Below are 72,089 nucleotides of genomic sequence, written 5' to 3'. Positions count from 1 at the left end.
AAAACCAAAATAAAACCGGCTATTCTAATAAGTTTGAGTTCGGTTAACCAATTACTAACGTTATCTTAAAGATTTAAGCATTTTCAAATGGTTAAATTTGCAAGTTACCTTACGACATTAGAATGTATTGTGTATGCATTGTAAACGTTACTCATTATACTAACCAATTCAACTGAGTACGTTATATCCATCCAATAAATTTACAAGGCATAAAACCCCATTTATAACAAAATCCTCAAGTCACCATAGCTACATTTCCTCGTATTCTATGATCTTCATTTTATGGATTGATCAAGGTATTTTTTATTAACTATAATAATCAACAGCTATTATACTTCATCTTAGGTTAAATTAACATAACCATACCCAACCTTACCCATTTAACATGATTAGACACTAGTTTACTCCATGTCTGATGGTTCTAATTTGGTTACACTATGTTATGTGTTATATCTTGAAGTTAACATCATATTCCATGCTGTAATCATATTCCTCAACAACTCGTATCTACTGAACACTTATCGAACACTTAACGTATAGTCCTTTTTTGCTTGATGATGCTATTTTGGTCTTAATTTAATATTCTCCCTCAATCTTGAATGAAATCAGCCCCAAAGCCAATATACACATCTTATAGTTCCTTTCTTTGACTACGCTTATAAACTTTTGTTAAAATATTCAAATAAACCCCTAAACTTTTAAATATATTGTTCCCGCCATAAATTGAGTTCCTTAGTTCACGTTTAACCTTGAGGTTAGGCAATTATTCATTTTGAGGTCAATTCCCAATCAATATATATTCATAGTACTAAAGGCAAGAAACGGTTCGTCAACCCAAAGTTCATGAAAATACCCACTGTTATAAATAACATACAAATATGATAACCTCGATAAAATTGGGATGTTACAATATCGGTCTCTATACGTTTGATAGATTGTTCGTCCGTGATGCTTCTGTTCTATACTCTTTGATTAACATTTTTGGGGGCCTTTTGCATGTAACGTCATGAATTAAATGTAAACATTTGGTCATTTGTGATAATATTTATCTCTTGAACTTAAAATGGCTTAAAACCCAAACTAAATCAAAAGAATTTAACAAAAATGAACTTTTATTTAATTTGAAATAAATGAAAATAGTAAATATTATATTTAATTATTTATGCATAAATTGTGTTTTGAAAGTTGATGCTATCATCTAAATTAGAATCGTTCTCTCTTTGAATTCGAATCCTAATATGAGAGTAGATTATTTGTTGAAAAGTTAAAGTAGCTTATAAGTATGAATATGACTAGATGGTTATGAGTAGCGGTTCAACAAAAAAAAAAAACTCTTTGAACTCGAAACCAGGCACAAAATTATTCATAGCTAGCAAAGCCGCAAAGGTATATGTACAGTATTATTCTATTTTCCAAATAAAGTGATTATACAAAATTTATTATTTATCTTGTTACTGTTTCAACTTATTAAAATTAATAAATTCTATCAAAACAAAAGAGATTATCAAATTAGATAAAAGTACAATAATTATCTAATGCAATTGCATTTCTATTTCATAACATTTAATTTCTATTATATATAACGTACTTAGTATAGAGAAAAAGTTTTTTTCTTTTTCTTTTTAATTTTATTTAATTTTATTTTTATTATTTTCTAAAAGAAAGTTTGGAACTACCACCAGTATCCAAGTGAGTCTTTTTTCCTGAGACGAGATGTTAATCATCAATACTGATTTTGACGTTTCATTCCTAACTCACATAGGAACACCATTAAGGAGGAAACCCATCATTATAGGAAAAACCCCATTAAGTCAGGTTTGAACCCGAGCCTTAAAATATTACTGATTAAAAGATAATCGTTGGAATAAAGCCAATAGATAACTTGCAAAAATGTTTATATTAATCATTTTTAGTATTGTTAGTTGTTAAAAAATAAATTTACAAAAAGTAATTTTATGTTTTCTCAGCCTTTCCAAAATTAATACGATCGATATATTTTGTACCAAGTTTTCAGTCATACTTTTTATGTCTTTATCGGATGCATTTTAAATTTTCTTTTCAGTCAAGTCAATATATATCAAAAGGTAATTTTTTTTAATTAAAATACTCATATATGGAATAGGTATAATATCTGACAACTATAAATTAAAAAGTTTGTATAAGATTACACACAAAAAGTATTTTCTAATTAATGCTTATTAAATAAAAAGCTTAAATCAATTAAGGTTGAATATGCGTTAGAAAAAGGTCAAATACATGGGTGCGTAATTTCCATTTTTTTTATTTTCTTTTAAATAAACAATAAAATAGGTAGTGTGGCATTTCAAAAACTTTATATCACTAAAATACCTTATTTTTTATACGTTCAAAATAAATCTGAGAGTGATTACTATAATATATGGTAAAAGTGATTATTTTAATATATAGTAAGTTTTAAAAAGTGTATTATATGGTAACTTTTTTATTGTCGTTAAATGAAATTGGTTAATTCTTTCCAATCAATCGAATCGATGATGGTTCAAATCTAATTACGGGTATTTAGGTGGATCTTAGAGGGTATAGAATTAAGGCTATCTGTTATGGTAAAGATGATGCTATCCCCGCCACTTTAGCAAGGATGGTGCGAAACTCCACAGCGGGAGTGACAATAAGAAACAAAATTGGTGATTTATGCGTGAGATCGAGCTCTATTTGGTTTTTTTATAATTAATATATAAACTAACTTTTGCTTCATCTCATCGTTTTTTTATTACTCGCCCTCTACATTTCACATCCCATGATACAATACACTTAGATGAAAGGTGAAATCCTTGTACAAGTGACGCTTATAAGACATCACTTTTTTTTTTCACATTTCATTCCCATCACAACATATAGCCTAAGGAATGTTTGTGGTCTTTCTATTAAAAAAACACTAAATGCAAAATAAATCTAAGAAAATGATTAACTTTTTATTTTTATTTTTATTTTATGTGTTTTGTTTTAATTTATAACTGTACTTAATGCCTAATGGTTATAATTATTTTAGTTATTAATTTTAAGTTTTACACAAGGACTATTTATGTTATATATAAGTAACAAACACAAAAAAAACACACACACATATCAAACAAATTCTCTCTAGCATTCTCAATTTCTCTCTCTAAGATTTTCGAGTATGGAACAACCGGTGGAGATTTCTCAGAACGAATACGGAGAACCACAATCGCCTAGCGATGTGAGCCAACCTACTGAGAAAGATATGGAATCCTCGAAGAAAAGGTATGGATGTGTATGGATTCTAATTATAGTGTGATTCTATACAATTTTAGATTTATTTTTGAAGTTCATAGTGATATTGGAAGCACTCAAATCTTGAAAAAGTATTTTTTTGAATAATAATTTAACATATAGTTTACATTTTCTCTAATAATGTGTGAATAAGTGATATCTGATAGGATGTTTTTTTTATTCTTTTTACAATTCCTTTTATTTTATCTAGCATATAGTTTGAAGTTTCTGTATTTTCAGTATCTAATACCTAAAGAAACTAAAACACAAATTTGTCTATTGTTTTTCATTTTTAGATGTAAATTTTATTATAAACCGAGGTGCGGTTTTAATAAAATATTTACGAGTTTACATGATTCAAAATACTTTACTAAAAACTTGGTTTTTATTAAAATTTATTTCAAAAATAACCACATAAAATAAAATAAAATAGGTATTTAATTTTTTTTCTTTCAAAATGTTAGGCATCACACATATTATTATTATTATTATTATTATTATTATTATTAACTAAGTAAAATGCTAAATACAAATTATAAAATTTAAATAAAAACAAGCCATCTAATATTCTAATGTAAACCTTTTCACATTCAATGCAGCAACATACTCTATTCACTATGAAATTAATACACTTTATTAAAACAATCATTTTTAATTAATAGAAATTAGGGCTTTCTTTTCTTGTAATTTTTCATTCTGATTTCATACTTTCATTCTTGACAGTGATGAATCTGAAGGTGAAGTAGTTGCTAGCAGTGATGAAGCCAAACCAGAAGATGGTGCTTCCATTGAAACATCAGATGAAGGTGAAGTAGTTGCTAGCAGTGATGAAGCCAAACCAAAAGATGGTGTTTCCAATGAAACATCTGATGAAGGTGAAGTAGTTGCTAGCAATGTTGACCAAATTCCGGTAGATGATGTGTCTGATGATGGGAGTAAGGTGGTAGCTGCAGACAAAGATGAAGGTGATGAAGTTAAACAAGCGGAAAAAAGAGCAAAATGCATCGAAGATGGCGGTGTTATTGATAGCGAACCACCTGTGAAGACAGTGCCAAAACCTAATTTCAAGTTTAAGTTGCTCGGTATCGAGATACATTGCTACAAGGAAGAAGACCCACAGGGTCCAAAAGATGGTTCCGATGGGGCAGGAGGTAGCGGTGGTGCGGCTGGTGGTGAACCATAGTTTCTTGATTCCAATTGTTTGGATTTATTATTTGGGGTTATAAACTTTTTCAACTTTTGGATGTTGCATTAATACATGTTTTGTTATGACATGATCATATAATAAGTGTTGTTGCTTCAATAATAAATAAACTTAGCGTTTTGAAGTTTTTATTTATTTATTTTGTGTAAATGTTTATAAATGGGAGTGTGGGTGATATTGTATCATTTATGATGCATTATGATGTTCATGTCTGGTGTATTAATTAGTTGTTCATGCTATCATCTACACATGGTGAACTACATGAAGGATAAGTTTCAATTAACTAGTAATTGTATAGTGGAAGAATATTTGTTTCGGTACATCTATGATTATTTTCGATATCTATATGATTAATTTCGGGATGCGTGGGATAAGTTTAGCAGATGAATTCGTATGTATAGCTTTGTAACAATAGATGGTGTAAGATATGCATAGGATAAGTTACAAATAGTGAGAAGAAAACAAGTATTTATATCTTGATATTTGTATAATAAGGTGTGTTTCAACTAATTAATTGGATATATAGAAAATTTAACGGCTTATAACATTGTACCCTTGTGATTTAGTTCTTATTTCTTAAGATTGACAGAAAGACGAATGTTATGCATATAATTCTACCCATTGAATCATAATGAAACACAACAAAATATGTAGTTTTTTTTTTATTTTACATTTGTGAGATAAGTTACTTCAAAAAGTCTTAAATATATCAATTAGTAGAACCGATAAAGAAAAAACATGTTGTGTATGAATCACCCGCATATCCATATGCATCAACAAGACACATTTGGAAAAACGATAGGCGTAAGTATATCCAAAAACAAATAGTTTTAATAGGAAAGATCCCTCTAATGACTTCTCGGGGAGCTTTCATAGTAAATGGAATCTAATTGTGATCAATTAAATATTGCAATGTCTTGATATTTATTACTAGTCAGAATTAAACGATAATTGAATTTCGATGTAACCAACTCCATAATATCGGATTAGGGAGGAAAATTAAAATTAGAAATTAATAGAAAAGTAGAGAATCCAACATCAAAGTAATCAACACACCACATCCAACTACTTTTAGAATGTTAAAACAAATAAATACCTTTTTAACTAATTAATACTATTCACATTAAAATTTACGACACTTGAAAGACCATATACGAAGCCTATAAACCACAATAGAATTTGAAACCATTGATCTAATCTTGATAGAAAATTGATCTTCCACTTGGTAGAGCATCGTTAATCAGATTATAAGATCAAAATTCAAGGGTTAAAGCTTGTCCGAAAGATGAAATGTTAAGCAATATATCGAAAATTTAATGTGCGGTAACATAAATTATAGAGGATGAGTACTATAAGCCGAGATTTAATTAGACAAACTGAAACCCTAAAGAAATTAGGTCAAGAAAAAGATGCAAAATGCCATAAATCTTTAAGAAAGTCAATCTAATGCGAAGATTGGAAAGACGAGATCCCTACAAGGGTAGAGTCATGTGTGAATCTTCAGTATTACCACTTACGGAAAGCTTAGACTTAAATTGTTGCAATAGGACAATTGCAACACGGTTTAAACATGTACAAATTAATCCTAAAGCTAAATCTACCTAAGATCTTGAAACTATAAACTATGCAAACGATAATTACAATCAAACAACATTACAAGAGATGAACAGAAATTAAAGACAAACTTTTCGAATCTTTTATCGTAGTATTGCTTTGATTTTACGTGGTTTTCTTAACAAGATAAAAATTCTCATCCACAAAAGGTGCTTAATCAGTAGTATAAACATAATCCGTATTAACAACTTTATCAACATTAAGGCATTCCTACATTAGTAGTAACTTCCATCGGTAGGAAATTCTTCACTTCAACAATTAGTTCCCATTAGGAGGAACTCTCTCTTTTAATAATAATAATAATAATAATAATAATAATAATAATAATAATAATAATAATAATAATAATAATAGTAAGGCTTTACGGTCTTTAATTCATCACTATAGTATTATGTGTTCTAACTCTTTAGATCGCATCCAACACTTATCAGATCAACATCCAACATTTTATATGAAATGTTCCAAATTTTGAATTTATAATTTATTATTTATCAAGGAAGATTTATATCTTTGTTTAAATCAACTTAATGTTGGAGTATCATATTGTCATATTTGCATGGCTTGTTGATATAACTTACTAAATTTTGGGTGATGCTAGAGACTTTAAAAATTTAAGGATGCTAAATTAGCAAAAGTTTAAAAGATAAAGCATTCGTAGGGGAGCTCTGAAGAAAAAGATACGCATCTTCATCGAACAAGCTTGTGTGTAGATGTGGTGAGGGAGATCGACAAGATTAGACGGAAACAAAGAGGTCTGGAAATCGGGAAAATTTAAGTTGGCAATAAAAGGTTTAGGGTTTGTAGTTACCCCTAAGCAACATGCATGGTAAGCATTTCTTTTCTATGCTAGAACCCTATAAATCTTTTGAGCAGAAACAAGAAATGGGTGAAATGGTGATATCATCTAGAAATTCTTGTTGAAATAAATTAGCAATGCTTTTATCTTACCTGGATTCTATTAAGAATACAAAAGCCTTCATTTTTTATGAATGTTTATGTTGGAGTTTCTTATTTTTATAAACAATGTATAATTATAAACTTGTATTCCATAAGGTTTGTATATGGGTAAACTTAATCTTCTTCATGGTTGTTCACGATCAATGATTGATTAGGTCAAAAGGGTGAAAGAAACCAACTGGGGGAACTTGATAAAATAAGGACTAGAAATTGGGTATGTGTTTAAAACATGATAAAACCTGCTACAATCTTTTATTATTTTGCATATAACATAATTATTCATTTTAATGATTTAAAAGTTTAGAAGTTATATACTACATATTTTGTTGTTTATTAAGAAGAAAATTAAAACGTTGAAATAGAAACATAATTATTCATATTGAAATTTACACATGTGTAAATTTATGACTTTTTTCCACGGGTATATCCAAGTTATGCTTGTAATAGAAACTATGGGAATAAAATTCTATTTTCAAACAATTTTTCACATTGATAAAAATAAGTATCTCGCAAAGTTATATTCGTATTTTTATAAAGCATTACATTTATATTATTATTATACGCAGATAAGAAAAATCTCATCACAATGAAATGTTTAGAATTTTATAAAACATTACACTTATATAATATAATAAAAAAACAATAAGTGGCTTCCGCTTGTAAAAAAAAAGTAAATGTGAGGTAGTTTTGATAACATATACATTTGTATTTCGGTTACTTGTACCTCATTACTCATGACGCGTTTTGAAAACAGTTATATCAAGGCGCAGATAAAAGCAAGTACATTGGAGCAATATGCTCGGAATTTTATAAAACATCAAATTTTATAAAAATGATGAGAAAAAATTAAATATGTTGAATTCTAGCTATATGATAAAATAATAAAAGCTTGAAATTAAACATAAATACATATATAGTTATTACTTTCAATGCTCATCTTTTTATTTAATGAACATTAATTAAAAAAATGCATTCAATAAGAATATGAAAGTGTAACAATTGGAGTACAGAATACATACAAAATTTAAAATGCATTAAATAATTAAAGTATAACAAATATCAGAATACACACACAAATAATAGTAGTTATTTGTGGGTTCCACCGGAAAACTTTGTGTTGTATGAAGACCAACCAAGGAGTGTATATACCTCCTGTAAGATAGTAACCTAATTCATAATAGTGCTCGTTCACATTAAACAGACACTTCGGTGCCGCCATGCATCTGCTCGCTGAATAACAGCCGATATATAACGTTAAGTTGTTGTTCGACTCGGCAACACCAAATAATGCATGTCATGTCCATAAATCTTGTTTGGCAATCGCGTCGAGTGATATCATTGTGTACCTTTTATCTTCTCGCATGATTTAGCTTTGCCACTGTGTCAGATAATTCCTCCAATCCCAATATGTACAATCAATGCTTCTTATCATCCCCGTAAATCCATGGAGTCTATCATGAGCATCAAATAGAACTTACATGTCGTGACTGGTGGGTCTATGCAAATATTCTTTTCAGTATAATTGAATAATGTCACCACAAAAGTTTTGTAAACTGTCACGTGACGTTCTTTCAGGCATAGCTAGTATCTCATCATAAGCGTTGACAACAACCCCGTATGCTTGTTGCACTTTTGAATTGTTGAGAACCCCTTTCCGGATCTAGCATCATAATGTTGTTAAAAATACTCAAAGTTTGCTTCTAAATTGGCAAAAATTCTTAAAATAGCCTCAGGACATCCAAAATCTACGCATGAATATTTCTTCGTTGAAATTGGGAACTTCAACGAAATAATCTCTCTTTAGCCGTTCTTCATGTGCTGCTTCGCAATCCCTCTTCATCGAAACTCATCTTTCTATTTGAGGATGACTTGCCTCTTGTGCTACTAGACCAAGGAATGTCATGGTGTCTTGATCATCATCACTTTTAAATCGGAGCCAGATGGTGGAATTTTAATAGTTTCATTTTTTTAAATGGATAGATTTGTGGTGGAATTTTAATAGTTTCATTTTTTTAAAATGAATAGATTTGTGGGTTGAGAAGATAGAAATTTTTTAAGAAGAATTTTGGGTTGGTTTGAAAACTGTTTAAACGACTGGATACATATAGGTCTAAATCATTATTATTAATTTGTTTTTTAAATATGACTGTTGAACGGTCATATGAGCGTCAGATTCCATCGAGACGAGCGCAGGTATGATTTTTTCAATACCAAGGGGAGAGGGCGGTGTTCCCATCAAGGCCAGGCGGTGCCAATCCCCTTCTGGCACCCACTCCGTGTAGCCTAAAAGATTATAAAATGCACACACTTAAAAGTCATAGTGAATAGTGGCATCCAAGTAGAAATATTAAGTGATGAAAACAAAACTATTGATTTTTTCATGGTACTTGATTTTCATCATATTATTCTTTTCTTGTAAACACACATAGTACATACAATTGTACAAGAGTGCGTACGGTTCGTTTGTTGAAATTAGTGTATTATGGAACGCTCTCGTACATTTCTCTACACTAGGCGGGTGCCCGCGCGATACAGCGGGTGTTCGAACGCAAACCCTGCGAATCACATAACAATTAAGATTGTTCATGGTTCGGTTTAAAGCCTTTAAACCTTTTAAACCAGTCATCAGTTTGGTTTCACGGTCGGTTTTTTTTTTTTTTTTACTTTCACTCGGTAGGTTGGTTTCAAAATTTTAAAACCGTAGGTAAAGGTTTGGTTCACGGGTTATGCTGAAAACCGACCATATGAAATCAGACCAAACTTAAATGTTGTATGCATTTTAATCTCATTTATTATTTAGTATTTGACAAGTTTTGTTATATTATATATATTAGATATAGTTAAGATATAAATAAATAAAGTCTTTTTTAATACAAGTAAACATGACTATTGCAACTTTAAATTTACCTAATTCCAGTATGATTTTTTATAATCTTCGTTCTTGTTATAATTTCGCATCCTAGGTGTTTCATTAATCTTTACCATTTATGTAATTAAAATTATCATTTTTCCTATTTTGTTATATATAACAGAGTTGGTAACGATTCGGTTTCAATTTTCAATGATTCAATTTTGGTTTAGAGAAAGAAAAATCGATACTAATGGTTGGGCTCACAAGTTTAACTTAAAAACTATAAAAAAACCAACATCGAGCACCCCCTACATAACTTATTAATTTTTTTAAAATTGAAAGAATTATAACAATATCATACTCAAATTAAAAATAATAAAATGCTCAATTTTATGGTGCACTTTTTTTACAAAAATATTAGCGTAAGAAAAAATTATGGTAATTTAAAAATCGTGGTGGGAAGTTAGTTTAAAATTAAAATTAAAAACATAATATGGTTAAAGATGAGGGGGCAAACTTGTAAGTGAGGTGAATTATGTTTAAAAGACAAGTTTACCCCTTCTTACACATATACTTTATGCATTAGGATTTGTAAAACTCTTAAAATCAAGTGTCTTAATTTACCCTTATCTCATGTATTATATATAGTATAGATATAGATAGTTATAATATAATTGAACAAAGTCTTTTTTAATACAAGTAAACATGACTATTGCAACTTTAAATTAACCTAATTCCAGTATGATTTTTTATAATATTTGTTCTTGTTATAATTTTGCATCCTAGGTATTCCATTAATCTTTACCAATTATGTAGCTAAAATTATCATTTTTCATATTTTGTTATATATAGGAGAGTTGGTAACGTTCGGTTTCAATTTTCAAAGATTCAACTATGGTTTGGAGGAAGAAAAATCGATACTAATGGTTGGGCTCCCAAGTTTAACTTACAAACCATAAAAAACCGACATCGAGCACCCCTACGTAACTTATTAATTTTTTAAAATTGAAAGAATTATAACAATATCATACTCAAATTAAAAAGAATAAAATGCTCGATTTTATGGTGCACTTTTTTTACAAAAATATTAGCGTACGAAAAAATTATGGTAGTTTAAAAATCGTGATGGGAAGTTAGTTTAAGATTAAAATTAAAAACATAATATGGTTAAAGATGAGGGGGCAAACTTGTAAGTTTGGTGAATTGTGTTTAAAAGATAAGTTTACCCCTTTTTACACATATATTTTATGCATTAGGATTTGTAAAACTTTTAAAATCAAGTGTCTTAATTTACCTTTATCTCATGTATTATATATAGTATAGATACAGTAGAGCGTTTCCATGAAATTTCTTCACGGTTTTTATTTGAAGAACATGATGCTTTGTCATTTCTCTTCAATATATAAAAACTACAATACGAATGAAATCAACTTCCAATTTCTCTAAATTACTACGAAATTCATGAAACGAACGTGCCTTAAGTTCATGCTTTTAGCAAAGGTTCCACAAGCCCAACACTAAAAAAAATAAAAGGCCGAAATCAGCAGTGGTAAGAAAGAGAGACAACAAATGAATCTATACGTTCAAAGAAAATGTAAATAATATTATTACACATAGCTATGATTTTATATCAAATACAATCTTACCTTCATAATAAACAGGTCTAGAAAGTGGTTAAATCTATTCGATGTAAATTTTGGGCTCGCTAATCACGTGGGCCTATCCTTTTGTTGAAAACTAAAATCCATATTTGGGGTAAATTCGTAAGTGTGTCGCTTGGGCTTAACAATAACGTGGGCTTATCCACAATGCCCACACTCTGGGTGTTCTACATCCATATATAATAATAATAATAATAATAATAACCTACATAAAAAGTTTGATATATGAAATTGACATATATTTTTTTTTATATAAAAGCAATTTACCTAGCCTTATTTTCAAATTTTCCGAATGAATTCACTATCATATCTGCGGGGTTCATAACAAGAAACGAAAGCCAATTCAAGCGGTGATATTCATTTATTTTATTGTTGGTGCATATGAGATATAAGAAACGAGGCCATTCTTAACAATAAAAGAGTCTTAATTAATAGATGCAAGAGGACATAAAGCAACTTAGCTTTCATTGGTTAAAGCCATTTTTACTTTGATAGGGTGGTAAGGATGCATAATAGAAGTTAAGAGTTAAATTTATGTAAGGTGTAAAATTTAGTTGTTCAAAAAAAAAAGCTTTCATTGGGTAAAACATAGTCTGGAGGGGTTGGATCGGGAAACATACTATTCGTTTTTCCTTTGGTGTGTTGTTTGGCCTTCTAACATCTTGCTAGTCGATTGTTTTTGGTTGGGTTATAATAAATTTGGCCGTCCAGAAAAAAATACAGAAAAACCACTTAACAGTTTTATACTAAAGAAATCCGTAATATCATCACTCAGATTAATAACATTTATCCCCCACTTGCGGCCTAGTGGTAGAAGGCTTGGGTTCTCTCATGGAGACTCAAGTTCAAATCCCACTTGTGTCATTTTTGAGTAGATATTGGCAATGAAGATTTGAGCTAGGCCTTGTGCAAAGGTTGTGAGTTCGAAACCTGAGCCCACCCGGGTTTTCGTCCCACCGTGTGTTAGCCAGCGAAATCTGCTCTTGTGGTGCCACATCGATTGTCAAGTGGCAGTCGACAGTATGGTTTCCTAGGGGAAAGCCCAAGCCAAACTCTGAAGCCCGCGTGAACCCGGTTAAGACAACATAGTTTGGCCCAAGCCAAATTTAAAGAGTGCGGTAGCCTAAATACCAGAAATTCGTCGTTCTAAAAAAAGTTAATAACATTTAAAATAATAATAATAATAATAATAATAATAATAATAAAGAGTTACATTTTATATTTATATTTGCATACAATAAACCCCTATTTGTATTGATGGCAAGTCGCTACACCAAACAACCATTTCGTCGGTGTTTTTTACACTATACACCCTTCGTTCTTTTGCTACCAACCAAACCGGCCCAATTATTTATTATTGGCTTTTTTTTGCCACCTTGGGCTCTGTGTTTTTCTTATCTTACCCTACACACTTTATTTCTCATCTAATATTCCTAAACTACCCTCCACCCCTCATATTTTGTACTCGTATTAGGAGAGTGCTTTTCATAAATCCCACCTAAGCTATGGCGAATACAAGTTGGGACATGTAACAAAAATCTTAAATGTCTATTTGGTATGGGGTAATAGATTGAAGACAGAATGGAATGAATCATTACCGCTTATCTATCTTGTTTGGTTAATATATAGAAATGGAATGAATCATTGCTTTATATTGTTTCGTAAACACAAAAATAAGCAGGAATGAAATATAAATGACAAAATTACTCCTACTTATGATCCATTCCATTCCACCTGCCATTCATATGTACCAAACGCTACCTAAGATATGAAAAATTCTATACAAGCACACATCGTAGCTGTAAGCAAGCCTATGTCGACAACAAGATGTCATCTCTATAGCCCTTGTCGACATAGGCTCAATTTCTTGTACCCACAAATCCTGGTTGTTGTTGAACGCTATCTAAGAAATATCCACCATTAGATGACAAAATTTATCATGTTCCCTCTCCCCCCCCCCCCTCGAATAATCAACATCAAAGCCCCAACCCACGAATCCCGATTGTTAAACGCTATATGAGAAATATCCACCATCAGACGATCAAATTGCTTATGTTCCACCCCCACCCCCCAACCCTAATGAATCATCAGCATCAAGTCCTAAACCCACCAATCCTAATTATTGTTGAACACTATCTGAGAAATATCCGCCATTAGACTATGTTCTACTCCACCCATAATCCAAAACCAGCCCATCTATCCACTCCTCTTTTAGAAGCAATGGAACCACTATGATCCGTTTCCAAGCAAAACAATTTTTGATACTTTATGCACAACGATGAATGATCACCTATCCAGAAATCCGTTTTAAATCTTGTGTCCTCCCCGTTCCCCACCTTTTCTTTGAGCCTTCCAATTAATAATTTGTTTTTCATGAAGAATTTTGCACGACCGATGCTAATTTATTCTTTTAATTTTGTAACTAATTTGTTTATCCCATACCAAACATTGATTATAGGTTTGATTTTGGTCAATAACCGAATCTAACCCATGCTCATTCCCGCTTGTTTCGATTATAAGTTTGAACCTATCATCAAGGGTACTTTGGTAATTTACAAAGAAAACCTATAGCCTCAAAATTAAATATTAGAGCTAGTAAGTTAGAAATGATCCATCATTAGGACCCTCAACACAACAAAACATAATCACATAATGAGATGTGAAATAAAAACAAAAGGTGGTAGATGCATGACCAACTCCCTCTCTCTATCTACATTTGATATACATATATATCTTTCTATATCTATATATATCCCAACTTTCTCTCTCCAACGGTCCACCCTTACCACCTTGCCCTTGTAATCTATTCACTACCATCCAGATCATAAACCCAGGTTCATCTTCCACCTTTTTAGGTATATACATCACAAATTTTTAACCTTTTAAATCTTAGTGGGATATTTTTTTTTATTGTTTTTTGGGTTTTTATCAACCATTCGTTTATTAAAGGTGGTAGGTTGGTGGGTTGACTTAAATGTTATCAACACAATTGTGTTTGATTTCTTGGTTTTTTCATATGTTTGTTTAATTTAGGTTATGATTTTGTGTAGGGTCTGGGCAAGTTCAGGAATTTGAACTTTTTCCCCATTTGGGTGTTTGAATTAGGAACATGATCACAAGATTTTTGTCACCTTTAGTGGGGTTGACTTAAACCATAAAGTCTTGTTTGCGTTGTTGAGGATTTTAACTCATATTAGTACTAAATTGATGTTTGGTCCATAAAGAAAACATTTGTCTTTTGTATGCAAGATTGATTCATGTAACCTTTAAGGGGACTGACTTGTGTTTTAGCTGATCTCATTGGTTAGCAAGGTATTGGCGAGATCATGTGAGTTTTGTAACAGGTTTTCTTGGTTACCTGAATTTTGTTTTTGATACATGTGAACATTTTGTTGAATAACATTTTTTCATTGAATGGCTTAGATTTGTGGTTGGAGTTATGGTGAGCATTCGTTGGCAAAGATTGATCAAGCTTTATGGTACATTTTCAAACTTATGTTACTTGATGTATGATAAAGGTGTCTTGATTGTTAATTAGTTGAAACTAAGCATTGCTTATCTTATGAAGCTTGTTAGTGAAAATGTTTTTTATAATTTGTTTTTTGCTCTAATTGTGTTAATGTGGTGCTGTGGTATATATTAGGGCGAAGTCCTCCTTTAGATTTTATACCTTCATTTGAAAACGGACAACCTCCAAGTTGGGCCCACAACACCCGGCATGTCAGCGTGCCTCCAACACCTTCGGTTGACATTAACCGGTCTGCAGAGGTAATAATAATAGGTTATATATTCATATTGCATTCAATAATATGTTGTTATACATTCAAGTTATTCGTGTTTTTAGCAGGAGAAAACAAAATCCGAAGAACCCGCATCTTCAAATGTCAATGAATCGAGCTCATCAAATAAGCAGCCCATTCAACATCCAGGTCTATCTCTCAATCTTTTATAATCTTTGATAGTTTTTCATAGTGTAAGAAAATAAAAGGTGGAAACTTGCTACATAATTTTGTGTAAAAGACGGTTTCAGTGACTCAAGACCCACAATTTGATGTTATACAAATGGTGTTTTGTTAGTTTTTTAATCTTTTTTTGACCATTTTTGTTTGTAGCTATTTCAGTATTCAAAAGGCGGAAACGACACAGAAGAAAACATTTTGAGAACCAAGAACCTTGCATAATGAGAGGGGTATATTATAAGAATATGAAATGGCAAGCTGCCATTAAAGTGGACAAAAAACAAATCCATTTAGGTACAGTTGGCTCCCAACAAGAAGCTGCTTGTTTGTATGACAGGTATTTGCATCACAATATTTTACCATTTTCTTATTAAATGCGTTAATTCGTTAACTAAAAAATCAACAGGTCAAACGGCTTGATAAATGATAAGTATGCATAAAAAGTATAGCTCTATTGTTTTGACCTTTCACCCAACATGATCGACCCACCCATTTTGTTTTCATGTTCATATAGGGCAGCTTTCATGTGTGGTAGAGAACCCAACTTTGAGCTCACGGTTGAGGAGAAGGACGAACTCAGTAAACTGAGTTGGGATGATTTCTTAACCATGACTCGATCAGCAATCAACAGCAAAAGTAATTTGACTTTATCTTAATTTTGCATCTTTTCTAGTGGTCAGACTTTTTTTTTAGAATTTTGGAATAAATGGAAAAATAATACAAAAATTCATGAAAATTAAGAGTTTTGAGCAAGATTTTTTTGGCATTTCAGGAGCCAAGCATGTTGGCTTATAATGTCAACCATTCTATATTTATTTAATAGATATGTTTTAAAAATGAAAACTATAATTTTTTTTGCTCAGAACATCAGAGAAGGGTGAGCTCCCGAATGAAGTTTGAGCAACTGTCACAGAACAATGGTGACCCGAAAATGAAGGTGGATCAAGGAGGAAAAAACTTCTCAGGATCGGAAGATGCAGATATATCGGGTTGCTGATATGATTAAAAGTGTTATCGTTGCAAATTTTCAATACATTTTATTAAAACATTATAATCTTTAGCCCAATTTTAGCAAGTGATAGGTTATAATGCACACGCAGTCATGCATGCCTTAGGAGTATGTCTAAATGCATATGTTGTAGCCTGTCATCAAAATGACGTGGCAACTATCAAGTACTTGGTTTGAATCATATGGTGCCTCGAGTTCTCTTGAGAATCACAAAATATAAAATGATTTAAATCTTCTTATAATTAGCATTCGGTGAAACTTTCTAAAAACGTTCGTTTATGTTTGTCTTTAGTGAATGAACAATTATGAACAAACTTTATTGTGCCATTGATCGAATGAAATGAACATATATCCTGGTCAATCCTTAACACTTTTGTGAACAATCATCACGTTCATTATATATGTTGGTTCTTTTGTGCTGGGTTACATAGTCATCTAAATCTAGTAACTAGTTACTAGCATTTACTTTCGTTTACCATCTTCATTTACATTTACATTCTTTCATGTTCATTCGTTTACATTTGTTTAGGATCATTTAAAATATTAATGAATGAAGCAAATATAAACGAATGACAAGAGCATCTTAACGACAACCACAAACAAGAAAATCCAAATTTTAAGTATTCATGTTTGTTCAGTTGATGCTAAACAAAGGATAAAAAACAAGCCTTCATTTGTGTTCACTCGGTCTTTTTTCAAGCCTGCTTATATTGTATAGCCAATGTTTTTATAACCGGACTGTTGATCTCGGTCGCTTCACTAAACAGGTTCAAAAGAAATCAACCAAACCTGTTGCATACCAGGCCCGGTTGTTATAACTTAATAGATAAAATTTGCTTGCATTCTTGAAGCAAAGAAAATTAGTAAACAGATGCCATAAGATTCAACATTTTGAAGCAAAGCAAATGGTCAAAAGCTTCATAGTTAAGTACATTACCAGAGTACAGACTAACACCATTTCCTAAATATCAAGCCACTTTATGATAGAAGTGAAACAAGCGACACAAACTCGAGTGTAACACGGCCTCTAGATCTAGTATTAATCACAAAATGTTCAGGGTATTTCCTCAACAACATAAGCAGCCCGACCCACGGTTTGCCCTGAGCTTCAGAGCCCGAATTATCATCACAAGTCAGATACCTTCGAACCCGACTATGGTGCCATACATTGCCATATAACTCCAACAACTGCACCCCATGTTTAAAATAAATTGTTAGCGGTGTTATCCACATCAGTCATGAACAAAACAATTTTATAGCCGATGTGTTTGACTATTTGACCGAAGCTAATGGTTAGTGGTTTACCTCGGTATGAAGTTTCTCCAATGGCATCCAGTCACCAGGACCACAAAGATCAGAAAGCACAGTAGCTACAGATGATACTACATCTTTCTCTTCTAATTGCAACAGCTGCTGGTTATCAGATTCCCGGTCAACTCTTATTCTTCCCTCTTTCTTATCTACAATCACAACAGTAAAGAAAACAACACAAGAATATTAAGGTACAGTTGATACTTGAGGCTTCATATTTGCTATTTTGACTGATCATAATAATCTGGTTACATTTTCCATTTCATCTTAAGCCAACAGTTTATGTCTCAGTTATTTCAATTGAGCTTAGGATTTCAGTTATTAAAATCTCCTAAAAATATAGACTCGCTTGTAATGCTTTTTTTTTTAATAATTTTGAAACACTAATTCAATAAACCAAAGCGAAGCAAGGCGCCAAGTCCGGGACAAACAAAAGAGAAACACACCTCAATCACACAAAACAAAACACTAAAACAAAAAACCGAACTTCACATATTGAACCTACGCCACCTAGCCTTGTCTAGAAAATTCATTTTTGCCCTATTTTTTATCCTTAAGAAACTGCTATTTATTTTGTCTCCTCAATTATGCGAGTAAGAGAAGGTTTTTTGTTATAAAACACCTCCGGTTCACACTGTTGCTCTTGAGTTTGGTTCACGCTGTTGCTCTTACCGCCTGCTGGTGTATTTGGAAGACCTGAAATGAGGTAGTTTTCGATAGCAAATGCACCATCAGGCAGCAGGTGGTAAGAGCAACAGCGTGAACCAAACTCCTCGTTCTTCAATGTACCAAGCTACAAGAATTGATGAAAAGCTAGAATATCTCAAACTGAAAAGACGCAGATGGGAATGATTTTACACCATTGACTTGTCATTTTCAATAACTTCTGATACTTGAAAATAAATTTATCCCATTTCACTTTCGTGCAATCTTTAATATGGCTTTAACCATTAACTTCATCTAGTTTCATAATCAGTTCAAATATAATAGCTCTTAATGCAATTACTATATGCCTGTTCTACTCCACACTCCACACAATATTCAAAAAATTAATCCAACAAACGAAACTAATAACCGGAATGCGATTTCCCACCGGATCCCGAAGCGCCACCGTAAGCCGCAGCATCGCCTCTCCTCGTCTTCTTACCACCACCAACTACATCATCCATTAACTCATCATCATCATCATCATCATCATACACATCCTCAAATTCACTCACATTCCTCTTCTTCCCACCCGAACCCCTACCCGACAGGGGCGGCAAAACCGAACCATAACCACTACTCAAAACCCGCTGACGCGGAACCTGAACCGGAAGCGGTCCACCGAGGATACTCCTAACCGGCAAGAGGAAATAAAACTCCTTATCTCCGATCTGCAGCAGATCCTGTGAGTCGAGTTTGACGGGAGGGGTACCGGGGAGGTGAAGGACGCCTTCGACGAAGCAACCGTTTTTTCAGAGGATGTCGAGGTTGAAGCGGCGGCGTTGGAAGTCGTAGAAGATGCGGGCGTGGTGGCGGGAGATGTTCATGCCGCCGCCGAGGGAGGAGAGGTCGACGTCGACGGTGGACTTCTTGGAGGTTCGGCCGAGGATGATGGAGTAGGTTTGCATGTAGTATTCGAAGTCTTCGCCTTGGAGCTTGGCGAAGCCGGCTTCTACGTCGCCTGTGGTTGACATGGATGAGGGTTAGGTTAGGGTTTGATCGGAGATTGGGAATTGGAATTGGGGGAGATTTTGTGTTTTGTTTTGGTTTCAGATTAATATTTTCATTCTTTAATTCATAGGGTGTGTCTGGGATTAGTTATTTAAGTTGGGTTTAACTTATTGATGTAAAATGACTAAGCACCCCAAATTATTCTAAACCTATTGAAAACCTGTTAGGAGATGGGTGGAATGGAAGGGTGGAACGCATATTCTAAACCTATAAGGAGATAAGTTATCTTATCCTAACTTATTGAAAACCCACTTTTTAACCTTATCAATAAGAAGAAAGTTAAAAGAACTTATTGGTTCCAAAAACATTATATAAATATAAAAATAACTTATTCATCCTTCATAAGTCATAAGTAGAGGGAATATGGAATCCCAAACACCCCCATAATAATACAAAATGATAAAATATGGAGGCGTGCATATGCATCCATTTCTATGGATCCAGAAAAATATTATACAGAGTAAAAAAACGATCAAAAAAGCATCTTACCCGTAAATATACGGGACGAGCTATCCTATAGCAAGCTTCGAACTTATGTGGTAACACCGTCGCCACTTGTGTACCATACATGACTTCAAACTCATGATAAATCTTTACCACTTAAACTCACATCATTTTACTATTAACTTCTAATGACCAAATTACAAAAAAATCAAAGTATTTGTGGGTATGTGTTGTTAGTGATTTTGTAACTTGTGGGTACGTAAGGGTATAAATGAGATGGTATTGCAGGATTGGTCGATGCGTGATAATACTCATGAGTTCCTCCCCCCCTCCCCCCCCCCCAAACAACATTATACTTATCATTGGGCTGTCACTTTTACCCGAAACCAACTCGAAAAAACCCGTACTCGAACCCAAACTAACCCAACCCGAAGAACTCGGACCCGAGAAAAAGACTAACCCGAACCCGAACAGAAATAATTTGGGTTGGTTCTCAGGTTTGATTTATAAGTTTCGGGTCAACCCGAATAAACTTTTAGCTCTGAAATTAAATATATTTTTAGGTATAATAAGTTAAGTTTTAGACACTAAAGTTATTAGAATCTAACTCTAATCGACTGTTGTCATTATAATTATTATGGATCGATTGTTTATTGTTAGTTTATGTTTTCCGTTTATTACTAATAGCAACCGAAATCGAACAACCAATTCACGCCCAATTGAATATGACTAAGGCGCGAGTTAATTTTACTCTTTTTTTTGAATTGTTTTATCAAGTTTTGTTGGTTTGTTATTTGATAATTTGTGTTATAAGTAAAGAAGAATATGTTGTTTTAACTTTAACATTGTAGTTCTTATAATTTTTTTTGTTTTCATGTGTTTTTCCTTTTGTTTGTTTGTTTGTTTGTTTGTTTTCTTGAATATTCGAAACCCGATTAACCTAACCAGAAAAAACCCGAACCCGAAAAACCCATGAGAGATTTGGGTTGGGTTTCGGGTCAAGATTTAAAACTTTGAAACCCGAAGATTCTGAAACCTGAAAAACGATCCCGAAGAACCCGAAACCTGAAAAACGAACCCGAAGAACACCCCTACTTATCATTTACAGGATTTAAACTCTCGCTTCTAGGATAGAATGGAGACACCTTCAGTTGCCACCACACTATGTTCATTGGGGCTTTATTTGTAAACTACATTGTAAGGATTGCCACCTCCCCCATCGCCTCCGTCATGACTATCACCTAGTGGTCTTAGTCGATAACTGCCATCAAATGTCAAAACACTCGCTATAACTCAAATAATTTGAATTGTTTTTTTGCAAAACAACCTTTTTGAACCAAACTTACATTAACCGGTTTTCGGTTTTGAACGTCTTGGTTTTAGCGTATCTTAAGCAAGATTATATAAATCCTTTTAACCAACACACGAGCTTTTGATCTCTATTATGTCACATTGTTGTTATCACCTGGCTTTAGAGGTGGCTCAACCTTCATGTCTTAAGCGGATGTCCAATTTTTAAAATTCCATTCTTATCCATCTTCTTTTGAGTCTTTTTCAATCTTGTATGGTCAATAAAAACTATAATGTTCATAGTTCTGTTCATTACATTTGTAGCTGGGAATTTTATTAAGAAAGAATTGCAGAAGTTATCCCTTATCTTTCACCCAAATTTCACTCGTTGTTCCGGATCTTCAAAATTGATCTTTTTTGTTTTTTACGTTTCAAAATCCAACAGCGTTTGTCCTTTTCGTCTAATCTGGTTAGATTTTCTCGTTAAGTCAAGTCATGTGCTCTGCACATAAGAGCAAATTCGTCATTTTACTTATTAAATTAAAAAAAACATTTTAATAAATAAACAAAAAGAATAAAAAACTCAATATTTATATTCTCTCTCTTCCCCCTTCTTCTTCTTTCTTCCTCCATAGCCCACCAAGTTTTCCGGCAGCCACCACCAAGCTCTCCGGCAGCCATCACCTCCGCCGTCTTCTCCGACAAATAAAACCACCTCCACTTCCACTCTCACCGGAAACCACCCCGAACCCTTTATATTTACTTTTCATACCCAACTCATATTTCCTAGGATATACATATACTTACAACTCACAATCACCAATTATTTCATACGCACAGATTCAATTCAGCTTGTAATAGATCATCCTATGTCGTCCTATGTCACCTTCGTGTGTGAATTGATGGAGAATCGTGACCAATTAGGTGAATTAGGTACGCAAACGTTACAATTCACTGACGAAATTGAGAGTTGTACGGAAGCCGGAGACTCGTTGCGTTGCTGGAACTGTCGGCGAATCAGGCGGTGATGTTGTTACACTCGCCGGAGGAAAAATTCGGTGACGGAATTGAGAGTTGTACTGAACCGCCATTACCACAATTTCATTTATTTATATTTACAACTGTCTCTGATTCAATTCTTGGAATCATATTCTTTTCTTTTTTTGGTGAAAATGATGATAAAGATTTGCTTTTATGATAATTTAACCCAATGGATTTGTAATTATTTCTGTAACGTAGTTTGGACGTAACAGGTGCTTTATAAATTCCAGATCTGGGTCTTGGGCCAATTCCCAGCCGATGTGGTCAATTTCACTGTCCATCCTGTCAATTTCCAGATCTGCTCTTGGCGTCGGTGGCCGGAATCCAGCGATGTGGTGGTCGTCGGCGGCGTCAATGGTTGGGATTGAGACGGTGATGACGTGGGTGATGAGGATGAGAGCGTAAATCACGAGCAGATTGACGGGTTTGGACATTTTTGCAGGGGTTGAAGCTACGGTGTTTTAGGGTTAGGGAATCGAGAAGATTGGAGTTTTTTACATAACTAATACCATTTAAGAAATTCTTTTCACAACTAAGCATGGGTTTGAAAAAATTTCAAAATTAATGCAATCTTTGTTAGTTATGGCAACTTGAAGAAATCTTATAGGGTTAGTCAGGGAATGTAAGGAAATGTAACACTTATTTTATTGGGAATGCATAAGTTGTCATTACCAATGGCAACTTCTGAAAAGTTGTCATTACCAATGGCAACTTCTGCCAAGTTGCCATTACTAATGACGAGATCGGTTTGGCAAAGGCTTGGATTTACGTGAAGAACCACAACAACATACAGTCAGAAACCTCATTTTGGTCTAGAGTTGCCACTTATGGTGCACCCCGTTATGGTATACCTGGTCATACCCCAGCTGAACTTTGTGCAAAGTGGCGGAATTTGAAAAATAAAATTACCAAATTCAATCAATTCTACGTAGCTGCACGTGCATAACTGCCTAGAGCAGAAGCACTAATAGAGGCACATTTTCAGTACCGAAACGAGTTTATGAACCACGGGTTTAAACACATCACCTTGTGGTCATTTCTTAGACGTGATTCTACGTTCGCGGCTGCGACTAATGCTCCGGTTGAAGATCGCGACTCCAACTCTGATGGTTTAGGTGCGGAGGAGCATTGGTGAATTTATGTTTTTAGTATATACATTATGGTTTTAACGCATGCTTTAAGGTTTCTTATGAATTTAGGGTTTTAATGTATGCTTTATGGTTTGTTATGAATGTTGTCTTTTTTTTTTATTAATTAACTTTTAAATTTTAATAAACCAAGTGTATTATCTTTAACTAGCAAACATGTAAAGAAAATTACAAAATATGTTAATATTTTCTAAATGCAATGTGAGCATGGTTATTGACTATGCTCAACGAAGTGAATTTTGAGTTACTCGAGTTAATTGAAAAAGCACTGATTTTCATGCATGTTTATAGTCTTGACTTAAAAATTAAAATAAAAACAAAGCAAGTTTCAAAAATAATTCTCATTAACACCTTTTAAAAATAATGGTCTCCCCTCAATCTACTTAGATTATATTAGAAGGTTAAAAAATACATGCATGCATCTTTAGCTACTGACATTCATCTTATTTATTGTTCCAAACAAACACCCGTGAATTAAAGCAAAGAAGTGATATCAGAAACATGGCAGTAGTAATGGCAACCTGTCAGAAGTTGCCATTGGTAATGACAACTTATGCATTCCCAATAAAGTAAGTCTTACATTCCCTTACATTCCCTATAGGGTTTCTTCAAGTTGCCATTACTAACGGAGATTGCATTAATTTTGAAAAATTTTCAAACTCATGCTTAGTTGTGAAAAGAATTTCTTAAACGATATTAGTTATGTAAAAAACTCAGAAGATTGGGGGAATGGAGATGATGAAGATGTCTGATTTTAGAAGAGAGAGAGAGAGAGTTTATTTTTAATTATTTTTTAAACAAATAGATAAAATGACGAATTTGTTGCACATGACTTGACTTAACGAGAAAATCTAACCTGGTTAGACGAAAAGTACAAACGCTGTTGGATTTTGAAACGTAAAGGACAAAAAAGATCAATTTTGAAGATCAGGGACAACGAGTGAAATTTGGGTAAAAAATAAAGAATTTCTGTAATTCTGTCATTTATTAATGATCTTTTTTTATGATGCAATAAAAACTTCGAGGCTATTTAAAAAAAAAAAGCTTTTTGAATGATCAGAATCCTATTTTTTTTATTTCGATTTTACGTAAATATACTAGCAACAAAAAATAGCAAACAATTAACTATATGATAAACACTTAGTTCAATAGTAAGCAATTTACTATGTTAGCCAAAAGAGTGAGCAATAGAATTAAATGTTTGCATCACACAAATATAGGTACTTAGACCATTTTTATAGTAACCCATAGCTTGGGTTGGTCAGCCAAGTGATAAAAAAAAAGTATTAATTCACCAAAGCATGACAACAACGCTCAACCGACTAAGGTTGTTTAATATTTTAATTAAAGTGGTTTGACACATGGCAAGATACCGTTTAGTTAACAATTAAACAAATTTTTTTTGGAACGACCAACTAAGTAACGTCGGGTATTCTGTACACGGCCCCCAATGGCTAAAGGTAGCCCGAGCCGGCCATGAGTCCGGATGGACGGAGCCCCTTGCGGTCCATCTATTGAGGGATTCTCCGGATAAAACCTGACCCCCACGCCCGCCAAACAGCACGACAGCGAGGAGTCGGTAAAACCGGGTGAGATCAGGACTCGAACCCTGGCAAGCCAGGGTCATCCCTCATATTTCTCACTAGTAAAGTGAATGCTCTACCATTGAGGCACATCCAATTTATAACACTTAACAATTAACACCTCTACATTTAAATACTTAACAAATAAAACCAAACCACAAGGGTATCTGGGATGCTCCCCAAATTCCTGAAGTACGGCATTATACCCAAAATTCAACCACCAATTAATGGATTACGCCTTATATACAACCATACATACACAAAGTGATGGTGACGGTTTTTCAAAGTACCCAAAGTGGTTGAATACACACACAAGAATGAATAGTAGATCCCAAATTGCACTAGCCGAAACCACTACCTGAATGATTGGCGATGGTGTTACGAAAAAAAGCCAATGAAGCCGAAACTCATACCCAAAGAACCCTTGACACCCTAAAGAACTCTAGTGATGATGAGTCGCATCCCTTATTAAAAAAAATCACATTGAGTGAAAAACAAGGTCATGTTATCAAATTACATCTCAAAGATTTTATGTAACAAAATTGGATACCTCAACTGTCGCCTTAAAATGTCTGTGTTTAGAATCACATAATTCCTCATTTATTTCTTTACTAAAAATGAAAATCAACCATTTCCCCCTCCTTAGCGTGTCACATAAAATAGTTCTCTGTTGGACCCTACATGATTCATTTATGCCTTTGCACCTTATGTTAATACTACATTGATTGTTCGACGAACGCTAAGTCATTAAGTACTAAATGTTGGAGTAAACCCGGTCTAACGGCCGGGCCACGGTTGTTAAAAGTATTTAAGCCGGTTTAGGGTTTGCTTTATTTGTTTTTGTTATTTGCTTTGGGAACAAGTCAAGCTTAAGGAGGTGGACTTCTGCACGTGGGTTTTACTATTTCTTTAAGTCTGTAACGTTCATTTAGTTGGTTAGCACGTTCAATTCTGTTTCTTTCATTTTCGTTAATTCAGTTGTAATCTAGGTTTATTTAATGTCGGCTTTGTTCCGATGAATAAATCATTCAGTAATTTTCAGTTCAATTAAGTGTGTGAGTATATACCAGTGATAACTTCTATCATCTGGTATCAGAGCGAAATTACCGATCCTATCAAGAGCGAGCAAGGTTTCAATGGCCAGCGAGAAGATGAAAGTGTTGGTGTTCGATGGGCACTGGAGCGAAATGATGGAGAATTTGCTGCAAGCAAAACAATTATGGGGATTAATTGATCTTGGTATTTTTGAACCACAAGTCGGTGTGGCTTAATCAGAAGCTCAGAGGAAGAAGCTTGAAGAATTAAGAGTTAAAGATATGCAAGTCAAGCATTACCTGTATCAAGCCATTGACCGGGTTATCTTTGAGACTATCCTTGACAGGAGTAACTCAAAGGCAATCTGGGAAGCAATGAAAAAGAGATATGTATGTAATGAAAGGGTCAAGAAGTCTATGTTACAGAAACTTAGAAGGGATTTTGAAGTTTTGGAGATGAAGAATTCTGAGACGATCTCAGAATATTTTGGAAGGGTGCTCACCATTACGAACCAAATGAGGAGTAATGGTGAGATCATGTCCGATGAGAAGGTTGTGGAGAAAATTCTCAGAACTCTCACCGAGAGATACATCTATGTCGTTGTGTCAATTAAGGGAGTCTAAAGATACGACTTCCATGTCTGTTGATGAACTGCTAGGGGCTCTAGTGGTTCATGAACAAAAGTTTCAAAAGAATGAGAAGGTTGAGAAAGAGGATGAACAAGTTTTAAAGGCTGAAATTGGTGAAGGTTCAAGAGGTAGAGGAAGGTTTGGTCAAAGAGATAGAGGTAGAGGTAGAGGAGGTAGAGGAAGGCAGGCAAAGGAAACTATTGAATGTTATAAGTGCCACAAGCTTGGTCACTTTTCTTACGAATGTCCATCATGGAAGGAAGCCAATTATGCCGAATTTGAAGAAGGAAAGGAAGCTGCATTGATGGCTCAGATTGACATTGAACCATCAGTGCTCATGGCTCACACGGAACCTGAATCCAAAGAACTTAGTTGGTTCTTGGACTCTGGTTGTTCAAACCACATGTGTGGAGCTAAGGAGAGGTTCTATAATTTTGATGCAAGTTTCTCAAATACCGTCAGATTGGGTAGCAACACAAGAATGCAAGTTGCTGGAAAGGGAAGTGTAAAAATGTATTTAAATGAAGCTACATTCGTGGTCAGTGATGTTTTCTATGTTCCTAACTTGAAGAATAACCTCCTAAGTGTTGGACAGTTGCAGCAGAAAGGCTTATCATTCTTGTTTCAAGGTGATCAATGCAAGGTCTATCACCCTGATAAAGGATTGATCTTTCAAAGTCACATGAGCATGAATAAAATGTTTCCTATTCACGAGGAGAAAAGGAACTTGAAGCACAAGAGGAAGCTGGCTGTAATTACGCAAGTGAAGAATCTCTTGCTAAATTATGGCATGAGAGGTTGGGGCATATCAATAAGAATGGGATGATGGAGCTCCAACAAAACCAAATGGTACGGGATCTGCCCGTTTTTCCTATTCTTGAAGATATTTGTGGTGATTGCATGGTAGGAAAGCAGTCAAGAAAGCCCATTCCCAGGTTCAGCACATGGAGAGCCAAACAAGTTTTAGAACTTGTTCACTCAGATATATGTGGGCCCGTTGTTCCAGCCTCCAAGTCAGGTAATAGATATTTTATTAGTTTTATTGACGATTATAGCAGAAAGGGTTGGGTGTACCTTCTGTCCGAAAAATCTGAGGCTTTTGAAAGTTTTATAACATTCAAGGCCTTAGTGGAAAAAGAAACTGGGAGCTGGGTAAAGGTGTTGAGAACGGATAGGGGAGGTGAATACTTGTCTAAGCAGTTCACTGAGTTTTGTAAGGCCGATGGCATTCGTAGATAGTTAACTACCGGCTACACTCCTCAACAAAATGGTGTAGCCGAGAGAAAAAATAGAACTGTCATAAACATGATAGTTGCTCTTCTTGCTGCTAAAAATATGCCAAAGAGTTTTTGGGCTGAAGCAACTCAGTGGAGTTTCTATATGCTTAATAGGAGCCCTGCTAGAGCTTTGAAAGGTAGGACTCCTGAGGAGCAGTGGAGTACAATAAAGCCAACTGTGGATCACTTGAGAATTTGGGGATGCATAGCTCATGTGCATATACCAAAGGAAAAGAGATCCAAACTTGGTGATAAGAGTCATGTATGCATTCTGATTGGTATGAGTAATGAATCAAAGACACATAAACTCTTTGATCCCAAAAGTAATAAAGTTGTAGTAAGTAGAGATGTAATTTTTGAAGAACATAAGACATAGAATTGGGATGGTGTTGAGAAGAATGTTGATGAGAGTGAGTTGACATGGGGAGATTATGATGTTATTGATGAGGTGGACATGGAAGAGCGACAAAGTGATAATGAAGAAATAGAAGAAAAACATGATATTTCAGATGGGCAACTCACTGATGGTATTCTTGATCCCGGTCCTAGTAATCAAACAACTAGGGAGGGTAGATCAAGAAAACCTCCAGCCTATTTGGATGACTACTTTACCCATATGGGAGTTGTTTCTGATGAATCTGTGTATGATCCAATGAGATTCGATGAAGCTGTAATAGATGAGAAGTGGAGGAAGGCTATGGATCATGAAATTGAATCCATAGAAAGGAATAATACTTGGTATCTTGTTGACTTACCTGAGAATGCCAAGTGTATCGGTGTTAAATGGTTATATAAAACCAAGCTGAATGAGAAAGGTGAGGTTGATAAGCAAAAGGCAAGACTTGTTGCAAGAGGTTTTGGTCAGGAGTTTGGGGTTGATTATATGGAAGTGTATGCACCCGTGGCTCGAATGGATACAATTCGGATCATGTGTCACACCCCAACTCAAGGCCTGGGTGTGACGTCCCGGCTTGGTATCCGGTTTTGAAAATATATCAGAGTTGCGGGTTATTAGCGGAAGTCTTATAATATTCATTTATAAAATGTCAGGTCAGAATACCCGTTGAATAATTTAAATACATATCTTTTGAAAATATCATTCTTTATAATATTCTGAATAAAATATCCGAGCCATCAGATCACCTCTAATGACTATGTCTCCAATCTTCTATCAGTCTTGCCTGTCAGTTCTATTCTTTACAGTTCTTTGAAATGTGGGGGAAAAATACGTCAGCACACAGCCGGTGAATGACGCTGACTCAATAATACCAGTGTGTAAACAATAACAATACCTTTGTGACAATACTCATTAAGCACCCAACTCAATTGGGTTACAATTACCCTAAGTACATGTACAATTAATCATATACACAATATCATTTCTCTGATCAGTCCCGTAGACTACCAGAGGTGTGTTTGATGATATGCATGGCTCGGGGAAATCCAAGTCACCATGTATGTATGGATCCAAACACATGTATACTCTTAATTTGAGTATGCCTGTTTCTCATTATTGTATCATAAAGTTTTAAGGATTCGTAAATCCTATGCAAACAGTTCAGACTCTAAAGAGTTGTAAAAGGTTAGGGCGTATTCACCTTTTATGATTGTAATCAGTTTCTGACACTGATTCCTGTATATTGATCAGTTTCGGTTACTGACCCCTGTTTGTAAATCAGTTTTTGTTACCGATTCCTATTTCTATTTTCAGCTTTCAGATTGATTGATTGGCTGTTATCTCTAACCTATAGTACGAGTATAACATTTGTATAAATATCTAGATCAACGATCTAGCTTCAGACCCCGTAGTCTGTTTTGTATAGCTGTAACCTTGATAATTTATTTGTTTGTATAAAACATGTGGACATTTAGTCCCTTTGTTTATTTATTAATTATATATCAGGTTTCTTCTTTAGGAAGAAACATTTATACCAGGTTTCTTCTTCAAGAAGAAACATTACTTTAACTATAACCTGTGTGAATAAACAGTATCTTTCTTAATCATTAAGAAATACTATTTAACTATAACCTTTGCATATAACTGATTGCGTTTCTTAATCGTGAAGAAACAATAATTTAACTATAATCCTTGCTTATGAAAAGTTATATTATGCTTATCAGTAATCAAGGTTCGGGCTATACCCCCGACTATGGTCTAAGCTATTATAATAATAATATAATAATATTTAAATAGAACCCCTACCTCACACGGGTATTTGGAGTTATATGCCTATGACTGATCGAGCGGCACTTCTACTATATATCGCGTTCTACAGTTGAACCCTTCAGAGCTTCTGCGTTTGGCACGTTCCACGAGGTCGGCACACAAACCGAGGCTAACTATGTGTGTGAAAATGTGTTTGTGTGATTTTGGTGTGAGATGGGGGTGTGCCATGAACCCCCTATTTATAGCTGAGTTTGGGCACCATCGCGTAGTCCTTTCACTTAGGGCATCGCGTAGGGCGATGTTAGGCAGATGACGCGTGGCTGCTGACTCAGCCCTAGCGTCTGCCACGTGTCCCCCCTGACGCGACACGTGTTGCTGCGTCATCATAGACCATCACATAGCGCGATGGTCCTGTGCTTGGGCTCATCGCGTAGCGCGATGGGTTCCAGCATCCAGATTTTTATTTTTAGTCCCTCGTCTTTGATAACTTGCCACTTCTTGATCATACTTTCATCTTCCAAAAATACTAAAGCGGCCCTTATGCGGCTCGCGGCGATGCGAGCGTGCGAAGTGTGCCATCAAAACGCCACATTACGCCCATCGCCCGTGTCCGTGCACGTGCGCGTCGGGTGCTTCGCACCCTCCGCTAGGACTGTGGAGAGTGGTTAGCCACATTAAAACATTTCTATGGAATCTTGCTTCCTTATAAAGAGCTTCCATTTCTTTGTTTGTCCGTGTGGGATGAAAGTATATTTTCCTTATTTATACCCATGTGGAATGCTTCCACTTTCTTCCATCTTTCCATGTGGGATGGATTTTTCTTATTTCTTTAACATAAGAATACTTAATGTTTCTCATTTCATTTTTCCATGACTTATCTTGAGGATATTTTTAATCTCTCAACTTTCAAAGTTGACAACTTTAACATAAAATAAATATGGGTTTTTCCTAGATGTTACATCATGATTGCAATGGCTGCACAAAAGGGCTGGAATATATACCAAATGGATGTCAAGTCTGCATTTTTGCAAGGTGACATTCATGAGGATGTATATGTCCAGCAACCCCAAGGTTATGTTGTGAGAGGAAAGGAAAAAATGGTATATAAGTTGAAGAAAGCATTGTACGGCCTCAAACATGCTCCCAGAGCTTGGTTTAGCAGGATTGAGGTGTATTTTATCCAAGAGGGGTTCAATAAGTGCAAGTCTGAGCATACCATGTTTGTCAAGCTCGGATCTAATGGAGGAATTCTCATGGTGAATATGTATGTTGATGATCTTATTTATACCAGGAATAATGAAGATATGCTAATTAAATTCAGAAACTCAATGAAATCTGAATATGAGATGACTGATATGGGTAAAATGAGGTACTATCTTGGAATAGAGATCACTCAAACCGCATATGGGGTGCACATGAGTCAAAGGAAGTATGCTGGTGAGGTTCTAGAAAGATTCAATATGATCGATTGCAATCCGGTAGTGAACCCCATTGTTCCTAGCACTAAATTGATCAAAGATAAAGGGGAAGAGATAGATGAGTCCGCCTACAAGCAGATAGTGGGAAGCCTCATGTACATCACAGTCACTAGGCCCGATATGCAATTTGTTGTTAGTTTGCTGAGCAGGTACATGTCTAAACCAACTGATATTCATTTTGCTGCTGCGAAAAGGGTATTGAGGTACTTGCAAGGAACTCAAGATTATGGAATTTGGTATAATAAAGGGGGAAATGGATTATTGAATGTCTATACTGATAGTGATTATGCTGGGGACATAAATGATAGAAAAAGCACTTCAGGATATGTGGTAATGTGGGAAGATGCTGCAGTGTGTTGGGCATCAAAGAAACAAAACGTTGTGGCTTTGTCTTCTACTGAAGCCGAGTATGTTTCGGCTGCTGCATGTGCGTGTCAAGTTATGTGGGTTAAAGGAGTCCTAGAAGAAATGGGAGCTGCTGTTAATAAGAAGGTGATGATCAAGTGTGATAACACATCATCTATAAAGTTGTCAAAGAACCCAGTATTCCATGGGAGATGTAAGCATATCGGTATACGGTTTCATTTCTTAAGAGATCTTGTGGAAAATGAAGAAGTTGAACTTATGCATTGTGGAACAAAGGAACAAGTTGCTGATATACTTACTAAACCAATGCATAGAGATTCATATGTAATGTTGAGGAAGCAATTGAGAGTGTGCTCACTCAAGGACAAACTAGATCAGCTGAAGGGATCTAGTTTGAGGGAGGGTTTGTTGGAGTAAACCCGGTCTAACGGCTGGGCCACGGTTGTTAAAAGTATTTAAGCCGGTTTAGGGTTTGCTTTATTTGTTTTTGTTATTTGCTTTGGGAACAAGTCAAGCTTAAGGAGGTGGACATCTGCACGTGGGTTTTACTATTTCTTTAAGTCTGTAACTTTCATTTAGTTGGTTAGCACGTTCAATTCTGTTTCCTTTATTTTCGTTAATTCAGTTGTAATCTAGGTCTATTTAATGCCGGCTTTGTTCCGATGAATAAATCATTCAGTAATTTTCAGTTCAATTAAGTGTGTGAGTATATACCAGTGATAACTTCTATCACTAAATCAGTAAAAGGTTTGAATGATTACGCGAATCTGAACAAGTAATGTTTAGGAGTTGGGCTGGGCTGCTAGTTAAACAAAATAGCATTTATTGGGCCTGTTAGAAAACCCTAGATTATAAACACAAAGCAATCAAACAGGATTGTAAAACACTCAGCAGCTGAAAGCGTCAATACCAAGTGTTGAATTATTGAACCTAACCATCAACTCAGTCTATCCATCCGCATCAAGGTGATCGTTACGATTGTATGTATTATTAGTGTAGATGTATGGATGATTGAATTGCCAAATGATGTTTGGGAAATTGCGCAAGGGCTTTGAGTCCCCAATTTATCGTATACGGGACCGTGAAAAATAATATAATTTCAACATCCCACCTGATGGCAAAAATCTAGCTGATTCTCTTCATTTCATTCATCTGTACTTGGTTTCACTTTGCAAAAACCCTAATTTTTATTTGCATTGATTCTGTAACATCAATGCTGTTCGATCTAACTCCTTAAAATTTATTTTCATTACGTCTGTTTAAAATTCGTTCGTATATATATTTGTTTTTTCAAACATTTTTAGGCTAATGCAAAATATCGCTTGCCTAGTTTTTAAAATTAAATTTATCACTTCACTCATCACAACTTTGTATTCATTTTTTTAATGAATGAACACAAACAATAAAACCTTGTTTGTTTAAATGTTAGTGTTCGATTCTTTGTTTGGTTAAAGCTAAGAGAGCGAACGAACGAACACGATTATGATCCATTTGTGTTCGTTCCTTCATTTACCAGACTAATTCTGTGGTTTCGGAATCTTAATTTCTGATTAATAATATCATGTTATAATGTTGCAGACTAAATTATTGCAAGTGTGGGGTTACCAGTTTCTGTGAATATCAAATGAAACATATCGTGAAGATTGTGACATTTTTGGTGGCTATAACTGCCGTATGGATCAGTTTATTGCAGACTGCAATGATTCCGCAGAGTCATACTTGGTTGGTGAGTGAAATGATTTGTTTTGAGTTTTAATTAACTGTCTGCTGACCTTTGTTTTTGTTTATTTTTGAAACAGTTGCCGCTGTACTTCATTGTGTCGTTAGGATGCTATGGGCTTCTAATGGTCGGAGTTGGTTTGATGCGATTTCCCACTTGCCCTCATGAAGCAGTTTTGTTGCAGCAGGTATTTTATCTTTATGCTAATAAAGTTCATTCTTTTCTGCTTCAAGATCCCTGTTAGAACTTTAATCAGCTTGATTAGAAATGAGTTGATTTGTGTTATCTTTTATGTGTAACGGGTCAAATGAAGCATGCCAACTGTATTGAACATGTTGATCATTTTTTCATTAAATGCTATAAACCATTTGTTCTTTCAAAATGTCTAACGTGCTGTAAGCATTTGAAATGAATCCGTTTGATTTAAATTTTTGCCCAATTTGATAAATTGTTTTTAGCTTTTATCATCTCTTTATCTGCATTTAAATGAACACAGCATTTTAACTGTAGTATGTATCTGGTTTCTTTTGCAGGATGTAATCGAGGCAAAGCAATTCTTGAAGCATAATGGGGTAGATGTGGGTTCTGATTGACATTTGTTACTTTGTGTATCTGATTTTGGAATTCTGATTGAGTTATAGTATCGCTTACTCGTTTGTCTTTATGCAAATTACTATATGTTCGATAAAATTGAGTTAGAACTATACATGTATACAGATTTAAGAATGCGACTTTAACAATCGTTGTAAAACAAAACAAAGCATATTCATGGAGGACCATACTATTGGTTGATTTCTTGTGTTTAAATTTAAATCTAGGTAGAACTTACAGTTGTTATCGGTGTTGTTGAATTCGGACTGATAAATTGGACCCGGAACTGACTACATAACTGGTGTAGTACAAGTTTATTGAGCTGCCTTTGGCTGGGCTAGCCGGTTATGACACAACAGGCTGAACAAGATTGGTGGTTGAACCGGATTTTCATAACAAAAAGTTTGGTTTACATTGTCGGTTTCAAGTTTCATATCGAGCAGTTATTAAGGCTTTCATATCGAGCAGTTATTAAGGCTTTAGTTCGATAGAGAAAGATACGAAGAAATTAACAAAAATAAAAGATAATGCAGATTCTCCTGCATCACTGCAAGTTGAGAAAGTCCAATTAATTAACTTCGTTAAACTGTGGTTTTATTGCCAAATAAAAAGAAATGGAGCAGTCAAAACTTCTTTAATACCAATTTGAATTTGAATGGTTTAATGAATGTCATTTTCATTGTTATGAAATACATGCTACATTGAACAGAAGTTTGCAACTTGATCAGAAATCTTTCCTTCCATCCGCCCCTGCCCTACAAAGAAAATCAAGAATGAAAACTTATTCAAATAGCTATGATCTTGTCGAACGTTTATATGAGCCAAATGGCTCGAGCTGAATTACGAGTGAGTCATTTGTTGATAAAGGAAAACATTAAATGATTATGTGAGGCAGAATTTATTTTTTAGGTTTGAAACCAAATCCTAACCAATTAGAATTTGATTTTAGGTCCGGTTTTTATTAGGTGTGGTTTTCGGTTCCAGTTTCACTAAAACCAAGGAAATCAAAACTTGCATAGATGAACAACCCTAGTTACTTACATTGTGGCCAATGACGAAGATTCCTCCGATTAAATTCGCCAACGCTAGAGCTATGATGTTCACTGCAAAACTCAAATGATAACTTTAAATATATGTTTTCATTTAGTATCAACTTTAGTTTTTACATAACATGTAACTAAAGTTTTTAATAAAAAAATTATGTTGCTTACTATTTTTTTTATGTATTTTGATATAAATTTGATTAAAATCTGTTTTTTTGTATTTAAAGTATTTATTTTATATTAGGAGCTTCAAAAACACTGCAATAATATTAAAAACTTTGTAGGCATAATTAAGAATATAGCTATTTTGTTAAAAACATAATAATAATGATAATAATAATAATAACAACAACAACAACATAGGATGAGACTTATGGGGTGTTTAGCCTAGCTTTTATTTTTTGGCTTATGCTTATATCTTAAAATAGTTTATAGCTTATTTTCTATTATTTGATAAGCTATTTTTAAGTATTTAAATTAGCTTATATATTACAAATTGATAATAAGTTGTTAAATTCACCATTCTTTAATTTATTATAGTAATAAGTTGCTTCAATAATTATTAATCCATCACCATTTAAAGGCAAATGAGTAACTTATATCCTTACACAAATACGCTAAAAAACCAGCTTCACATAAGCTTCTTCAAATTAGCTTATATAAACTTAAAAAACTAAACCAAACATTAAATTAAACTTATTTTGTAAAGAAAACCTAAAAAAACTATAAGTTTTTATTAAAAAATGCTAGGCCACACACCCCATCATCATCATGACGTTGTTGTTTGATAAAACAATATAATAATAATAATTTTATTACAACTTTGTAGACTGCCATGTAACATAAATATAAATAGGGTGTGATGATATTTGTTTTTCACTCATTGTTTGTTTGTTTGTTTTCCCCATTCGCGTCACTACAATTCAATCAATTCTAGGGTTTAGGGTGCTAATCTCCATCGACCGATTCTTTGTTCCTTCCAGTAACAATACAAATACAATGGCAAGTAATAGTCATCATCTTCCCCGAGCAGTGAAGGTGAAGAACAAAACCCCCGCGCCACTGCAAATCACCGCGGAACAGATTCTCTGTGAAGCGAGGGACCGTCACGAACCCCAAATCCGACCCCGACCCAAAATATCACCGACCCTTCGGAACTCGCAGACATCGTCTCCGGAAACGTAAAGAATTCAAAGACTCGGTTAGGAGAGTCCGGTGGAACAAAAGCTCTACAGCAAACAAAACAGGTACCAACTATTGGTCACACTCCTAGGCTCAGATTTAGGGTGTAACAGGCGGACCATGACGTTTGGGATAACGTCCGCATTGATTCAGAAAAAATTATCCTTCCACTCGTGTGCACTCCGAGGGGGATCAGTCCCAATAGCGTCCTTCTGCACAGCGAAGCTAGACCAGCTCCCGCGGACCTGGATCTTGTAGATCGCAAGAAAGCGATCCACAGTAGGCTCCACCTCCAAAGCTCTACAGCAAAACTCGAAGTGATGAAGTTTCATGAGCCCAAAGGGATGCATCTGGGATATGTGAATCCAGGTAACATCAAGGAAATTGCCCAGAAACTTCGTAATGGGTAGCCGGAAGTTGCCTGTGGTGAAGAACTCACCGTACAAAGCAATCTTGCAGGACGAAGGTTTGTCGGCCGTCGACCCCGGAGAAGGAAGCTCTGGCCCCCACTCCGGTGCCAACCCATAAAGATGGGTAATGTCCAGGAAGTCACCCATCTTCCAGTTTATCTGGATATTCTCCACAAGTCCTTTTGAAACATCTTTACTCTTTGACCCTTCTTTTTTACCACCATGATTATGGAAAAATGGAGAAGTTTTTCTTTGTAGAAAGGAAGGATGATGAAGAAGATGAAAAATTGGATAGAAAATTTGTGTGAGTAAATAGGAAAGTGAAACGGTTTTCCCTATATATACACATCGCAATTAATGCGAAAGTGAGGGGTACAACTCACTTTCATCAATCATCCAATCAAATGAAGACACGTTAGGCAGGAATTGACAAAAACAAATTGATTTTGAATCAGCCGCCTAAAAATACGTGCAAACACCTCGAGCACTACCCCTGACAGGACTCAGACTGAGGACGTCACATCTCAGACAACAAAACAGTACCTCCAATTCAAAAAGGCAACAGGAACTCCGCGGACCAACAAAATTAACCCGCACCAAAGGGTTAGAAAAGTGAGTCCATAATTCCACCCGCGACATCGACTCGCGAAAGCAACAATGGACTGGGGGGACTTATAGAGGTAGGGTAGTAAAGCTACCCGTGGATCCCTAATCCAACCCGCGGATCCCTAACTCAACCCGCGGATCGTCAATAAACACCCGCAAGAAGAACACGTGGACTAAAACACTTGTAGTCAACACCAGACCAGCAAAGTTGCCCCCGGTTCCGAAGACAAGGGACTCACCACACATGTGATCCCCACGCGGTCTTCATCGCAGCCCGCGGATTACCAATGAGCATCCGCGGAAGGAACCTGCAAGCAACACAAGGGACTCACCACACATGTGATCCCCACGTGATATGGAAGAGCAGTTGTAGCAAACTATTTCTAGAAGATTTCCTCAATATTCCCTGATAGCGACATCGACCAATGGAAGGATGACACCTGAATACGTAACGGGCATCCCACGTCGTGCACGTAATGGCTACAGCCAGGCTATCACATCCAATGAAGGCTCGACACGTGTCCATTCAGGTGAAGGAGAAATATTATGATAGTGACAACTCCACCAATCACCTTCCCCCACCTTCGGTTATAAATACCAAGTACACCTCCTTCAGGTATTCATTCACACTTACACGTCTCACGCAATTACCTGTACTTTCATTGATTATTCCGATCAGGACAGTACTTATTCTCACGCCGGATGGTGGTTACGGGAAGACCCCCCATATTGTTCTTCCCGTAACGAGACTCACGGTGATCTGTTTTGCAGGCTGTTAGCTTGGAACTGACCTCGTTGTTGTTCAATAGACTCACATTTTGGGTAAACGTAGGTTCGGACTATCTAGTTCGGACTTGTGTTTCTTCATAATGGGATTTTGATTTCTAATTATGAAATGTGTGATAATGTTATGGTAAAGCAAAATACACGACATCATTTGGTAGGGATTATATCATTGTATGAAATAACATGGTAGGGATAATATGGTAGATTGGTAGAGAATTAGTGGTTACGGAGCATCGATGTAAAGCTAAAAGGTCAAAATACTCCCATCCATCGTCCATGTACTAATTCCAAACTCCTAATTAATTATAGCTTCTCACTTAACTAACTGAGTTGGTTCGGTTATGGCGGGTTTGAAATTATCATTAACCAAAACCGACCCACATTTGACGGTTTACAAAAACTCTTTGAATCGGCTCACCGGTTTTGTCGGTTATCGTTTAAAATCGGTTCGGCTATATTGGTTATGGTTCGGCTATCGGTTATGACGGTTAACTTGAGATGGGGCAGCATGGAAGATTCCAGTTTCGCCATCCATTGGAATAATACTTCTAGATTGGGGTCTATACATGGTGCTATGCATACGGAAGCTCTTTAAGTGGACGCCTAGATACTAAAAAACATATGTATGAAGTAACATTTAATTATACTTAAGTTATGTATGATGTTGTGTAAATAAAATTTCTTATTTTGTTATGCATGTACTGTCAGCCTTCCAAATACAATAAAAACCTCTACACATTAATAATATTGGGACAAATTAATATAGCGAGATATTATTATATTGATAAAATTTACAAGCGCAATGTATTTTCACAAATTAATTGAATTTGTCTAGTTCATTGTTTTTGAATAAGTAAAAAGATAGTTTATGGTACCAAAAAATAAATTACAAAACAAGATATTCGTGAGCTTGAGAACTTGATTACAGACATGCATTACAACAACAACAAAAACCGTACCCAGTAAAAATCCCACCAATATCAAAACTGTTAGCGAGGTCTGGGAAGAGTGAGATGTGCATTATCAACACAAAATGAACGTGAATTCACTTGCTAGATTATCCTAGCGAAAATAATGAATGCTACGAGGTTCAAAGCATTGAAGAAATTGTGGCGGATACCATTCAGTATCCGGTCGATGACGAAGTTGAGGATGATTCAATAGCTTTGGAACCGGTCACTCAGAAGGAAGCATTGCAAGCGGCGACAACTATTCACAACCTTTTGTTGCAATACGAGAAGACAATGTCTTGACTCTCAAGTGCAATGGGGAGATTTAAAGATGAACTCAATATGATTTGAAATTCAACAAGATATATGTGGCTATATATTCATTTTTTACTAGACAATCTTTGAATTTTGAATATTTTAGTAATTATTAATTTATAGTTTCATTGGACCAATATATATATACACTGGGATTTCAAAAAAGTTAATTATCTTATTATTTTATCAATTGAGGTCCAATTTTTTCATCGGTCCCAAGTTGGGACTAGACAAATAATTATTTTTATTGAATCTGTTAATTTATCGAGTATTAATTTATAGAGATTTTAGTGTAACATTCAAGAATAACCCTACATGAAAATCCTACATGAAAATGAGTTTTGAGGTAGGAAACCTGTAAATGAACTAGTTAACAGTGTACCCTTTGCTTCAACTGGCCACATATATAGAAAATTGCAAAAGGGTAGTGGATGGCCTGCGTACAAAGTTAACGGTAGCAGAACATGACGGTGAAGATGAAAGGATAAAACACCTACACGAGAGGTTTTTGGACCGTAAAGAGTTACCTGAAAATGATCTGGATTATTTGTTCCCAGAAGAATCACGAGCTTGCAAATTGAAGATCTTGGAGCAAGCATACAAATGGAAAAGGCAGAAGGTGGCTTTAGATGATGATATACACCCGTAAGTTAACGTGCCTGTCTAAAATATAAGCTGATGTGACTAGCATAGCCTGACGAGTAACAACCTTGATTAGCAAGATTATGGTGATTGTTTCCTTGTTTTCCTGTATAGTTTAGCTCTTGTATTTAGGGCCGGCCCAAATGACTAACCAACCAAAGCTAAAGTTTTGAGCCCTCAAGTTTTTAAGGCCTAAAATTTTAATACAAAACTATATATTATTATACTAATGTACATATATAATTTTACTTGAATCTTCTGTAAAATGTGTGTGTTGTTGTCAACGAGATGTTTGTTAGTATCCTCTAGATTTCTTGTTTGTTTTGCTATTTCTTTATTCTATAACGGCTAGCGTTCGATTCCTTTGTTTTTAAAGATCCAGATTTCTTTTTGAATATAACCCCAATAAATTAAGGAAACATTTTAAATAGCCCAAAATTGAATTAAAAAAAATCTATTTTCGTATAGTATTTAACAATATCTTATTTTTCTCAGTCTCACAACAAAGATTAGTTTAATAACCCTTTTTATAGTACTTTTAAGTAAACATAAATTAATAATTAATTCAATAACATGAGCGAATGTTGTTAAAAACTAATAATAACTTGAGCATACGAAGGTTCCTAATTTGCAGTCAAAACTTATTTCAAGTTTATCAAGTTAAAATTCAATATATTCTTATTTATCGTGTTTACTTTTCTCTAAATTAAGATGATATATGTGGATTATAATTGTAAACGGTCATGTTGAGAATGGCCAATGTGTGTTGTTGTCCACGAGATGTTTGTTAGTATCCTCCAATGGAGTTACATTCACGACATGTTTCAAATATGTTAAGTTCATGCCAGATAACTAAACTAGAAATGCATTTGGTTTGTTGGATGGAAATGAAACTGGAATCGTTGAACCAAACGTCCATGAAATTCAAACAAAATCATATATCTAGTAATATGCTCATGAGCCAATAAATCTAAAAACATTGAACACAGTGAAGTAAAAATACTTAGAAAATTATAGTTGTTTACAGCAAACAAGTAGTAAATATGAATGCAATGAAATGGTAGCGTATATATTATGTATCATCATAAGAAGCTGAACTAAAGTAGACAATATTCGTAGCATAATTCATAATAACCAGTAAATACCAAGAAAAAAAAGAGTGTTTCGGAGAAAAAGTGGAATAGAAAGTTTAGACGACTTCTTGATTCATGCATGTCATTCTTCAAAGGCCATGCTAATCTTCTCTGTATATCATTCCAATTTTATTAGACAATTACACCTCCTACAACTGCTATATAAACCTCGCTTAAGTTTCTCTTCTGGTCGATGTGGGGTGAAGTGACTTGACATATCTCATTTATTTGAAGTAACTAGTTTTTTATTTTTTTATTTTTTTACATTTCGAAAAAAGTAACCAAAGCATTAAAATAAAAGTAAAAAACCAAACAAGTGAACGACACTGGTTCAAAATTTGTAAACCAAATATTAATACAAACAGCAACACAACATTAATATGACAAAACATCTCCCACAATTACAAAAACATCAACAAACGACCCAAACAACAACATAAGTAACCAACACATCAATAATACGCCAAAGCCGGATTCATAGACACGACTTCAGGAAGAATCCCAGTAGCAACGTTTGAACTCGTTTCAAACAACCCGAGTTCCTCAATCAGTCTCTTTGCCAAATTCCCAACCGCATAAGACACACCCGAGGTTGCAACTGCGGTAGACAAATAATAAGTAATAGTTTTCACATACCCCGAGAATGTTGTGCACCGCTCTATGCGAGCCTTGAATATCGCTAGCAAACCGACACATACAAAAGACACACCCGCAACAATAACCATGGTGAAGTCCGTATCATTGGTCTCGTGAAATGAGTACCCGTAGACCACGGGTGGTATGACTCCAAACACGAGGAAGGATAGTATAGCGAAGAATGCGTGTAACGGGAAATGCTCAACAGATCCTAGTAAGTCTTTGTATTTGTTACGAGCTTCTTGGTTATCGCTTGTTTGTTCGGTAGAGGATTTGTAACAATCGTCTCTTAAGTCCCAAAGCTGTATTTAGAGTTTGTGGTCAAATGATTTGAAATTAAGATGAATGGGTTATAACCATTGGGTTAGTTAGTTAGTCTTAGGGGTGTTCACTATTCGGTTTTAAACTGAAACTTTCTAAAACCAAACTAAATTACATATTTAAAATTTTAATTCGTTTTAAATAAAACCAAATTTGGTAATCAGGTTTTCGGTTATAGAAAACTCCCCAAGGAATCCAAAACCAAGACCCGAAATTTGAACAAATGAACACTAATCTTTTTAGAATTCATTTTTTAGCTTTGAAACCAAAACCTAACCAATTAGAATTTGATTTAATTTAGGTCCGGTTTTAATTAGGTTCGGTTAGGTTATTTTGGTTTCAGGTTTCGACTAAAATTAGTCAAATCGAGGAAAATAAAACTCGCATCAATGATCAACCCTAGTTACTTACATTGTGGCCGATGACGAAGATTCCGCCAATTAAATTTGCCAATGCTAGAGCTATGATGTTCACTGCAAAACTCAAAAGACAATGTTAAACTCTTAAGTGTTTTCATTTAGTATCATATTTAGTTTTTTATACATAACTTATAATTTAGTTTTTAATAAAAAAAATTATGTTGCTTACTATTTTTTTCTGTATTTTGATATAGGTTTGATTAAAATCTGTTTCTTTTTGAAGTATTTAAAGTATTTTTTTATGGTTTATTGGATTTTAATAATCCCTATTGACTGGTATTGACCGATAATAATCCCTATTTATTTTATCACCACTGTTGGTCCCAAATTTAAAAAAGTTGTCCCCCGGTGGTCCCCCGTTAAAAATGACTTAACGGCGTTATACTTTTTTCTGAATTTCAAACTAATGTTTTAGGGCTTTTGATCGGAAGGAGGATGCAAGTCGATCGATGTAAAACTTAGCTCGAAACGGTGATCCAGACGACTTGATTTTTGTTAATTGTAAGTTCAAACACCCGAATTGAAGCATTATTTCGTCGTTTTGGAGCACCGTTTCGAACGAAGTATTAAATCAATTGACTCGTATCGTCTTTCCGATCAAAAGCCCTAAAACAATAGTTTGAAATTTGGAAAAAAGTATAACGCCGTTAGTCATTTTTAACGGGGGACCATTGGGGGCCAACTTTTTTAAATTTGGGACCGCCAGTGGTGATAAAATGATTAGGGATTATTATCGGCCAACATCAGTCAATAGGGATTATTAAAATCCAATAAACCTTTTTATATTAGGAGGTCCAAAAACACAGCAATAGTATTAAAAACTTACATGTGGAGGCATCACCAGCAAGCAATAGTATTAAAAACTTACATGTGGAGGCATCACCAGCAGCAGCAGATGCTACAATGCTTAAACTAGCAATCACCTCCATTAAACCTCCATAAACAATGCTCTTCAAGATCTCAAACGATGTAGAATCTTGTCCCGCTGGTCTTCGTGGTGGATCTTGGATTTCAGTACGGGTATCGGGTACAATATCTATACTTATGTCGTCTTTCGAAGGTAGTTTAGCACCTAAATGCGATTGATCATCATTAGACGGGACCCCACCATCACGCGGTCGATATTTCGGCTGAGATGGCTCTCCTACAACATCAGGCTGACCATTTTGTCCTGCACAACTTCGATCGGTTCAGTTCGTGTAAATAAATAATCATGAAGGACTAAACATATACAAAACTTTACCTTGTCGAGTTGGAAGTTTGTTTACAACGTCTTTGATTTCTGTTATGGGAAGAGATGGAGGATCAACATTTCCGGGTTCAGGTTGTTGAGAACCTTTGTCTTTACGGAAAACTCGAAAGACGCTGAAGCAGTTTCCTGTTTAAGTTTAACATAACATTTTTCTGTAAGGGTGTTCATGGTGTGGTTTGGACAGTTCATAGAATTGGATGGTTTGATCAGGCATAAACGTCACAACCGGATCGGTCTGATTAAGTACAATTGAACCATCTTTATTTATGATACACCAGATGGTTAAGCTTATGTACCCGATCTTGGCTAGACTGGATTTTTACATTTTTACATCTTATCTTTTTAAAATCTCATCTGATGATTGATTTACTACTTTAAATTTCGTATGTTTATTATGAAAACAAAAGGAAGAAATCTAAATTGTTTCACTTCTTTTATCAATCATTCATACTTTATAAATCTTGTGCTTTTAAAACAACAACTTTTATTATCAATGAGTTAGCTGATTTATGATAATAATAATAATAATAATTTTTATATTGAAGAGTTATAAGGTAGTACATCAAACTGTATACATCATATTGCATCAATAAATATGTTAGATGTAACATTTAAAGTTAAATAAATAGTTGACTTGAATATTTAGCAAAATCTTATACGTGCATTGCAGGAAGGTTGACTTTATATACTAATCAAGTAATGACATAGATTTAAATATTTTATTAAAACAGTTATATTAAAATAATATAATTTAATTTTCTAGAAAGGTCATGGTCTCATAGATTACCATCCTCACCAACGACACCGTTTCCGTCAGCAACTGCACTCGGAGTTGGCTTATTATTGCCAAATATAGGAAAACAATTAAAGCCACCATTATCTGAAATAAATTTCATAGATCAGTCATGTTCATGTCAAAAATCAAAATGTAGTTAGAATGATTTTGAGCAAATTAAAACAATATATATATATATATATATATATAATTATCAACATGTCTACCAATTTTTGTTCAAAATCAAACATTATGACTAATTATATATGATATGATTAGATGGAAAAGTAGGTAGTTTAATTCTGTTAAAATGAAATACAAATAGATTAAACATGCTAAGCATACAACTAACTAAAGTAATTATGTCTACTGCTTTTAAACTAGAGTACACTATTATTACTCTACTTTAAATTTTGGAATGTAAATATTGTATTTAAAAACTGTAAAGTAATAACGATTTATCTATATTTGTACTAGATTAATTTCATTTGTACCAGAAGTGAACAAGCTGAGGCACGAAAGGCAACCGAACAAATCCAAAGGCTCCTGCCGTTGTACGGTGGCCGAAGACTCCCTCGTGATTATTTTCCTGCGAAGAACTACTTTCGTGATTTGATGATCACATTTAGGGCAGTGCATCGTATGTGTGCCTTGTTTCGCCTTCTCGAATTCCAGTTCCACCACTTCTTCCTCCGTGATTTTCTCATTTTGTTCCGATTTTGCTTTAATTTCTGTTTCCGTTTCTGCTTTTCCATTATTATACTGAACGGAGTTCAGTACCTTTTGAATATTCAGATCGTCAATTGCACCTGAAATTGTTATCGAATTCAGTTTAATTATTTTTATATATTTTGAGAAAAACGTTAAACGAGAATAAACTTAGCTCGAGCCTTTGCTGTAGCTTAAACGAGCTAAAGAGCAACAAGAGCTCAGCTGTTCAATGTAAAATTAATACATAAAAGCTCAAAAGCGGTAAAACTTAAAAATAAGCAAGTCTAAACAGTCGAGCTTTCCATAAGAAACTCAAACTCCGATAATATAACTAATGAGCTTTATTTTAGGCTCGGGATCAGCTCATGCTCGAAAAAGCTCGGTTGGTTACGAGCTTTTCATTTATTAGATGATTGAAAAGATTTTTAACAGAAATTAGTTCACATACCTCCGTATTTGTCTAAATACGTGCCGTTCTCCGACGGTACTTTGTCCCCGTTGTCTGTCTTTGTGTTTGTGACAACGGGGACAATAACCTCGGAGAACTCGGAGAAGTGATGCCGCTTCCTGGCTTTCAATCCAGCTTCCGCCGGGTCTTCGACATCGGTATACACCTCCGATATGAAGTTACCTTCCTCATCGTTGGTTATGGTGTCGTGGTTCATCGCTACTTCCATTTTTGCAGTTTGTGAAACTACCACACCAGTGCAACAAATAAGTAACTATATAGCTACTTATATTATGGGCAGGTTGTACCTCACATTTATTGCTTTTATAGGCCAAGAGTTGTTACACCGTGTTCATATTTTTAGTCATGAATTCTATTAATAGGTTGGTAAAAAATATGAATGCAGTTATTAATAGGTGGTCGAAGTTATATCTGTTCTGAATTATGTTAACCACCATGATTTTGTCTAGCTATAGGGGTTGGGTTTTCTTACGCTTAAACGTGACTTCTGAATTTTCAGTTTAGTTTGGTTTAGGTTACGTCGAGTCACATAAATGATGATAACTTTACACTGTTGTAAGTAAAACTAAAAGCTAAAGTGGGAGGTTTTGAAGGGGATAATGAAGACAGAAATGTCATGCACCATTCGGTAACTATTTAGAAATGATTACTTATAATTTAAGTAGTTAATCGCATTTGATACTTATCTTTTACTTAACATATATAGAATAATATTTACTAAGTTAGTTAAAAAGTACTTGGGGTCGACACGTTCAAAAATCCTAAGATTAATCGAAAAATCGTAATAAACTTGACATATAAAAGCAAGAAATCTATGATGTCGGTTGACCCCATATCTTATATACCAATATACCAGATATGCCCATGATTATAACAAAGATTTTGTTCTCAAATCTGAGATACACGCTTGCATACTAAAACCATAAACTTGTAAGTCATGTCCGGGAAATCTCTTACCTCCTTAAACCTTGTGTTGTGGTAGTATTATGGCACCAATCGTTGCCAAATCACCAATAATAACGTCATCCACCATTACAACCCTTGAAGGATGGGCGCCAAACTCATGTTCAGCCCCTTGGGACGCTAGTGCAGTAACGAACAAATGGGCTTAAGATGGTGGGATGATAATTAAATCCAGCCAATCATACTCATACATTCATATATTTAACTAATCCCCTACATTACAAATGATTTATGAGTTACTTAGTTAATGGATTAGTGACTATATGGCAATGATGTGATATTACTTTTTATTAACTAACCATGCTTCACAACAAATAGTCTCGTTCAAAAACAGTATCTATGGACGCCCTCCGTATGAAACCTTCAAACATAAAAAATTAGAACATGAAACTGTATTAGTTGAACAATTTTAATGGCGTGAATATATTATTTTAAGTAATTTATCATCTTTTAAATTAATATACAAATTTTTTAATTCGCCTGCATCAACAGCTGGCAAATATTATTAATTTTAAATCTATAATTATACCTACTAAATACGACTAATTGGTAGTTTACAAATGAAATTTTTGGAACGCAAACGATAAGAACTACGACTGGAAATAAATATTCGATGATACTTGCATTATAATTAATATTTAAGTAAACTAGCATAAATAGTTGTAATATTTGCTTTAACTATTAAAATGTTTGTTTACCCGTTTCAACTCTTTTTTTAGAATAACAAGTCATGCACTTTCTAACTATGCTCATAAATTACAAATTTTTTTTTTTGCCCAAGGAATGAGCGAATTAGACAAGCTTCGCTAGAGTTGCATCTATAATCAATGTTAAGACTTAAGAGTAATTGTGGAGACACATAATTAAGGTTAAGAATTTTTAGGAGATGATTGTTTTGTGTCTTAGCTTTGTTTTAAAGGCTTACATTCTCCTACAGTTTAGGTGGCTTTGCAAGTGATTGTCTTCCTGATTATATGTCTATATGATGCTTATAATGTTATATTACTCTTTCCTACTTCTTTTGTTATTGATAACTTTCTATGTCTATAGCTTTAGTTCCATATATTTGTATGTTGTTTGTTTTGAATCCGGGTGTCTATCTGGAAGCGGGCTCTCTATTCAAATCGATGGAGGAAAGGTTTTCCTACACCTCACCATCCCAAAACCCTACCAATAACTTTGCTATTTGTTGGATTTACTAGGTGGTGGTTGTCGTCGCCCAAGAGACTTGTACCTTCAAAACTTGAAAAAAAAAAACAAAGCATTATCTAACAGCATGATACTAGTAGGCCAAAGAACCTTTTAATATAAAGTGTTTTACTTAATTAGAGAGACATTGCATGTTGTAAGATCATGTTAAATTTCTAGAAATCACTGTGCCAGTTGAGATGTAACACTTTGGGTCTTTTGATAAACTGTCGTTTAAAATCTCTTGTGTGCTGTTGAATAAACGGAATCTTGGAGATTGTGTCATTGCTAGAGTTAGATTGAGAGGTCAGAAGTGGTTAGTGTGGGTTCAAGTCCCGTGGTGGTTTATAAAAAGATGCAATTTTTGAGTAGTTAGAAATGTTGTGTGAGTTGCCATTAAAATGAAACAATTTATCATAGCAGGATCCCCGTTACTTACAGGCGTTACAGCTAACTTGCACGATGCATACAATTACGTTTTTAGATTCAACAGGATCCCTACTGCTTTGTAACTCTTAACAATGAACCCTTTATCTTGTGATAAAATCTTGTTATTACTTATTACCACAGAGAACCCTTCACTGGCTACAAACCAATTCGATCATTTTTCTCTTTATAACCTAGTTTATAAACGGAACCAGTTTAGGCCAAACCAGTTTGACTAGCTTTAACTCTATCCGATCCGACTTCAAAACCAATCAAACCAATACCAGTTATGTGTACCTACTTCAATCACACAAAAATTACCACACAAAAAGAAAGAAAGAAAGAAAGAAAGAAAGAAAGAAAAAGAATTTAACAGCAAAAAATAAAAATTAAAAACAAAATAATTTTCCTTCTTCAAGTAACACATGAAATTTATTAATCTCCAACGATTATTTTTGGGTTTTTAAACCATGTACTATCTTTAAAACTTGTTTCTAGCATATATCCATATTAAATCAGATCCAGTCAGTGTTACAAAAATCCCGACTATGTGTCGATTAATCATTGATTAATCCAGACTAATTGTCGATTAATCATGGTTAATCATGATTAGTTCTGATAAATTTCGATTACTACTCGATTAATTGCTAGTCCTCACCTCACTGTATGACTAGCAACTAGCCCAATAAACCAACCATAATAACACCAGAAAAAAGCCTTCATAAACTGTTTATTTTGCTCAAAAACTCATCCAATGCACTCATATATCTCTGTTAATCCTTAGTCAACGTCAACAACCTCAAACTCGGGACAGTGATTATGTTTTTTTCTTATTATGTTTTTTTATTGTGGTGTTTCGAAATCCCAAAATCCACGAAACGTACGTCTGCATTTTGATTCATTGTTCTCCTGGCCTTTAGTCACAGATATGCAGTCAGCTCTCTTGCAATACTTTGAATTGTGAATGAAATCCAAAGGTGACCGTGGGTGTATAATATTCTATGTAGGTTTGTTGGTTGTCAAAGGTGTAGGATCGAGTGATTCGTGTCATTTTGCATATACGTGGCACGTGGCTCAGTAACAAGTTCCTAAAACTTTCTTACTCATGCAAGAATTTTGTTTGGAACGTTCATGATGAATAGACTGATGTTTGCATCAATTACCATTTGAATGTGAAAGATTTTTTATTTGACTTTATTGATATTTAGAGTCGGAGCTATCTTTTTTTAATTTTTCTACTTTGCAACTTTTATTGAAAACTGGCGCAACTAATAAGGTGCCAGAGGCCCAAAGAAAACAAAACTCCAAACTAAATTGAGAAGTTACAACAATTAATCCAATACAACGACTTGAACGGAGACCTATTTCTAATCCAAAGGACTCAAATACTTTATTTTCTCCATAATCTCGAAGGTCGTATACGCTTTCCCAGAGAACCTCGTGGTTTAGTTTCTAGCTTTCCAAATGTAAACAAACAACTAAAAGCACGGTAACACCCCGGAGTTAACGTTGAATTTAGACCGAGTTAACAAATTGGACGAAATTAACAACGGTTGGGAAACATCGAGGGTCTAATTGTGGAAAAAAAATATTTTTGTATGAAATTCACAAATGTGACCAAACTTCATGGACGATTTTGGCACTGTATAGTGTACACATATAATAAAGAAAGAGTGAAAAGACATGTCTACCCCTGACTTAACGATTCAATTTAACGGGGTTAGTGATTTGGATGTAATTGACAATAATTGAAAAGCGTGAATGATCCATAATTCCACATGCAAAAAAAAATAAACTTTTTGGACTAAATTCACATTATTTGCTAAACCACAAGAACGAAAATGACACTTTACTCTTTTTGATAGTCTTTAGTCTAATGACCGTTGAATACTCGTTTATTAGCTACTGGGACTGGTGTCTGGGTCGTGTGTATACCGGTTTATGAGTTATGACCTTATCGGCTTATTGTTGGGCTCTTTAACCTTTGAGAAAGGCCCAATATGAGCCCACGTTTTTTCCAATTTGTCCTACTTTGAAAAGAGAGGAAAACAGCAAGCCCATTCGTGAGTGTATGCAATCGTGAATAATAAAAAAGAGTTTCTGATGTTGATTTTCATTTTATGGTATTTTCGTCTTGTATTTTATTCCAAGTATATGAAGATTACTACATACTCTGGTGTATTTAAAGAGGACATTTTGTATTTGTTTCTATAGTACTTGTACTAGTAGTTTGAAGTGGCTCTGGTAGCTACTAGTCGTGTACTCGTATGGTGCTTACTTTCATCTTAAGTGATTTTACATGCAAAAATTTGGTGCCTTTATATTGTTACTTAAATATTGTTTTTAGGTGGTGGTTTCTTTTTAAAATCTAACATACCTCTTTTATTTGCATTCTAATCGGATGGGTTTTTTTTTCTTGAAGGACCTACAAATAGAGAATTGTTTAGGTATTCTGATGGGGTGACCTAATGGTAAAACGGCACCGCTAGCTGGTCTAACCCAGATATATAGATCTCTTAAGCGCCTCCAAGTTATCTCCAGTTTCTCACCCGCCCGACGGTAAAACCTGGACGCCCTCATGATCGAACCGAAGATCACAAAGATTCCAGTCTTCATTGAGTCACTCATGTCCTTCCAAAAGTGTTTTCTGTAAGGATCAAACCTATGTCTCTATTGAAAAACCCAACCTTTCTACCACTACGTATAAATGCGTACCTATAATTTATCTAAAGAAAACTTTGTATTACTCTAATATTTGTGATAGTGATTTGAAGTGGCTTCAGTAGCCACTAGTCACATGATGCTTACTTACATTTTAAGGGATTTTCCTTTCCATGCTAAATTTGGTGCATCTTTGTTGTTACTTATATATTGATTTTGGGAATTTAGCATCTTTGTTGTTACTTATATATTGATTTTGGGTTTGTTTTTTTTTTTGACAATGTAACAAAAAACCAACATATTTTCTGGTTTTACTCACAAAAGTTCCTTAACTCGACTTTTTTATATAAAAGTCCTTCAACTTGTTCAATTTGAATATAAAAGTCACTCAACTCAACTTTTGCATATAAAAGTCATTCAACTCAACTTTTGTATATAAAAATCTATTAGCTCAACTTTTACATATAAAGTAGTAACAATGTCCTTATCTTCACGGTCCATTGAGTCTAACAATTTCTAATCTTTGTGACTTGCTTTATAAGTAGTGTCACTATAATCATCCTCTTCATCATTTGGGTATTACTCCATTTTAAGAAAACAGATACATAACCAGTAAATAAATAACATCTACAAATCTGCAAAAATAAAATAATGCATGAAGAAACCATATTACTACCGTTAATAATATTTTAATATTAACTCAATACTAAGATAGCCATAATACACCAGATAGTTAACAAGCATGCATACGGTCAAATACTCAAATGATATGAAACTTAATATATAGATATTATCAAACGGGAATGTAAGTATCAAAAAGAAAAAAAAAACATGCAAGAATGAAAAATCAAGAAACACAATTCCGTGATATCAAACAAGAATAATAAACGGCGATATATATATATGTGCGTGTGTGTGTGTGTTCATTCTTGTGGTTTGCTTTCAAGTTTATTTATTAATATATATATTTCAATTACATATCTCGTGTTGATTTCAAGTTGCAAAAATTTACCGATCGTTCGTTTCATGTTCGTAACCGTGAGTTGTTTCAATTTACGAGGGTTTAAATGTAAAAGTTGAGTTGAGTGATTTTTATATACAAAAGTTGAGTTAATGGACTTTTATTCGAATTCTAACAAGTAGAAGGACTTTTATATGCAAAAGTCGAGTTGAGAGACTTTTGTGAGCAAAATCAGAAAATATGCTGGTTTTTTATGGTATTTGTCATTTTCTTGTTACATCTAAAATACTTTTTATATTCGCATTATAGCCGGTTCATTAAAGTTTGAAAAGTTTAGTCAAAGAAAGATTGATTCCGTTATGTTAACATTTTGTGAGTGCATGGTGTTTTTTTTCATCTCGCTTGTGGTAAACACTACCCGTTGGCATGTATCTTACCCGAAGCTGATTTAAATTTACCTTAATAACCGACTTTAAATATAAAATTATTAGCTGCACTTCGGCAGAATTTCAAACTTTTAACAATTATAACATATGGCTTATCAAATATTAAGCATTCACGAAACGAGGTTGGGTAATCGGGTGGGGGTGGGTATCGCCTACCTAAACCCATATAAATGTTTAAAAAGTAATACAATTATTAAACATTCACGAAACGAGGTTGGATGATCGGGTGGGGGTGGGGGTGGGGGTGGGTATCGCCTGCCTAAACCCACATAAATGTTTAAAATTATTAAACATTTCGTCGTGAATGCTTGTGCTTTTTTTTGTTCTTTATTCATTTAATTTTAAGTTGAGTATGAAAATAAAATATAGTGGGTAAGAAGTTAAGAACAACTTGAGGAAAATTTTTAATTAATTGAAATTTAATGAATGGTTTATCTAATTTCTTAAATAGCGTTATGAATTCATGAATTGGGGCAATGTCGAGTTGTTTTTCAAGAAGGTTCTCTTGACCATAAGTAAATATTTTATATATGTAATGTGGTTTCTTAGGTAGGTTTGGTAATATGTTTCAATTTACGAAATGGTGTGTTAAGGCTAAGGGAGTTTAGGTGTAATCCTGAAGACTCAATACCAGCTTTGTAAGTTGTAACATTTTGATAAATTGTTTTCTTTTAAACAACTCTAGTGCAACTAAAGGCTTGTCACTCACATACAATCCATCTTACCCGAGTTTGAATTTTAGAGTAATGGTATTCTTTCCTATTAGTGACATATACTTGTTGGAATTGAACCGGAGCCCAGGAGACTTTCACGGAGTTCTTGTCACATATGTGGTTAGAACCAATCCCTCGTCTCACAGGCTCACACTAGCATTTGCTAATTGAGCGAAGATCATTGACAATTTGATAGATATAACCTTTTTATGTATATTATTTCATTTTCTGGAATAAAATAATCGTATTTTAATATGCCATCACCAACTTTAGTACACCCCATGGTATTTCCCAATTCCCATTGGTTGAAGTTACAATAGCAAAAATGACACAAGACGAATAGGCCATGTTGCTAGGATAGTAGGATTAAAAGTAATGCTAACCTATTAAAGGGTTAGAGGTTAAGAGAGAGCCTTAAACAATAATGATATAGACATTAAAAGATATCCTATGAACCAAGCATTGTGTTGTTAAAATTATAAATTTTAAGAGATTTAAGAACCATTCAAAGTTCGGCTCCCCTAAATAATCAATTATCGCCTAACATTTTTAATTGACACTCAATTCACAAGATCATAAAAATATTGTTATTTGTTACAATGTATTTTATAATGAATTTAGTATTATATTTTATTCTATGACTAAACCGTCAAAGCCAGACATAATTTTTGTATTCAAGTCAGACGAACATTTGCATATTGCTTCGATGAAAGTTTTCTCTATCTGCACAAGTTGCTTCCACGTTGAGAGTGGGCCACCGACTCACCTAGTGTTAGTAGATGGACAAATTGAGGCTAGCCTTTTCTAAAGCCTTCCTCGTACGTTAAACCCGACTAGAAGTGGCACCTTACCCGAGTTTGAATTCTAGAGCAATGGTGTTCTCCCCTATTAATGGCATATACTTGTTGGAATCGAATCGGGACTCAGAAGACTTTCACATAGAAGAACCAGTCCTTCTTGCCTTATACATAACCCAACTAGCATTTGCCAATTAAGCAAAAGATTATTGACATTTTGATAGATATAACTTTTTTATGTATATCTTCTGGAATAAAATAATCATATTTTAATATTCATCACCAACTTTAGTGCATCCCCATGGTATTTCCCATTGGTTGAAGTTATAATAGCAAAAATGACACAAGACGAATATGCCATGTTGCTAGGATAGTAGGATTAAAAGTATTAAATTCCCATCAAAATTTTAATGTTAACCTTTTAAAGGGTTTGAGATTAAGAGATAGCCTTAAACAATAATGATATAGACATCAAAAGATATCCTATGAACCAAGCATTGTGTAACTAAAGTTATAAATTTTAAGAGATTTAAGAATCATTCAAAGTTCGGCTCCCCTAGATAATCAATTATGGCCGAACAGTTTTAATTGACACTTAATTCACAAAATCACAAAAATATTGTTATTCGTTGCAATGTGTTTTCTAATGAATTTAGTATTATACTTTTATTCATGAATTCTCCTTTTCTTTTCAACAATAACATGAGAAGAGCATCTCTTTCACAAAAAACTACAGACCCTCCTATCATGTTCAGCATCTTGTGATCTTCTCAAAGGGCCAAACTGCTAGAGCCAGATATAATTTTTGTATTAAGGTCAAACGAGCATTTACATATTGCTTCAACGAAAGTTTCCTCTAGCTGCGTAAGTTGCTTCCACGCTCAGCAGGTCACCGACTCACCATGACGTAGATGGACTACTGAGGCTAGCCTTTTCTAAAGCCTTCCTCATGCATTAAACCCGACTAGAAGTGGCATGTGCCTGTCGACAAAAAGTAAGAGTATCAATAAAAAAAACGTATAGCAGACCACCATGTACAAGTGGATTATTAAAATATAAAAATTTATTTATAAAACATTAAAATATACACTTTTATGTGAGTGTGTGTATAGCTTCCTCACTTTCAGTACAAAACAGTTCACATCATGGCAAAGACGTGAATAACTGCAACTCCAGTGTCATTTCATTTCCTTAAAACCACCCTCCACCTCGTTCATATCGAACCTCAGCTCTACATAAACACACAACCTCCGTCGCCACTCCGTCGCAAAACCACACACCTCCGGCGGTGTTGCACCTCTCCACCATGCTATCACGTGGCCTTCCAACCGCCACTGCGGCGGCGTACAACGACGTAACAACCACTTGCACCGTACCTAACTCCCGATCCGTCGATATTTCGAGCCGAAGGAGAAGCAACGGTTTTGCGTGTAAATCGTTGTATCGGAAATGTGCGCCGGTAATGGCGGTGAAGACGGATGAGCGTGTGGGTGTGGATGGAACCCTAGCGGATCGGTTACGGATGGGGAGTTTGACGGAGGATGGATTGAGTTATAAGGAGAGGTTTATTATTAGGTGTTATGAGGTCGGGATTAATAAGACTGCTACGGTGGAGACCATTGCTAATTTGTTGCAGGTTAGGTTTTTGAACTAATAAGTAATAATTAGCGATTGAGGTTTGGTTGGTGGATTTGAAATGTATATACTCCGTTAAGAAATTTAGATGAATTTCTGCATATTTTAGGTTTAATTGGTGTGAATTTGGAAATGTGTGTTTCCTGTTAAGGAAATTATAGAGATGTATGTATTTAGATTTTAGATGATGAATTTTTGCATATTTTTGGTGATTAGAAAATGCAACATATATCTTATTAATAAAATTATTAAGATTTATAGGTTTAGATGATGAATTTCTGCATATTTCAGGCGTTGTTCGTGAACTAGAAAATGCATATTTCCTGTAAAGAAATTTATTAAGATTTATACTTATTTTAGAGGATGTATTTCTGCATATTTTTGGTTTCATTGGTGAATTAGAAAATGCATATTTCTTGTTAAGAAAATTATTAAGATTTATTTATATATATTTGGATGATGAATATCTGTTAAATATATTTAGATGATGGATTTCTGCATACTTTAGGTTTAATTCGTGAATTAGAAAATGCAAATTTCCTGTTAAGAAATTAATTAATATCTATACATTTAGATGATGAATTTCTGCATATTGTAGGAAGTTGGGGGAAATCATGCTCAGAGTGTGGGATTTTCAACCGATGGATTTGCAACCACAACGACTATGAGGAAATTGCATCTCATATGGGTCACTTCACGAATGCATATTGAAATTTATAGATATCCTGCTTGGTAACATTGTGGACTAATTCAACGTACACTTATAGTTTGACTTATCTTATTGTTTTTGAAATATGATTTTATATTGAGTGATAGGAGTGATGTGGTTGAAATTGAGACTTGGTGTCAAGGTGAAGGAAGAATTGGGACTAGACGTGATTGGATTATCAAAGATCATTCCAATGGTGAGGTTATTGGAAGGGCTACAAGGTGTGTTTTTTAAGCTCTTTCTTTAATCGTTATAAAACAATGATTAATATAGAATTATAATTGTAAGCTGACCATTTCCAATTAATATGCAGCAAGTGGGTGATGATGAATTCAGATACTAGAAGACTGCAGAAAGTCAATGATGATATACGAGATGAATATTTAATATATTGTCCCAAGGCACTGAGGTTAATTCTTCAATGAAAATTACAAAAAATGTCTCTGAATAACAAGGTTTTCGTTTTACTGAACTGATGGATTATATTTGGGTTTCCAGATTAGCATTTCCTGAAGAGAACAACAACAGCCTGAAGAAAATTGCAAAACTGGAAGATCCTGCTGAATATTCAACACTAGGACTTGTGGTAAACTGAAATTTGTTCTAGATATAAGCTCTATTTTTCTGTTACGAATGTTAAGAAGTTAACACACTTTGGATTATGCAGCCAAGAAGAGCCGATCTGGATATGAACAGGCATGTTAACAATGTTACCTACATTGGATGGGTTCTTGAGGTTGGTAAAAGATTTCAATGTTTTTCATATCTTGTTCATATTATTATGTTTTACACTACTTATTAGTTTTGCATTACTACATATGATGCATTTGGTCTGAGTATACTGGTTGGTTTCGGTCACATAAGAAGTTGTATACATGTGTAGGAAATTATACTAAAAGCCATTGGATTGACAATTGTCATCTCCCAATGTATGGGTCTTCTTTGATGGTTTTAGTAGAACTCGAACGGACTTGGTTAATCTGTGTATTTAAACAGGTTGATTCGCCAACCTGTTTGGTTAAACATTACCCGTTAAACCCAGTTGTTTACAACCCACCAACCCGATTAACACATAGCATCTTGATCACTAACCACCATTCCGTTTAACACATTCAGATATACGAGTTAAACGGGTCGTGTTCGGGTTACTCGATTTTTAAGCCTGCGCTGGTTACGTTATATGTTAGGTTGTTAGAAATGGATCACTTCTGTATGGGTTGAAATAGATTGGAACAATCAAAAACACTTTTACACCCATTTATGCATCTTTTAATAAATACCTAACACGTAAGTTATGATTACAAAAATACTAATATTACAATAAAAATAGACTTAGTTAACTGTAAACCTTTTGGACTCATTTGACACGAACCCTTTTCAGCCAACTTTTTTGATTTGACCCATTTAACTAGTTAGAGATAAAACATCAAACGTGTTGACCCATGATAAGTAAGCGTGTTCAAATTATAACCTAGCTAAATATATTAATAAGTTTGATTCTTTTACAGAGCATCCCACAGGAAGTCATTGACACTCATGAACTACAAACCATCACCTTAGATTACAGGCGTGAATGCCAACATGATGATGTGGTCGATTCCCTCACGAGTTCTGAATCATCACTTTTGAAAGGAACCAATGGTTGTGCTTATTCGAAGCCCGATGGTGAAAATTTAAGCCAGTTTTTGCATCTATTAAGATCATCCGGTGATGGTCTTGAACTAAACAGGGGTCGCACTGAATGGAGGAAAAAACCAGCAAAAAAATAAGTATATTAACGTTTGTCTTCTTCCTGTTTTGTTGCATTTTCTTTCTTTTTTTCTTTTTACCTGTTTCATACGTTATCTAGTTTCCTGATTCTTAAATCAGACGAGTGGTTTTTGTATCGTGTTTTTTTATCATTCTGTGTTGTAGAACCATATGAATGTTATCTATAAAATGTTTGAAAAAACAGTTGAAAAAAATAAATTCAGACAACAGTTTTTACTTTTTAGTGTATGTAGTATGTACTTGATGCTCTTTAATTAGGTTGTGATATTGTTTTCTCAGTATATATAATATAACTTAAGGTACTCGGGTAGGGAATTCGGTGACAACAAGTTCTAGGCAACACTGCTGCTGACCCTTAGGTTTGGCAAATCAGTTTGTATTACCCGATTGTGAAAGTGTAGGCTTTGGTAGTTTTGAAAGTGAAGATGGATTATTAGGTGGCATGCGCTTGCACTTGGGTACGCTGGCGTGTACTCCGAGTACCCTTAAATGATCTTTAGGCTTTGGTATTGTTGGGAGAGAACTTTATAATGAGGTTAGATGTGTTTAATTGGAGTTGAGATTAATTTGATGTTTGAAAAAGAAATGTATGATTAATTCAGTCTGAATGGTTTGAAAGAGTTGGAACTCATTGTTGGAATAAAAAGAATAAAAAAGAAAGTCTAACATATATTAATATTATTAAATATAAAATTAATATATATTAATATTAAACAACATCTTATGTCACGATGGTTAATAAAAAGAAAAAAACAGTTTTTTCTTTTTCATATTAATCCTAATAGATTAACCATCATCTCCAACTCTCTGATCATACGTTCATTCAATCTTCATCATTGATTTCTTTTTGAGTACACAAGAATACTTCAATTCATCTCTGTGATAACCTTGGAGAGCGATTGGCAACATCTTTTTGTACCCTGGTAGTGCTCAAATCGCTTTTAAGGTAGTGTGATTACACACGACACATGTTCAATTTTATTATTGCTTTCGGTTATTCAATTGTTTGGCAGATTCCTCCAACAATTTAAAAGCGATTTTGTTTCAAATCACCCAATTAGAGATTATGAATCTGTCAAAAATTATTCCTGATATGTCGAAACTCGAACCATTAGACGGAACCAATTACCGTCGTTGGTCTCAAAAGATGTTAATCTTTTTTGAGCATTTGGATATAGATTATGTTTTACTTGAAGACCCATCCAAATACTATGTTCAATAAGCCCCTATTCAGATTATTGCTTCTTCTTCATCCATGCCTTCAACAGAAACTGTTAAAAAATATGAGAATGACAACAAGGCTGTTCGTGGTCATTTATTAAATCATATGACCAACAATTTATTTGACTTGTTTATTGAATACAAATCTGCAAAGGATATTTGGGATACATTGAATAAAAGATACGGGTCTGATGATGCGGGAAGGAAAAAATATGTGGTAGGGAATTGGTTGCGGTTCCAAATTACTGATGATCGGTCAATAATGGATCAAGTGCACGATTATGAAAATCTTGTGGCCACTATTTTATCTGAAGGAATGAAGATGTGTGAAGTCTTACAAGCAAATGTTCTGTTAGAGAAATTTCCTCCATCCTGGAGTGATTACAGAAATTATCTCAAACACAAAAAAAAAGACATGTCTTTGCAAGAACTAATTGGTCATATGCGAACTGAAGAGGCTAACCGACTCAAAGATAAGCTTTCCAACATTTCTTTAAATGCTTCTAATGCTAATCTTATTGAGTCCTCAAGAACTGAAAAGGGTAATAAGTATAAGGGGAAAGACAAGAAAAATAACAACTTTAAAAATTATGGGAAAGGAAAAGGGAAACTTGGTATTTCAAAAACTAATGAAAAATTCAAGAAAAACCGTCTCAATGCTATGCATGTGGGAAAACTGGTCACAAAGCTTATCAATGTCATGAAAGGAAAGATCAAGGTGCTCAACTAAATGTTGCTGAAAATGAAGAAATAATTGCTGCTATGATTGAACTGAATATGGCGGAAAGCAAAACTGAATGGATCTTAGACTCTGGGCTTCAAGGCGTTATTGCAACAACAGGAGTTTAATGTCTGATTTTCAAGAAGTGGTTAATGGTGAACTGGTTTACATGGGAACAAGGGACACGGCTGGAGTTCACAGCAAAGGGAAGGTTCTTCTAAAACTTACTTCTGGAAAAACTTTAGCTTTATCTGATGTTTTATATGTTCCTTCTTTTCATAGGAATATAGTATCTAGGGTAGTTCTCAACAAAGTTGGCCTAAAACAAGTAATAGAATCTGATAAAATTATTATTTCAAAAAATAGCAACTTTGTTAGGAAGGCCTATCTTAGTGGTGGATTATTTGTGATGAACACTGTTAATGTTTCTGATAATGCATCTAGTTCTGCTTATATTGTTGAGTCTTCTGATATGTGGCATGCTAGATTAGGTCATGTTGGATTTTCGTCTATTAAAAGACTTAAAAATGCGGGCAAGATTCATGTTAGTAATATGCGTGAAAAGGTTAAGTGTCATGTATGTGTAGAAGCCAAACATGCTAAAAAATCTTTTAAAAAGGTAACCAGCAAGAGTACTGATTTGCTAGAACTTATTCATTCACATTTGGCTGATTTTAAAAATACAACTAGTAAAGGAGGTAGTATTATTATATGACTTTTATTGATGATTGTTCAAGATATGCTAAAGTTTATCTCTTAAGGTCTAAAGATGAGGCCAACAAAACGTTTATGATTTATAAATCTGAAGTTGAAAACCAACTTGATAGAAAAATCAAAAGGTTAAGATCTGATAGAGGTGGTGAATATATTACTAACACTTTTAAAGAATTTTGTGAACAAAATGGTATTATACATGAGTTTAGTGCACCTTGTGTTCCTAAATAGAATGGCATAGCCGAACGAAAAACAGAACCCTTAAAAATATGATGAATGCTATGCTTTTGAGTTCGGGGTTATCTGATAACATGTGAGGGGAAGCTGTTTTATCTGCTTGTCATGTAATTAATAGAGTTCCACATAAAGGAAAAGATAAAACACCATATGAACTATGGAAAGGCTATGCTCCTAATTTAAAATTTATTAAAGTGTGGGGGTGTTGGCTAAAGTTGGATTGCCTGGTTTTAAAGAACCAATATTGGATCTAAAACTATAGATTCGGTATTTGTTGGTTATGCTCAAAATAGTGCTGCATATAGATTCATGTTATTAAGTGATAGAACAATTATTGAATCTAGAGATGCTGAATTTTTTGAAAATGAATTTCCCTTGAAAAGATGTAAAGATATTGTGTTATCTAATGCTATATTGTCTGCTAATAAACCATCTTCTAGTTCAATTAATGAGATTATTGATAATATTGAGCCTAGAAGGAGTAAGAGATATAGAACTCAGACTAGTTATGGACCAGATTTTGTAACAACTTTTTTAACTGAAAACTTTCAAATTGATATGCTTAATGAGGAATTTGTTTCTATATACTTGATAGAAAATAATCCTAAAACTTATCAAGAAGCTGTAACTTCTATTGATGCTAGTTTGTGGAAAGAGGCAATTAACAACCGGTTTTTTACATGTACCGGATTGGACTAAAAATGATACAACGGGTTGAACCGGGTTATACGGGAGATTCAATCGGTTGAATAATTTACCTTATAATTTCCTATAAATATAATTTTAACTCAAAAAATAACCCAAAAGTAAATGATTTCATAACAAAATATAATCAAAAAGTGAATCCATATTAAAAAAATAACATAAAAGCACTCAATTTTAGAAAAAGAGGCATAAAGCTTAAACGTTTGAATATTAATTGTTGGGTTAAAAGTAATTTTGATAAAATATGGGCTGCAAATATCAAAAATTTCTTGGACATAAAACCGGTTTGCCGGTAAAAACCGGTATTTTAGAAAAAAAACTGCCGGTATGATGTTTTAGCAAACCGACCAAAAATACCGGACTCAAAATACCGACCTGCTGTGTGCAAAATCCGGTTTAACCGGTTCAATGCCGGTTTGAACCGGTTTTTAAAACACTGATTAAAAGTGAATTAGATTCTATATTATTTAATAATACATGGGAATTAATTGAATTGCCTAAAGGGACTAAGCCATTACTAGTAAATGGATTTTTAAGAAAAAACCAAGACCTGATGGGACTATTGATAAATACAAGGCTAGACTTGTAATTAGAGGTTTACTCAAAAAGAAGGAATTGATTATTTTGACACATATTCTCCGGTAACTAAGATCACAACTATTAGGTCACTTATTGCTTTAGCATCTATATATGATCTAGTTGTTCATCAAATGGACGTTAAAACAGCTTTTTTAAATGGTGATTTAGATGAGGAGATCTATATGTTACAACCTGAGGGTTTTATTATTTCAGGTCAAGAGAATAAAGTATGTAAACTTAAAAAATCTTTATACGGGTTGAAACAAGCACCTAAAAATGGTATGAAAAATTAGACAATACCTTAAAAATAGATGGTTATTTGTTGAATAATTCTGATTCGTGTGTATACTCTAAACAATTTGAATCAGGATATGTCATTATATGTTTATATGTGGATGATATGTTGATTTTGGTGCTAATGTAAATTATGTCAATAAAACCAAATCTTTTTTATCATCTAAATTTGAGATGAAAGACATGGGTGAGGCTGATGTAATTCTAGGAATTAAAATAAAAAGAAATCAATATGGTATTTCTTTAAATCAATCACACTATGTTGAACAAGTATTTAAAAAGTTTGGTTATTTTGATGTAAAACCTGTAAGAATTCCTTATGATCCTAGTGTACACCTTAAAAAGAATAAAAGTGAAGGTGTATCACAACATGAATATGCAAGGTCATAGAAAGTATTATGTTTTTAATGAACCACACTCGACCAGACATAGCTTATACAGTTCGTAGACTCAGTCGTTATACACATAATCCTAGTAAGGAACATTGGGATGCCCTTCATCGATTATTAAGGTATCTTAAAGGTACTATAGACTTAAGTTTGCATTATAATAAATTTCCTGCCGTGTTAGAATGATATTGTGATGCTAATTGGGTCTCTGATAGTGATGAAGTAAGTTCTACTAGTGGGTATGTGTTTATGTTAGGAGGTGGTGTAATTTCATGGAAATCTTCTAAACAAACATGTATTGCACGCTCCACTATGGAGTCTGAATTTATTGCTCTTGAGTTAGCAGGGCAAGAAGCAGAATGGTTGAGAAGTTCATTAGGTGATATTCCACAATGGGGAAGAGAGGTAACTCCTATTCCTATTCATTGTGATTCACAGGCCGCTATAGGTGTCGCCAAGAATGATGTGTATAATGGCAAGAAAAGGCACATACGCCTGAGACATGGTTCAGTAAAACATATATTGAAAGACGGTGTCATGGCTTTGGAATTTGTGAGATCTGAGAGAAATTTGGCAGATCCATTAACTAAAGCATTGACTAAAGGTTTGGTCTTATCAACGTCGAGGGGGATGGGGCTTAAGCCCAATAGTGAGGATCGTATGGTAGGCACTCATAGTGGTCAAACGAAACCATATGAATCCTAATTTACACTACATTCTCATCCCTATGGCGAAAGGTAGTGTTTTAAATAAAGGTTGAGAATAATCTCTTAATGAATTCATAGCCTAATGAGGTGGTTCTTTGAGACGAACTTGATGAATTCACCGAAAATGTGTAGAGGGTGAACATTCTTATGTTCTTAATGATTTCATAACCAAAGTGTGAGTTAGTCTATGTATGAGGTAGACTTTTAATTGAAATCACCTATGTGAGTGTGAAGGTGAGGCCGCCTTCTATAAGAGATATGGGCTATCTCTTTAGATCATTTATGAATTCCAAGGTTTGTAAATGGCCACATAATTTGTTGTAGTACCGCGAAGATTGAATAGAACTCTGGGTTTGGTACGTGCTGTGGGGGTCTCATATGAATTCATTAAGTTCAAGAGTTACTCACTTAATGAAATCTAATGTTGCCTCACTCCACTACATGTTAATTCAAATCATAAGATAAACAAGCTCAATATATGATCAGAATATTTTGAACGGTTGTGACTATCTTTTTGTGGGGGATTGTTGGAATAAAAAGAACAGAAAAGAAAGTCAACATATATTAATATTATTAAATATAAAATTAATATATATTAATATTAAACAACATCTTATGTCATGGTGGTTAATAAAAAGAAAAAAAACAGTTTTTTCTTTTTCATATTAACCCTAATAGATTAACCATCATCCCCAACTCTCTGACGTTCATCCAATCTTCATCATTGATTTCTTCTTGAGTACACAAGAATACTTTAATTCATCTCTGTGCTAACCTTGGAGAGAGATTGACAACATCTATTTGTACCCCGGTAGTGCTCAAATCGCTTTTAAGGCAGTGTAATTACACACGACACAGGTTCAATTTTATTATTGCTTTCGGTTATTCAATTGTTTGGCAGATTCTTCCAACACTCGTACCTCTTTGTGAGTTAGATGAGCATTTGATTAGAGTTCAATATCCATTATGTGGCAATGAATTGCTATGAAGGTGAGACGTTTCGTTCTAATTGGTAGACCACAATTGCAAAAGTTTGTAGCCGACAATTTGTTCTTGATGGATGGCAATTGCACCCACCCGAAAAATTGTAGAAAAAGAAGGATACCACATGTCACCGTCGTTATAAGTTCGGCTATTTAACAAAGTTGCAGATATGCAAATTCGTAAGTTTGACCATATTGAGAGTTTGAATCTATGTGTTTGGTCGAAATCTATTCAAATGATCTTGATTGTGAGAAGAAGAAAAAAACTCGAGTTTGAACCTTACAATGTACTTACAATTACATTGATAATACGAAAGAACATGAAATTTTGTTCACTTGAACAGTTGAACAATATAAAAAAAGAAATTTATACATAATCTGTAAGACTGATGTTAGGAAATAAATAAACATTTTTCTATATGTTGGCTTATTGATTATTGAAACCATCATTGGCTTACTGACATGTAAACAAGATAGTCAGATAGAACACATGTAAACGAGTTAACATCATCAAGTATTCAAGTTAAATCACAATCTCTTATTAAATATGGATCGTATAATTCATAATTATAGAAAATATAAATTTCAAAAAACAAGAAAAATCTTTAACACCAAAACTTTGGGTACATTATTAGAAGCATAATTTATTATATATGTAATTATTAATATCAATAAACAATAAGCAACCCGATTATGAAGAAGAACGTAGATACATTACATAATACTTTTCAACTTGTACGAGGTAACATTATTTCATATAGCATTGTAAGAGCCATACACAATCATGGTGTTAGATTTCCTCCATACTTATTCACCTCAGCTTCACCTACATTACCTTGTGCAAGGCCCGGGAACCCACCACGGCCTCCACGGCCACCACGACCGCCACGACCCCATGGAAAGCCACCACGACCCCACGGAAAACCGCCACGACCCCATGGCCAGCCACCAAAGCCTCCCGGCCAGCCACCAAAACCCCCGGGCCAGCCACCAAAGCCCCCGGGCCACCCACCAAAACCTCCGGGCCAGCCACGACCCCATCCACCAAGACCCCATGGAAAGCCACCCCTTCCAGGCCCACCCCATCCACCCCATCCAGGCCCACCAAATAGGAACCCTGAAAATGGGAACCCCAGAATACCGGGTAAATGAAGAATCAAATGAGCGACTTTCTCATCATCCACCCAACTCGATTCAGTGGACTTAATGAACTTTGTTCGGGCCGCGATCACGCTTGTAATACTCGAAAAAGCAATAAGAAAGGTGACAAACAGTAGCAATGGTTTATGAACTCTCCCCATTGATACAATTGTTATTCTTAACTTTAAAAAATATGGTTTTGTGGCTTCATATTTATAGTACCAGCATGAAACTTTAAGTGGTTGAATTCATTTTCTTTTTAACTATCATTACACTGGTTAAGAAGCATTTCTGCATCAAAACTTTACTTAGATTAGAACTCATTAATGATGACTAGATTAAGCCTTAAACTCTAAACACAAATAATTACTACTAATCACTCTTTTTGGAAAACATAATGATCAGACACAACCAAATATACTATTTTTGTATCATGTATGAGCTGTGCATTTCTTCGTTCATTTGATAGATAACTCGTCTTGGCTAGAGTAAAAGCATTACCGTATGGTATACTCATCAATTATTCGTATAGGGATAGATTTAAATTAATTATGAATTTATTTGATTATTTATGATTTTAGGATACATTTTTAATCAGTATTTAGTAATAAAAACAATTTGTAGTTACCAACTGTTTTAAGAAAATTGCACCGCATCATGTTGATCACACACTTTCAGAAATTTTGTTTTTTAGCTGTGTAATGGTTCTTCCCAAATCATTTAAGTAATATCTGATAGCTAATAAATTTCGTTTAGGAGACATTATTTAAATTAACTTTAATTTCTAACTGAAGAGAGAAAACACCAAACTTATTTGGGTTGAAAAGGTCAAGAAAAGTGTTAAGAGGGCGTGTGAGTTATCATTATATTAAAAGTTGAATTTGACACATGCGATACCTATCACCAATGAGAACTGAGACGTCAACATCAATATGATTATAACTGGGACAGTGGTATCTAATAATACCTAGCATATATACAAATTAGCGTTTATTCAAGTATATAGGAAATATGTGAAATATACGTTGTTTATTACCAAGTGTTGCAAACTGGGTGGTTGGTTAACGAGAGGGTCATGTCGGGTAAAGTAACTAATCGTTTTAAAAGAATATTAATCTGGTTCGGATCGAAACAAAGTAAAATCAAAATGGCTTCTGGTTCAAACATACCATCTTAGAAAATTGAGTCTCAAAAGTCAAAATGGATTCGCTTTGTAAATTTGTTTTTATGGCAACCACTAGTGGCAGTACAGATGGTTGCAGCGGGGTGTAGGTGACCAACTTGGCAATGACAATAGTGGTGACGGTGGTGGCATATGTGGAGCATGTAACAGCAGCGATGGTGGCAGTGACTGCGTCGACGATCGATGTAGTGCCAGGCTGCCAGCTGTGGTGACACTGATCGGCATCGACATGTACGTGGTGACGACAGACACATTTGGACCCGTTCTAAGTTTATAAATAAAACAAAAACAAAATAAAGACCCACTTTAATCTCTTATGACCGAAACAAGCCCAATTGGTTATATTAATAATAAGCCAAAATCGGGTGTTTGGGTTTGTTTTGGGTGCAACTGTTACCATATTACACAATGCTAATGCACTCTATATGTGTACTTTGTAACAGAAGAAACAAGTCCAACTAGGTGTATAAAGAGTCCTAAGTAACTATTATTGATTATGACTAATTCAATTGCTTAATCGCCAACGGCGATACGCTGAGCTAGAAAACTTGTTCGGTGGAATGTCACATGATCTTGTTAACCATTACAAGTCGTCTATAGCTAAAATTATTTGGATAAGACAGACTGAAGACTGCACCATTCTAATTCAAGCAAATCATTTTCAATAAAGTTGGACATTCTTCATAAACAATATATGAAGGGGAACAATAACTTCCCTTTTTTTATATTTTCTCATACACAAATTATCAAGGCACAAACCTACTGTAGGTTAATCTAGAAAATTAACTTTATATCATAGAACACACCAAATACATTGTCATTGCACAGTTCTAATCCTACTAATGCGACTTCATAAATACGCCTAAAAACCTACCCGCGAAAGAGGCCCATACCAGTTCAGTAGAAACACAAGCTCATGCTTTAGATTCCATTGCCAAAAGGATCTTCTTTCTAGGCCCCTGCACAAATAAGGTCATCAACGAGTAAGAAAAGAGGAAACCTAACAGCATCATATGTATTCGGTTTGATAAAATTATAACTAGTTTGACAACACGTTGTTGAATAATTTGCACCTTCTAAATGATATAAATCATATTACACACTACACAGAATGAGTGGGTAATGGTTGAGCTGGAATGGGTCACTTTTGAGTTGAAATGGGTAGCTTTCTATCATGGGTAAATATAGGTCAGGTCGGGCCAATTGTAAAAGAAACATGATAAATAACTTATATATATTATGATTAGAATAAAAAATGCATTTACATCCGTAATCTAGATCGTTGTATAAAACAATTTGAAACATGTATTATAAAATAGACCATAGAAGACTGTCCTTTTCGCTATTATTTTTTATTTAATCACAAGTCGGTTTAGAGTTTAGTTAAAATGATATTGAATAGAATGTTCAAAAGTTGCCCAAAGTGTTTTAACTTTTAAAAATGCATAACACATCCTTAAAACGTTTTTGAAAGAGAAAGTGTTTTGCTTTTTGTGTAATCAAGTATAATGATTAACTAAATGTAAAATTTCAAATAATAAAAATTTGTTTACAGATCATCCAGCCAGACCTAGTCTCCTATTAGGTATCATAGATTATCCCATAATAATTAATTATGCAAGTAAACACCAACAATGTTTAATTGTTAATAAAAAGTCAATAACAGAAAAACAAACTTACCATTGGGATTCCTATAGCTTTTAGATCTTCATCAGTCATATGTAGAAGTGCAGTCATATCAACCTAAAAGAATGTATAAAACCTCATTACAAGTTCTAAAAGTCAAGGTATGGAATGAGAATGAAGGAGTGTTCTAGAATCATACTTCCTCTGCTTGAAATGTAATTGAATACTTTTCAAGACCGAGTGACTGTAAAAAGGTGTCCACTGTTTCAACCTGCACGAGAGATATATTGGTAAGGAAAATAGCATCGTTATAGTAAAAACTGGAAAGAATAACAAAAAGATCTTTTTAAAGAAACCAAGATAAGGCTAAAAGTAGAAATGGCCAGTAAAATGAAAAATTTAGTTAAAAGGAATAGGGGTAAAACCGGGAGTTCTGTTTTCATGTTTAGGTTGTTAAGGAGAAGTGTTAGTAGGTGTTTTATGGTATTTCAAGCGTTTCTAGTTAGTCTGCTAGTGAATGTAAGTAGCTGACTTTAAATTCAACTATTTTTTTCATATGATGCCATTTAACATATAATTTGATTTTTCTTTAATAACTTGTAACATTTAACTTTTTTAAAAATATCCAAATGTGCAGTTTTATTCAAAAAGGGGTTTGCAGCCTCTTTATCCCGTGGGATAGAGAAAATGTTTGCCCTCATCCCACCCTCCCCGGACCCTAACAATAGCTATGCTAACGCTTGTATTTTATTTAGTTCACTTTATAAATTATCTTAGATTTTTTTATTCAACTTTTTAGTATACTTGAGTATTAACTATTTGATTTTTTTAACTAGAGACTAATAAAAGGTAAATGGTTTAGTGTTGCTTTTTATGATTTTCTCTGATGTATATATAATCTAGTTTAGTTCAAAATTTTAAATCTTGTTATTATAAAAGGTTTTGTCTTTTTTGTACTGGATAGCTGATCTAATTGCTATAGGTAACATTGCAGCTTAATTAAAGCCACGATGTCATACCATTGTTATTCTGCTAGGTTGACACTCAGACGTCAAAACCTGCAATTGTGCTCAGACATTCTTCTAGCTAAAGGTGACAAATTGGGCAAGCTGAGAACATGTCAAAATGGGTAATTTTTTGGATAGGTTTCATTAGATTGATTTTTGAAAAGAGTTTGCGTGTTAAATATGATTACAAAACAAGTTCCTTAAGTCATTCTTTGTTTTCAATTTCTATTTTCAGATTTTACTATAATGATGGTTTTATTCTTAGAAATATATCTCTCATGCAGGCTGAAACAGCAGGCACCTTCTTACAGAATTACAGTCACTGGGTCCAGTAACTAGGTCTTAAAACAGTGACCATAAGGTGAGATATATTGCTAATAAAAAAAATCCATTGAGTACAGTCTAGAAGTAAAAACTGAAAACTTGATTTACAAAAAAAAAAAAGGAATGATCGACCAGAATCAGGACTTAATCCGCTTGCAAGAAGCCAACATCCTTAAAGAAATCAAGATTTAGGCCAAATGCAGAAGGGTCAATTTACACATTTACTTACAAATGGGTTGAATTTTGTGATGTAACTATATCTAACAGGTCAAGCTTGTAAAATGAAAAATTAGCTAAAAAGAAAAGGGGAAAAATAGGCCAAATTTAACACATAACTTATTTGCATAGTCAATCCCACCCGAGCTATCCAAATACCCATTTTGACATGTTCCTTACCCAACCAATTTGCCACCTTTAGCTGAAAGAATATCTTAACCCAACTGACGGTTTTGACTTCTGAGTATCAACCTTGCAGTACAGCACTGACATTACCTCATGGCTTTAATTAAGTTGCAGTACTACTATTACCATATAAAAACAATCCAATCATGGATTATGTGCATATAAAGCTTAAAGTGGAAAAGGATTGGTGACAGTATACCGAATATTAACAATATAAGGAATAACGCCATTCAGCTTATCAAACCTTAAAAATATTATTGAGATGATATAACTTGTCGGATCAAATGAATCAAAAGTCACAAAGTGTAATAATAAAGCCTTCTAAATCTGTTTATTAAAGCATTGCAATACTATTGAGATAATATAACTTGTATAATCATATCCCATTTTTGTAAAATGAAAAATAGCCAGTAACATACCTTTTTTTTCTTGGAAACAGTGCTAGCAACTTTTTTAGTCTCTGAACGGGTTTCAGCTATAACACTTCTAATAACAGGTTTACTGCTTTCTGGTATTGCTTTCGGCTTTGCAGGAGCAGTTACTGTTGACTGTGAATAAGCTATACCCGAAAGCTTTTCACGAAGATCTCTTACACCTGCAGTTACCCGTTGATTGCTCTTTTTTTGAAGCTTTAAGCGAAGGTCACGGTCACCAACTCTGCGATCTAAAAAAACTAATAACAATAATAGCAAAGTAAGACGTGAGAAATCAAATTCATAGTTTCATACTTGATACTTGTGGATCAGCTCGTTCATAAAGATCATGCTCCCATTTGTCATCATCTTGCCTCTGCCTGAAGCAACAAAACAACTAGTTCAAGTAAGGTTTCAATAATGTATCAATTTGATGTGATTAATTATTTTTTCTAAATTTCAAGGTTTTTTTGAAACAGTTAGTTAAGAAAGACTAAGAAAACGTCCCTACAAGATGCTTGAATTTGAAAAAAACAAGAAATGCCAAAAGCGATAGGTCTAAAACCGAAGCACAGAGCACACAGATTATCATACACAAGGTGCAAGAATTTTATATAATTCTCTCTCTCTCTCTCTACATATGCATATACATATATATATGTATATATATATATATATCATAGGTTCTTAGCATCACCTACCCAACATTTAGCTATAAATAAGCTTTATATAGAGTTCACTATATAATTACCTACATGTAAAACCTAGAAAGCATGTTGTATAACATACTGAAGCATACATGTACAAAGCACGTGTGCCTCAGCTGTGCTTTTTGGACGTTGGTCGCCTTGTGTAGGCAAAAGGGACAAGGCCATCACTTTACACTTCGGTGCGCTCATAGCGTGCTTTTTAAAACCAAGACAGGATGAGAAAAGTGTATTGGCAAGTACAAGTTATGAAATACTGTTAAATCCCTAATTATTTTCTAAAGAATCAGTAACATGCAGTTAATAACAAAAAAAAGCCCTAACTGCGACCAAAACTCAGTCTCTCTCAATAATTTGAACCAAGCAACCTTCAAGTAACAAATAAAGCTACTGTATTTGTAATTAACAAGCAAAAGTAAATAAATTGTAAATAAAAGGCGCGTGAATTAACATAAGGATGAAGAATTGAAGAAGAAACCTTTTGCGGGTAAGTAGTT

At 34.3% G+C, this 72,089-nt stretch overlaps 5 protein-coding genes, 1 non-coding gene and 1 pseudogene across 7 annotated transcripts in view; 3 read left to right on the top strand and 4 right to left on the bottom strand.

The window, feature by feature from the left end:
• The first annotated feature begins 13,062 nt into the window (after positions 1-13,062).
• Positions 13,063-16,513, top strand: LOC143583325 (uncharacterized). The gene is made up of 7 exons (XM_077065663.1): positions 13,063-13,085; positions 14,981-15,036; positions 15,201-15,325; positions 15,405-15,486; positions 15,670-15,853; positions 16,031-16,152; positions 16,380-16,513. The coding sequence occupies exons 1-7, from the start codon at positions 13,063-13,065 to the stop codon at positions 16,511-16,513; spliced, it is 726 nt and encodes a 241-aa protein (XP_076921778.1).
• Positions 16,514-17,416: 903 nt separating this feature from the next.
• On the bottom strand, positions 17,417-19,515 carry LOC143583317 (FHA domain-containing protein FHA2-like; annotated as a pseudogene). Its single transcript, XR_013144145.1, has 3 exons — positions 18,912-19,515; positions 17,831-17,985; positions 17,417-17,713 (listed from the first exon to the last, which is right to left on the bottom strand). The product of XR_013144145.1 is annotated as an FHA domain-containing protein FHA2-like (transcript).
• Positions 19,516-33,579: 14,064 nt separating this feature from the next.
• LOC143583316 (dolichol-phosphate mannose synthase subunit 3-like) lies at positions 33,580-34,497 on the top strand. The gene is made up of 3 exons (XM_077065654.1): positions 33,580-33,736; positions 33,810-33,917; positions 34,264-34,497. The coding sequence occupies exons 1-3, from the start codon at positions 33,635-33,637 to the stop codon at positions 34,321-34,323; spliced, it is 270 nt and encodes an 89-aa protein (XP_076921769.1). The 5' UTR covers positions 33,580-33,634; the 3' UTR covers positions 34,324-34,497.
• Positions 34,498-41,438: 6,941 nt separating this feature from the next.
• Positions 41,439-41,545, bottom strand: LOC143583330 (U6 spliceosomal RNA). Its single transcript, XR_013144149.1, has one exon. It is a non-coding gene; the product is annotated as a U6 spliceosomal RNA (small nuclear RNA).
• Positions 41,546-41,781: 236 nt separating this feature from the next.
• LOC143583315 (membrane protein of ER body-like protein) lies at positions 41,782-43,715 on the bottom strand. Its single transcript, XM_077065653.1, has 3 exons — positions 43,633-43,715; positions 42,757-42,818; positions 41,782-42,326 (listed from the first exon to the last, which is right to left on the bottom strand). The coding sequence occupies exons 1-3, from the start codon at positions 43,691-43,693 to the stop codon at positions 41,841-41,843; spliced, it is 609 nt and encodes a 202-aa protein (XP_076921768.1). The 5' UTR covers positions 43,694-43,715; the 3' UTR covers positions 41,782-41,840.
• Positions 43,716-55,432: 11,717 nt separating this feature from the next.
• LOC143583314 (oleoyl-acyl carrier protein thioesterase 1, chloroplastic-like) lies at positions 55,433-58,286 on the top strand. The gene is made up of 7 exons (XM_077065651.1): positions 55,433-55,762; positions 56,360-56,493; positions 56,578-56,691; positions 56,784-56,879; positions 56,969-57,056; positions 57,138-57,206; positions 57,979-58,286. The coding sequence occupies exons 1-7, from the start codon at positions 55,433-55,435 to the stop codon at positions 58,237-58,239; spliced, it is 1,092 nt and encodes a 363-aa protein (XP_076921766.1). The 3' UTR covers positions 58,240-58,286.
• Positions 58,287-68,017: 9,731 nt separating this feature from the next.
• Positions 68,018-72,089, bottom strand: part of LOC143583323 (uncharacterized) — a 6,436-nt gene continuing 2,364 nt past the window's right edge. The window contains exons 2-6 of the mRNA XM_077065662.1: positions 71,201-71,265; positions 70,892-71,136; positions 68,939-69,010; positions 68,794-68,856; positions 68,018-68,072 (exon numbers count right to left, since the gene is read on the bottom strand). Coding sequence (XP_076921777.1) covers positions 68,028-68,072; positions 68,794-68,856; positions 68,939-69,010; positions 70,892-71,136; positions 71,201-71,265 — 490 coding nt within the window. The 3' untranslated portion in view covers positions 68,018-68,027. The remainder of the gene's footprint in view (positions 68,073-68,793; positions 68,857-68,938; positions 69,011-70,891; positions 71,137-71,200; positions 71,266-72,089) is intronic.

This window comes from Bidens hawaiensis, unplaced genomic scaffold (genome assembly GCF_021521415.1).
Source record: "Bidens hawaiensis isolate Kalapana, Puna unplaced genomic scaffold, B.hawaiensis_p1.1 tig00032359_1, whole genome shotgun sequence".
Lineage (NCBI taxonomy): Eukaryota > Viridiplantae > Streptophyta > Magnoliopsida > Asterales > Asteraceae > Bidens > Bidens hawaiensis.
Note: the sequence above shows the minus strand (reverse complement) of the source record. Positions and strands in the feature narration are given on the sequence as shown.

Coding starts and splice junctions, on each gene's coding strand:
- LOC143583325 (XM_077065663.1), top strand. CDS start 13,063: ATGGCGAATACAAGTTGGGACAT. Junction 15,037..15,200: donor AAGATTGATCAAGCTTTATG/GTACATTTTCAA, acceptor GGTATATATTAG/GGCGAAGTCCTCCTTTAGAT. Junction 15,326..15,404: donor ACATTAACCGGTCTGCAGAG/GTAATAATAATA, acceptor TGTTTTTAGCAG/GAGAAAACAAAATCCGAAGA.
- LOC143583316 (XM_077065654.1), top strand. CDS start 33,635: ATGAAACATATCGTGAAGATTGTGACATTTTTGGTGGCTATAACTGCC. Junction 33,737..33,809: donor CGCAGAGTCATACTTGGTTG/GTGAGTGAAATG, acceptor TTTTTGAAACAG/TTGCCGCTGTACTTCATTGT. Junction 33,918..34,263: donor AAGCAGTTTTGTTGCAGCAG/GTATTTTATCTT, acceptor TTTCTTTTGCAG/GATGTAATCGAGGCAAAGCA.
- LOC143583315 (XM_077065653.1), bottom strand. CDS start 43,693: ATGGAGGTGATTGCTAGTTTAAGCATTGTAGCATCTGCTGCTGCTGGT. Junction 42,819..43,632: donor TGCTGGTGATGCCTCCACAT/GTAAGTTTTTAA, acceptor TGAGTTTTGCAG/TGAACATCATAGCTCTAGCA. Junction 42,327..42,756: donor TCTTCGTCATCGGCCACAAT/GTAAGTAACTAG, acceptor CTCTAAATACAG/CTTTGGGACTTAAGAGACGA.
- LOC143583314 (XM_077065651.1), top strand. CDS start 55,433: ATGCTATCACGTGGCCTTCCAACCGCCACTGCGGCGGCGTACAACGAC. Junction 57,057..57,137: donor ATTCAACACTAGGACTTGTG/GTAAACTGAAAT, acceptor TGGATTATGCAG/CCAAGAAGAGCCGATCTGGA. Junction 57,207..57,978: donor ACATTGGATGGGTTCTTGAG/GTTGGTAAAAGA, acceptor ATTCTTTTACAG/AGCATCCCACAGGAAGTCAT.